Source organism: Lactuca sativa, chromosome 4 (genome assembly GCF_002870075.4).
Source record: "Lactuca sativa cultivar Salinas chromosome 4, Lsat_Salinas_v11, whole genome shotgun sequence".
Classification (NCBI taxonomy): domain Eukaryota; kingdom Viridiplantae; phylum Streptophyta; class Magnoliopsida; order Asterales; family Asteraceae; genus Lactuca; species Lactuca sativa.
The window spans coordinates 173,565,356-173,637,444 of NC_056626.2; the positions used below are offsets into that span (position 1 = coordinate 173,565,356).

Below are 72,089 nucleotides of genomic sequence, written 5' to 3' on the forward strand. Positions count from 1 at the left end.
TATGGTCATTACGAGTTCGTAGTGATGCTATTTGGATTAACGAATGCACCTGCTGTGTTCATGAATTTAATGAACAGAGTGTGTCGTCCATTCCTGGATAAATTCTTCATAGTCTTCATTGACGACATTCTTATTTACTCAAGAAGTGAAGAGGAACATGGCCAACATCTTTGTCAAGCATTGCAAACTCTTAGATTGGAGAAACTCTATGCGAAGTTTTCAAAATGTGAATTTTAGATCAGGAAGGTTGAGTTGCTTGGTCACGTGGTCAGTTCAGAAGGAATACATATTAGATTGGAGAAACTCTATGCGAAGTTTTCAAAATGTGAATTTTAGATCAGGAAGGTTGATTTGCTTGGTCACGTGGTCAGTTCAGAAGGAATACATGTTGACCCTTCCAAAATAAAGGCAATTGAAAACTGGTCAGCACCCAAAACACCTACAAAAATCCATCAATTCTTAGGTCTTACTGGCTACTATCGCAGATTCATCCAGAATTTCTCTCGAATAGCTAAGCTTCTTACCACCCTGACACAAAAGGGTGTAACTTTTAGCTGGGGAGAAAAGCAAGAAGTAGCGTTCCAAACGCTGAAGTGAGCTTTCTGTAGTGCACCAATCCTGTCTCTCCCTAAAGGGACAGAGGATTTTGTAGTGTACTGTGATGCTTCTAATCAAGGGATTGGATGTGTTCTTATGCAAAGAGGAAAGGTTATATCCTATGCCTCAAGACAACTAAAGACACATGAAGTCAACTATGCAACACATGACCTTGAACTAGGAGCAGTGGTATTTGCTCTGAAGATCTGGAGACATTACTTATATGGCACGAAATGCACAGTATTCACAGACCATAAAAGTCTCTAGCATATCTTCAATAAGAAAGAGCTGAACATGAGACAACGACGATGGGTGGAGCTACTGAACGACTAAGATTGTGAGATTCTTTATCACCCTGGTAAAGCTAACGTAGTAGCTGACGCCCTTAGCAGAAAATAATACTCGGGACGCCGAGTAAAGTCGTTGACCATGACAATCCATTCACATCTTTCCACACAGATCAGAGAGGCTCAACTCGAGGCCTTAAAACCTGAAAATGTGGCAGGTGAAACCTTGAGAGGAATGGATAAAAACTTCAGAGTTAGGGATGATGGAGTCTATTGTTTCACAAAACAGATATGGATACCAAAGTTTGGTGGGTACAGAGACGTGGTTATGAATGAAGCACACAAAACCCGATACTCCATTCATCCAGGTTCAGACAAGATGTATCTGGACCTCAAGAAACTATACTGGTGGCCAAACATGAAGGCCGAAATTGCTACCTTTGTGGGCAAGTGCCTTACTTGTGCCAAAGTCAAGGTAGAATACAAGAAACCTTTAGGTTTATTGCAACAACCTGAAATCCCTGAATAGAAGTGGGAACGGATTACAATGGATTTCATAACCAAGTTACCCAAGACCTCAGGTGGTTATGATACTATTTGAGTAATCGTCGATAGATTAACCAAATCCGCACACTTCTTACCAATCAAAGAGACCGACAAGATGGAGAAGATAACAAGAACTTACATCAAAGAAATCGTTAGACTGCATAGTGTGCCAATATCTATTATTTCTGACCGAGATAGTAGATTCAATTCTCGTTTCTGGCAGTCTTTACAAAAATCTTTGGGAACTAGGGTGGACATGAGTATAACCTACCATTCACAAACTGACGGACAAAGTGAGAGGACGATTCAGACTCTAGAAGATATGCTGCGAGCTTGTGTGATAGAATTTGGAAAGGAATGAGATACTTATTTACCCCTTTTCGAATTCTAGTACAATAACAATTATCACACTAGCATAAAGGCTGCTCCTTTCGAAGCTCTCTATGGCCGCAAGTGTAGATCACCTCTATGTTGGGTTGAAGTGGGTGGCACGCAGCTAGCTAGAAGTCAAGTTCCTGACAATACTCTCACTGGTCTGGAAATCATTCGCGAAACTACGGAGAAAATTGAGCAAATCTGGGAGCGACTTAAAGCTTCTAGAGATAGACAGAAAAGCTACGCTGACAATAGAAGAAAACCTTTGGAATTCTAGGTTGGTGCCTGCGTCATGTTGAAGGTCTCACCCTGGAAGGGCATGATATGCTTTGGAAAGCATGACAAGTTGAATCCAAGGTACATAGGACCATTCGAGATTCTTGCTAGAATCGGTCCAATAACTTACAAACTTCGACTACCTCAAGAACTAAGTAACACACGTCCAGTTTTCCATGTCTTGAACTTGAAAAAGTGTCTATCCGACGAGACTCTTGTAATTCCACTCGACGAAATCGAGATCAACGAAAGCATCAAATTCATGGAAGAACCAATAGAAATCATGGACCGAGAGGTTAATCAAACAAAAGCAAAGTCCTATTCCTATAGTGAAGGTTCGCTGGAATGCCAAGCGAGGACCTGAATTCACTTGGGAGCGCAAGGATCAAATGAAACTGAAATATCCTCATCTTTTCGCTTAGTTATTTGTAATTTCTTAAACTCTAATTTCGGGACGAAGTTCTCTCTAACGGGGGGATAATGTAACATCCTGTTATTTTATGTTTGTAAAGTCAACTCTAGTCAACCAAAGTCAAACAAAGGTCAACTAAAGGCCTTTTTATTGTTTGGGTTTTTATTTAGGTTATAAGAATAACCTTTATTTGTTAAAATCCTTAAAATATCTACAAATGAATTTGGAAGGAAAAGGCTTGAAAACCGAGAAATTTCACATCTTATTCCCTTCGATTTGGGCCGCAAACACTTTAGACTGAAAACAGTTTACGGTCGTACACTCCTCGGACCGTACATGTGACATCCCCATTTTCACGGCCAGAAAGACCGATTTTTTTATGCTTTATAAAAATCAGAGTACCTCTTTTTAATAAAAATGTGCGGAGTTTGTTCCAAGTGAAACATGATAAATACGCTATCAGGGAATTTCCGAAGAAAAGTATTTTTATTCATTTTAAAACATTTGGGATGTCATCGTTAATACATAAACATAAGCATAAACAAAACCTACATTCAATATCACTAGTGATTTATATCTCCTTAATCTCTCAGTGTAATGTGACTTCATATCAACACCTGTGATATAAATAAACTGAGTGGGGCAGGTTGGGAAACCTGGTGAATACATAGGGTTTTCAACCCACAATAATATAATTATTATTCTTAATCATCAAACAGTTAGCCCAATTACCCATCCCCATTATCTTCTTTACTCTTAAGGATCTACCCTAAGAATCAGCTATTTATCATTCATTCATTCCTAAGGATTATCCTAAGGAATAGGTACGAAGTCCATCGTTGTCAATGACACAGCTGTCAAGCACAGCTGCTAGTTCTATCACTTAGGCGCAGCTGCCAGAATCGTGACATTTTATGTGAGGCGCAGCTGCCAGTATTGTCCTTTGAGCACAACTGCTAGGGTTATCTCGTTTATTGACATTATCGTTTTCGAGAGTCCACTTTCAATACATGTCAATGGGTTTTAGAGTACACCGGTGAACACATCGTTCACAACACCTACACGTTGCGAGCCTGCTAGTGTTTCACTGGACTGTTTAGAATAATCCATGGTTGTGATCCATACTCTGCTAGATGACGGGGCCAACATTTGGGAACAAGGCTTCTCACATCGTCCACCTCTCACCCTTACCTCATGGTCTATATCACCTTTCAACTCATCATCCAACTCATATTTCATCTACCGATGTTTTACCCAACATAATACGTAGATATAAATACATATACAGTTTAAATCATATAAAACTTGTATAAAATCGTTCATCCATCATAGATAGCAATTATACAGATAATATGCACACATAGCACGTAGTTTATATAAAATACTTCATATCTATGTGTAAGATGAAAGTAACTATGCACTCACTTGAAAATGTGGTGATTCCGAACTCAGACAGCGTTTCGCTTCTTAAAAATAATTTCCTTCGACGAAACCTAGTATTATTACCACTAGAGTTTAGTCTATTATTCGACGAGACTAATTAATAGTCTAGCTATTATTACTATTATATAAGCGTTAAAAAATACTTATATAACCCATAATAATAGCTCAAGTACTTATTATAAGTTCCTAATAACGTTGCTATAATTAAATAAAAGCTATATTAAGAACAGCGTATGCGTAGCTCACTTACAACGAGTTTTATAGAAAACCGGACTTTGCTTGGAGCAGTGTTCCCGAGCCAAAAATCTCTTCTTCTCGGAGGCATCGAGCACTCCAGGGCTTCCGCCTCATGCTAGGGAGGTTCCCTAGGCTTTTCGGGGGGTTTCGGGGTTAGAGAGAGGTTCTAGAGAGAGAGTAAAGATAAGAAAGAATGGGAAAGGTGTGAAAAAAATGAGGGTGGGAGGGGTTCTATTTATATGGTGAAAAATGGTTGAACTTGGTGCCACATGTCACCATCTACTGACAAGACTTGCGGAGAAAGCAATGCCCAAGATTGTGCCACATCACCCATTTTCGCACAACACACTTCTGACTTCTAAAATCCGTAACTTTCACATACGAGCTCCATTTTTGACGTTCTTTATATCCACGCGTAGGTAAAAATAAGATCTAAAACTTTCATTTTGATTCCGTCGGCTAATTATCTACCGATCTTAAATTTAACAGTACGAGGAGATTATACTGTTAAATGTCCGCGTAAAATTCATAACTTCTACATACGGACTCTGTTTTTGTCTGTCATTTAACGTTGAGTTCCTATTAATGAGATCTTCAATTCTCATTTAGGTCGCGTAGGCCAAAAACCACTCGATCTAAAATTCAAGTTTCGGGCTGTGCACTGCTAAGCCAAATCTTATAAAATTCATAACTTCATCATACGAAGTCTGATTTGGGCGTTTTTTTTGTATGTTCTCAGAGTAATGTATACTATAACTTTTGTTTAGATTTCTAAGGCTAAAAATTCCTCCATCGTAAATTCACTATTTACGTCTCTTGGTGTCGTGCCGGTTTTGCTGTAAAACTTCGACGGACCATAACTTCTTCGTTTTAACTCGGATTTCAACGTTCTTTATATGTATGGAACCCTTGAGACGTATTCTACAACTTGGTTAAGATTATTTATTCGAAATAATCTTTTGTTAAAAAGTCATTTTCGACCCCTATTATCTCTAAATTGATTGGCCCGGATCTACGGGCGTTACAATTATCTCCCCCTTAGGATGATTACGTCCCGGAATCATCAACGAAACAAGGCTCACATGATGACTCCATGCGTTTCTCTTCATCCCATGTAATAACCATAACTTTGATGTTTCTTCGAACGAATATCTAACTCTAAGACTTCCTGATTGCAGGCGATGCTCGATCTTGCACTTGCTCCCTATCTCACGTTAGACTCCAAATTATGACCTTCAAGTCACAATCTCGATCCCTACTGGAGACTGCTTCTTCTTCTTAACAAACTTAAGATAAGTTATTTTATTATTACAATGGACCGATGTGTCATATTCTAATGACTTATTATCGTATGTTCCCACGCTTAGACTCAGGTGTCTTAGAGTCTTCCAGAACAAAGTATACATTTCTTCATGTTCTAATCACATCTTAAAAGTTAGCATTTCTAGCTACAAGCAACTGTCGTGATACCTCTACCGATCGCTTTGATTATATTTTATTTCAATCTTCCGGCTTAAGTCAGATGCTACATCAAACTTGGTTATCTGAACAACGTAACATACTTATCGTAGTCAGACTCAATTCGATATGACCACTAGGGTTGGAATAACAATCATCCTCTTAGTCATTACCAAAACAATGGTAACGATATATTTGAATAAAACGGTATCAATTAATAGCTTCTTGGACCGATGTGTCATATTCTAATGACTTATCATCGTATGTTCCCACAATTAGACTCAAGTCTCTTAGAGTCTTCCAGAATAGACTATACATTTCTTCATGTTCTAATCACATCTTAAAAGTTAGCATTTCTAGCTATAAGAAACTATCGCGATACCTCTACCGATCGCTTTGATTATCTTTTATTTCAATCTTCCAGCTTAAGTCAGATGCTACATCAAACTTGGTTCTCTGAACCACGTAACATACTTATCGTAGTCGGACTCAATTCGATATGACCACTAGGGTTGGAATAACAATCATCCTCTTAGTCATTACCGAAACAATGGTAACGATATATTTGAATAAAACGATATCAATTACTAGCTTCTTGGTAACCTTGTGACTTTCCCTGATCCAAGCGTGAGTCCTGTGCTTCCGGTAGTATAGGCCTCTACTACCATTCACACCTACTCATACTCGTCTCAAGTATTGTATCGTAGTTCTCCAAGTTATTATCATAAAAACAATTTTAACACATACGAATGTGTCCAAACAATCATATAATTTTCTCTAGACTCTACTAGGACTTCTTCCATGCGTATCTTCAATCATCAATTCTGCTTCAACTTGGTTTATGGTGGAAATATCAGACGATGGGATAACTTCATGGATTCTACCAAAAATCTTTCTTTCTTCAAATCGAAAGTGAACTTCTTCCGTACTAGACGTATTATTTATTAGACGCATTCTAAAGGCAAGATATCACTCTTAAAATATCTTCCGATATGTATCATTCACTATCGTAAGCCTTTTCGTTTCCTCCATTTGCTCAGTCTGCTATGAGTCCTTATCATGACATTCTATACACCAAAGCAGGCGTTCGGTGTATCGAGATGAGAATATAGATAAAGAAAGATTTAGACGCGTATTCCTTTGTATTACTCCAAAAAGTTACATGCCAGTTCTAATATCGTAATTAAACGTTTAGAAACCTGAGCACATAAAATTTCCAGATCCGGTTGGCAACAGACCATAGATCCGATCAAACGATAACATAAAGCATCACAAATCATTTAGCACATAAAATAATTTTAGGCATCTTTCCTAATTAAGCTAGTACTTGTGTCTATTCAGGTGTACTTCCTTAAATATATTAGACACACTCCTCACGAACATCGCTTAGCATTCTAAGTTTAAGTCTAAATATAAATCATTATTCCTAGTTCGCTTAATCTAATGCTCTGATGCCAACTGTGACATCCCCATTTTCACGGCCAGAAAAGACCGATTTTGTTTATGCTTTATAAATATCAGAGTACCTCTTTTTAATAAAAATGTGCGGAATTTGTTCCTAGTGAAACATGATAAATACGTTATCAGGGCATTTCCGAAGAAAAGTATTTTTATTCATTTTAAAACATTTGGGATGTCGTCGTCAATATAGAAATATAAGCATAAACAGAACTTACATTCATTATCAATAGTGATTTATATCTCCTTAATCTCTCAGTGTAATGTGACTTCATATCAACACCTGTGATATAAATAAAATGAGTGGGTCAGGTTGGGAAACCTGGTGAGTACATAGGGTTTTCAACCCACAATAATATAATTATTAATCTTAATCATCAAACAGTTAGCCCAATTACCCATCCCCATTATCTTCTTTACTCTTAAGGATCTACCCTAAGAATCAGCTATTTATCATTCATTCATTCCTAAGGATTATCCTAAGGAATAGGTACGAAGTCCATCGTTGTCAATGACACAGCTGTCAAGCACAGCTACTAGTTCTATCACTTAGGCGCAACTGCCAGAATCGTGACATTTTATGTGAGGCGCAGCTGCCAGTATTGTCCTTTGAGCACAACTGCTAGGGTTATCTCGTTTATTGACATTATCGTTTTCGAGAGTCCACTTGCAATACATGTCAATGGGTTTTAGAGTACACCGGTGAACACATCGTTCACAACACCTACACGTTGCGAGCCTGCTAGTGTTTCACTGGACTGTTTAGAATAATCCATGGTTGTGATCCATACTCTGCTAGATGACGGGGCCAACATTTGGGAACAAGGCTTCTCACATCGTCCACCTCTCACCCTTACCTCATGGTCTATATCACCTTTCAACTCATCATCCAAATCATATTTCATCTACCGATGTTTTACCCAACATAATACGTAGATATAAATACATATAAAGTTTAAATCATATAAAACTTGTATAAAATCGTTCATCCATCATAGATAGCAATTATACAGATAATATGCACACATAACACGTAGTTTATATAAGATACTTCATATCTATGTGTAAGATGAAAGTAACTATGCACTCACTTGAAAAACATGGTGATTCCGAACTCAGACAACGTTTCGCTTCTTAAAAATAATTTCCTTCGACGAAACCTAGTATTATTACCACTAGAGTTTAGTCTATTATTTGCTGAGGCTAATTAATAGTCTAGCTATTATTACTATTATATAAGCGTTAAAAAATACTTATATAACCCATAATAATAGCCCAAGCACTTATTATAAGTTCCTAATAACGTTTCTATAATTAAATAAAAACTATATTAAAAATAGCGTAGACGTAGATCACTTATAGCGGGTTTTATAGAAAATCGAGCTTTGCTTGGAGTAGCGTTTCTGAGCCGAAAAGCTCTTCTTCTTGGATGCATCGAGCACTCTAGGGCTTCCGCCTCATGCTAGGGAGGTTCCCTAGGCTTTTCGGGGGGGGGGGGGGGGTTTCGGGGCTAGAGAGAGGTTCTAGAGAGAGAGAGTAAAGAGAAGAAAAAATGGGAAATGTGTGAAAAAAATGAGGGTGGGAGAGGTTATATTTATAGGGTGAAAAATGGCTGAACTTGGTGCCACATGTCACCATCTAATGGCAAGACTTGGGGAGAAAGCAATAGCCAAAATTGTGCCACATCACCCATTTTTGCACAACACACTTCCGACTTCTAGAACCCATAACTTTCACATACGAGCTCCGTTTTTGACGTTCTTTATATCCACGCGTAGGTAAAAATAAGATCTAAAACTTTCATTTTGACTCCGCATAAAATTCATAACTTCTACATACGGACTCTGTTTTCGTCTGTCTTTTTACTGTTGAGTTCCTATTAATGAGATATTCAATTGTCATTTAGGTCGCGTGGGCCAAAAATACTCAATCTAAAATTCGAGTTTCGGGCTGTGTCGTGCCGGTTTTGCCGTAAAACGTCGACAGACCATAACTCCTTCGTTTTAACTCGGATTTCAACGTTCTTTATATGTACGGAACCCTTGAGACGTATTCTACAAATTGGTTAAGATTATTTATTCTAAATAATCTTTTGTTAAAAAGTCATTTTCGACCCCTATTATCTCTAAATTGACTAACTCGGATCTACGGGTATTACAATTATCTCCCCCTTAGGATGATTATGTACCAGAATCATCAACGAAACATGGCTCACATGATGACTCCATACATTATCTCTTCATCCTAAGTAATAACCATAACTTTGATGTTTCTTCGAATGAATATCTAACTCTAAGACTTCCTAATTGAAGGCGGTGCTCGATCTTGCACTTGCTCCCTATCTCACGTTAGACTCCAAATTATGACCTTCAAGTCACAACCTCGATCCTTACTGGAGACTGCTTCTTCTTCTTTACAAACTTAAGATAAGTTATTTTATTACTACTAGAGACTGCTTCTTCTTCTTAACCGATGTGTAATTTTAGATATGATCAAATCAAATGGTTTCCAATGATTGTTTCAAAATGACATCAAGTCACCAAAATGTATTTCAAATGATCAAACTTCTTTTAAATTCTTTTAGAAACTTATATTTCTCCCAGAAATCATACTTATATATATATATATATATATATATATATATATATATATATTTATATAAATAAGATTTAAAAGGCTTAGGACTGATAACCTACTTTGGTGCCTTTTCCTTGTTTAGATGTAGGATTATAAGCATCAGTTATTTGTCCGAATGTCATTTAAATTTTACTTATATATATATATATATACAAGTATAAAAGTTAGTTCATTAAGTTTCAATTACCCTTTGTAACATGTTGAGCAAGGGGTTACATTCATGAATACTCGGTATCAAATTAGAAAGTACATATAAATTGTAATAGGTATAATATATGATCCACATAACATTAATTCGTGATTGATGTATACTAAAGTACATTGTTTTACAAGAACAAAGGTTTGATTCAAAACTATTCAAGGGTATACATCCTTTCAAATACATGTAACGTTTATATGCTTTTTATGAGTCATCTGATATAGGTTGTATAATTCATTTAAACAATATAGTAAAGTCCTGACATTATAACCAGAATCTCCTGTTAGGGATCGAAACAATGTGTGTATAGATCTATATTGGGATTGACAACCCCGCACTCAGACTGCTAGCTACAGTCAGGCATACACGCCTACAAGTGACAATTGTTATCAACAGCTTTCAACACACTCATAGCGTTGGGTCAGGCCATCTAGTCAGTATGGTTATAATAACTCATATAAAAGATATTAACAATACGTTAGTGTATGATTAACTAAACTTATGTACATTTTCAAAGAACTAGTTTACAAGATACAATTTACAATATTACATTATCATTTACAATAACAATTGATGAAACCAAATACATTCTCAGATACAAGATCACAGAACATTGGTTTACAAATCGTTCAGTTTTATGTAACTAAAACTACTTTTCACATACAACAGAAAATATAGGATTTTCTGGAACAGTTTACAAACACAAGAAATAGAAAACATTCTTTCAATCATAAATACTTATGCACTCACTCAACTTTATGTTGATACTCTATTTTCAAATTAATTGTATTCTCAGGGAACCAGTAGACATGTACTCACCGTGCTTTTGAGAAGATGGAGCTATTTATGTCTTGCCTTCTTCTTTTTGTATAACTATGTGGTTTCAGTATACAATGATGAAACACATGTAAATACTTATACTTTTTAAATATAGTGGTTGTTTGTACTCTGATTACTATAATGCATGTGTTATGAAACTACAATGAAGTCCTCCACCCCCGAACGTTTCCGCCGTCTGGTTTGGGGGTGTGACAGATTGGTATCAGAGCATTGTTTATAGTGAACTCAGTATATCAATCCTTTAAAGATATACAAATTATAAATACATTTGGGGCTGAGAGCTCTAACTACAAGTATACTTTTAAAAATTTAAGTATTTTACAAGAAGCATACTAAAACTCAAACCTACAAGTACAGTAACACAGTTATAAGAACTTAAAAGTATTTGGATGTTGGACATTACAGTCAAACCTGGGCAGTTATGTAATCATATCTAGGATTAATATCACCTGATCAACTATATTGATTTGAGATATGACCAACATGTGTTTGGGAGTGATAGTGGTGTTGCGACATGTCTAAAACTTACCAACCATACATATTTAGAAGAGCTCTAGAACAGAACATCAAGATTAAAATACTATAGGGGTATTTTAGGCACTGATGACAATCATGTGAAAACAATAGAACAATTGAGGGTAGAACTATAAATATTAAGGGTATATTACAGTTATATATAATTAAAATTATATAGACTTAGAATATGTGATCTAGCTTCATTTCATGTTCCTTGTTTGGTTGTGGATTTAGAGCAGGGTCATTTAATCAAAGGTCGATTATAACCAAGTTATATATAATTAGTATACACTTTATAGTTATAGTAATACCTAGAACAAGTCATACATAATACATTACTTGTTAATTGTAAGTCTTTCTCGTAGAAACTTGTGTCCTTAATCTAGCGTTACTAACTATATTCTATATCTCTTATCCCTATTCTCGCTTAGATAACAATGGCTGGATTTCACTTACCCGGAGACCCGTACTTCCCTGGTCAAGAACAAGATGTAGAGCCAGAAGAAAATCAAGAAATTCCCTTAGATGATGATTTTGCAGAAAATTTTCCTAAAGAAAATTATTCCAGATCAGAAGCCTATAATCCACCGCCAGTTGCCCAAAATCCTAACCCTCGTCTGGCGTTTCAAGGACCGACGCCTCTGTAGGTGGAAAGTTTGGAAAGATGGAGTCAAGAGTAGGGTCAACCCATGCCATACAAAGGAGACAGAAGCTTCTACAACTTGAGCGAAGGAGGCTCAGCAGACAGAGTCTTGCCAATTCTAGTCCGCAGGGTTGCTCGAAATGAAATACAGGGTAAGACAGCCATCAACCGAATCATGGAAGTTGATGCCAATGCGGGAGTTAATACAATCCGCATTCGGCATCTTGAAGATGCTCGCGAAAGGGATACGAGAGACAATGAAGCCTTACTGCAAGAGTTAGCTATAACTCGAGCTAAAGTCATAGAACTCCGAGGACGTCAGACAGTGTATGAAAGACATCTGCTTGCTGTGGAGCGTCAGCTGGCTGAGTTGAGAGTTCATCTAGATGATAACCGTCACTTGTGGGAGATGCTCTAATCGTTTCCTATTTACTCTTTTGGTTATAGTTAAAGTCCACAAAGATGTTCTAGCGTTATTTTTCATGTTTATCTCTATGACCGCGGAAATTTTATTTTCGGTAGGTCAGTATGACGTCGATGTTTTTCCTAGAATTTGGTATATTGTAAGACCTGTTTAGGGTCAAGTTTTCCAGACTTTATGTATTTAATATAACAATTTAATCGACATGCATTTTCATACTCTTTGAAAAATAACCATTCAATTTCATATCATTCTGTACAAGTTGTACTTGTCGTAGACTTTTGTTTCCAAATCATTACAAGATTCATGTTGAATTAAATGTTTTAGTTCAGAGATATCAAAATTCATATTTACTCTTGATATCTTACCATCTTTGTATCTTTTGACTTTTATAGAAAAAGATGCATCCTCGTAGAAATCCAAGACGTAACACTGTTAATGAAGCACCGACGCCACCTCCGACACCACCTCCTCAGTTCAACGCTGCTATGTTCCAAGCAGTGGTCATGTCGGCTATAGTTGCTGTAATGTCTCATATCAATACTCCTGGTGCTAGTGGGTCGGCAGTTGGTGCACATCCTTCTAACCATGGAGAGAGTCATGGGCACTCGCGAGAGTGCACTTATAAAGATTTTTCGAATGCCAAACCTAGGACCTTTAATGGGATTGGAGGAGTTATGGCATTAAGGCAGCGACATAAGCAATTTTTGAAATTTGGTCCTGTCCAGAGAGCAACAAAGTCAAATTCGATGCTTGTACCCTTTCGGATACAACTTTAACGTGGTGGAATGGCCACGTTAAGTCACTTACTCTGATAGTGGCTAACTCGATAAGCTGGGAGAACTTAAAAGACATGCTAATGCGGGAATACTGTCCGCAAGGGGAAATTCAGAAACTCGAGCAAGAGCTATGGGGTCTTACAATGGTTGGTTATGATATATCAACCTATACTAATAGATTCTGTGATCTAGCAATTCTTTGCCCAGATATGGTTGCTCTGGAGAGCAAAAAGATTGAGAGATATATTTGGGGACTATCGCCCCAAATTCAGTCAAGTGTTTTAGCTTCGAGGCCTGTTACCTTTGACAGTGCCAAAGAACTGGCACAATCTCTTATTGACCACAGGGCCCGTCGAAACTCAGTGGTTGCTGCACCAGAACAACTAAAGGGAAACAACAAATCGTTTAGTTTTATGTAACTAAAACTATTTTTCACATACAACAGAAAATATAGGATTTTCTAGAACAGTTTACAAATACAAGAAATAGAAAACATTCTTTCAACCATAAATACTTATGCACTCACTCAACTTTATGTTGATACTCTTTTTTCAAATTACTTGTATTCTCAGGGAACCAGTAAACAGGTACTCCCCATGCTTTTGATAAGATGGAGCTATTTATGTCTTGTCTTCTTCTTTTTGTGTAACTATATGTTTCAGTATACAATGATGAAACACATGTAAATACTTATACTTTTTAAATACAGTGGTTATTTGTACTCTGATTACTATAGTGCATGTGTTATGATACTACAATGAAGTCCTCCACCCCCAAATGTTTCCGCCGTTTGGTTTGGGGGTGTGACAGTTTTAATTTGAGAACAATGGTTTCTTATAAATCAAAAATGGAAATTTTTATCATGGTTTTTGGGATGTTAGAAGTTGGTATCAGAGTCCTGGTTTGAGAGAATTGGATGAGCATTTGTGTGAATCCAGACTAAAATTAAGGATCTGCAAAGTTTTCAAGATGATTGCGAAAATAAATTCCAAAATAGTTTTCAAAATAGTTTTCAATGGTAACCAAAGATGGACGCGATGTGTACTATCAGCCAGAGCAAAGAGTATACCCCAAGTTACCCACACTATTATTGGTTTTTGACGATTACGATAGAACTGCATGCTAGTGATAGGCTAGGGATCTTCAAGAATTGGATGATAGAATTGCCTGATGTATGATGCATGATAGCCTAGGAAGACTTCTTGTGTGAAGTTGACGTCATTACTGTGGTTACTTAGTGTGTACATCATAGTTGTAGATAACTAAGATTATATAGCCTGAGAATGTTTGATTTGGCCTTACTTCCTTTTCCTTGTATGGTTGTAGTCTTAGGGTAGAATCAAGTCTATAATCCAGTGTTATGTACGATTAGCATACGCGAGTGGCTGCAGGGTTGGTGGAAGTTTCATGGATGGGTATGTCTAAACAACTGGATAGATAAGGAATGATTAGCCACTCTCGGTAGAGTGTATATAGGATGTATGCATATTCTAGTTGAGTGCTTGTTTGAGTGATGTGATAATCCTTGAGACGAACATGGGTAGGCATGGAAGGTAGTATGGGCTCATACTACTGAAAGCACAAGACCTATACGCAGAGCAAGGAAGTCGCAAACCACAAGTTTTTCGCTTGTGTCATAGATTTCAGTGGGAGTTGGGACTCCTACCTTCCTCTAGCAGGGTTTTATTACAACAATAATTATCACTCCAGTATCGGTGTACGGTCGTTTGAGCTTCTCTATGGGAGGAAATTTTGTACCCTAGTTTGTTGGGGAAAGGTTGGTCATAGGGTTATGGGAAGGACTGAAGTAGTCCTTCAGACGATAGAGCTTATTCAGCAGACCAGGAAGTAGTTGTAAATAAATCAGAGTCGATAAAAGAGTTATGCCGACAAGCGTCAATCTGAGCTAGAGTTCCAGGTTGGAGACATGGTTTTGCTAAAGGTATCACCCTCGAAGGGTGTAATACGCTTTAGGAAAAAGGGGAAAATTGGGGCCCCAATATATTGGTCCATTTCGAGTGATTGCCAAGGTTGAAAATGTAGCTTACAGGCTGGATTTACCTGAGGATCTCAGCCAGGTCCACAACACCTTCCATGTTTTGCAGCTTCGGAAGTGTGTGGCTGATGATTCAGTGATTGTTCCTCTGGATGATGTTCAGGTTGATGATCACTTAAATTAAATTGAGAGACCAGTGGTGATCTTGGATTGGAAGACGCATGCCTTGCGCAACAAGGTGGTGTGTTCTGCCATGGTTCAATGGCAGCATCAGAAAGGTTCCGAATGGACGTAGGAACCCGATACGGAGATGTGCAAGCATTACCATGAGTTGTTCACAGCAACGTACTTCGAGGATGAATTCGAGTTCAAGTGGGGGACCAGATGGAGGATTTCTTGTCTGTTATTAAGGAAAGTCTATCAAAGGTTGATCTTTCATAATCAACAATTATGCAAGAATGTATTTCTCAAATGGTTTCAAATATCGATAAAAACATCAAAGCTAAACTGGATCCTATCAGGAGATTAGTTCTTCGACTTCCAACTAATGCTCCTCTCGCAGTGCAAGTGTTGCAAGGGGGAGAAGGTGGTAGTTGTTTGTCGAAATATGAAACTGAAGGTTTAGGGGCAGTTGTGGGTAAATTCATAAGTAATCAAATTCCAACATCCATTCCGAAGAAGCCGATAAGTTCTTTCTATACTTCAACAACAACTACAACAACAATGAAAACAGTCCCAAAAGGAATCTCAATAAAAGAAGGAGCAAGAGGATCAAGTTCAATCTCTAAAAAATCAACTTCGAATGTTGATCCTAAAGAAAGAGGGAAATATATTGTTGTTACTCCATCTGATGAACACTACAAGAAAAATAGCCTTTTACGACGCGCAAACAACGACACTCATTGATTTATGTTACACAATGGAGAGTGACGTTAAAAAAGTGTCATCTCTTCAAAAAATTTAAGGATTTAGGTCACGCATTATTGCGTGCCCTTAAATTAGCGTCATACGAGAAAAAATTAAAAACACGGAGGGCGCTGTATCTTAAATGGGTGTCCTCTATGAGTGTCGCTTTATAATTTTAATGAAAAGCGCGTTTAGTAGATAGGGGGAAAATGAAATCCCTAAAATTTTGAACACCCGCCTTCATTTTTATCCTCCTCTTTTGTTTCCTTCTTGCCCTAATTACGATCCTTTCTTCCCCCTCCATAGATTCGACTGCCGCCTTGCCTAGTTATCAACACTCCTTCCTTCGTTCCTCACTTGCCTTCTTCGCCTGACAATATCTCAAGAAGTACAACTCCGAAAGCGTACAAGTCGGACTTATGTGTCGGAACTCCGGTAGACTGAAATTTAGGCAACATGTAGCCTCGTGTGCCCTAAAATTTCACGAATCTTGAATTTGGCTTACTTGAATCTCGTTCCAAGCTGCTATCGGTTTCGCCACAGAGTTCCGCCATTCCAAAAGCGCATATTTTCGCGTTGAGTGACTATGATTGGGTTACAATTATGCTTGAGCCGACGATTGGGTTACAATTATGCTTGAAAGTGTGAAGAACTTACATGCTCCATCTAATCATGTCATACTTCATGTTTGTATCACAAATATTGAAGGTCTATCCATTTCTTCTGACATATGGGTTTCAAAATTTGGGGTTTTTATGGGATTTGAAGTTATGGAGATGCAAGGTGCCCTCAAGGTGCTCGATGAAATGCCAAACTGTGTAAGTATATTTTTTTCATATTTGATTAGAAAAAGCGATAACAAAAATGCTTCCTCATCAACTCATCTTATGGGTTGTGCTTCTTTGTTTAAAACACGATTACAAATTGGGGAATCCTCCTCCTATCGCATCCTTCTATAATTTCTTTCTTCTAATTTCTTTGTTTAATGATTTTTTCTAATTTCATATTGATTTCTTCTCTTGTTTCTCTATTCACAGATCTTCCAATCATCAAGGATGTATTGGAGATTGCTAATGTATTAAACAGCAAATGGAAGGTAAGTAATACCTCAAAAAACATATTTGATACCTGATCTTCATTCCATACTCACCATATATATTCGAATGTTATTATTTTTTTTAATCTCCCGTTACTATTTATTTGAAATTTATTGCTTTTGTTATTCGTTTTGTAACAGAGGCAAGTGGAATTAATGTACATAATCACCTATGAGATTCTTTTCGGACAGGTATCTTCACTTTCTAGGATGCCACATCATATAATATTTTCTTTAAATTAATCATATACATAATTTTAACATTTCTTCATAGGATTCATCTCTAACAGGAGATCCAGAAAAGTACCTTATTTTGAGGAAAAGTCAACTACAGTCAGCTCTTGCAAAGATCTTATTAAAGAAGGGAGCAAAACGTATAGAAGATTTAATGTCCCAATATAAGATTCCCGGTTTGTTCTACCAATAACATTCCACTTTATTATTTATAATTTACACAACCATATTTATTAAACGAGATCTATGATTTATCATTTATGTAGCAGATGTTAAAAAACCTCGCTATGTTCGTGTCAATACTCTGAAATTGGATGTTGAAACTGTTGTGTCTGAATTAAGCAAAGATAATATGGTAACATTAATATACATTATGGTACCCTATTTAATTTATCTTTTTTATTTTTCTGATTTTAGTTATAATAATCTTTATAGGTCGAGAAGGATGACATGATTCCCGATTTATTAGTGCTTCCACCAGCTACAGATTTGCACAATCATCCTTTGGTCACAAACGGAAGTGTATTTATGCAAGTAAGATTTAGTAATTTTTTTCATTTTGGTTTATTTTATTTCAGCCATAATTACTTTAATATATATATATATATATATATATATATATATATATATATATATATATTTTTTTTTTAGGGTAAGGCAAGTTCCATGGTTGCAGTTGCCCTTGGGCCTAAACCAGGGTGGGAAACATTGTAACTAGAGTTCATGCATGGGTATGCAGGAATGATGATGGGCATGAGATGGGTTCGATCACCGAACCATTTACGTGGGTCCCACATGTTAAATCCAAGATCATCCTGTTCAATTGGGCATAGCATGACAGGGTTTGGCAAACACCAGTTGGTATAGACTCTGAAAAAACAGGAAACTAGCATACTAGGTATTGCATTGGGATAAAGCTGGCATACCTGAGCAACTAAAAGAGCCTCCGAAGGGGAAGTTGTTGACGATTTGTTTTCTGCTTATATGAATCTTGAAAATCTTGACACATTAAACTCTTCTGGAACTGACGATAAACAAGGAACTGAGAATCGTGAAGATTTAGATAGTCGAGCTAGTGGAACAAAAACAAATGGAGGTGATAGCAGTGATAATGAAGCTACAAGTAGTGTTAATGATAAAGGGATTAAACGGAGTGCAGGTGGAGACATTGCTCCAACAACAAGGCATTATAAAAGTGTGTCAATGGATAGTTTTATGGGGAGGATGAACTTTGCTGATGAATCACCTAAGCTTCCTCCTTCTCCTGGAGGGCATATTGGTCAATTATCCCCAAATAATTCAATCGACTCAAATTCAAATACAAATACGTTTAGTTTGGAGTTTGGAAATGGTGAGTTTACAGGGGCTGAGCTCAAGAAAATCATGGCTAATGAGAAACTTGCAGAGATTGCTTTATCTGATCCCAAACGAGCCAAAAGGTATGTAGCTTTTTTCAAATTCATTAATATTTACATTATAATTGGAGAAATCTGAATATTTATTTTGATATTTGAATAAACAAATATATTTTTTATGTGATATGTTTTAGGATTTTGGCAAATCGACAATCTGCTGCAAGATCAAAAGAGAGGAAAATGCGTTACATTACAAAATTGGAGCACAAGGTATGTGTTTTACATCTAATTTCACCTGTGATATTTCAATTTTTTTTAGTTATAAATGATCAAATTTAAAGATTTCTCTGTTCGGATCTTCTAATTTCTCATTTCTACTGGTAATCTCTTATCCCTTCTTTCATTTTGTGTTGTTCAGATCTTCTAATTTCTCACATTCTAGCCCTATTTAATATCGTTAGTGTTATCCAATTTCAGCTTCAGTTGGTCTGATCTATTTGTTTTGTGTTTAATTAATGGATGTGGTTTACTTAGTTAATTGAATTTTAGTTAAATCGCAATGGAAGGATTATGTCTCACAGTTGTAGATTGAGATAAGAATTTTTAAGAAAAAAAAATCAAAACAAAGCCTTAAATCGTTAAATTAAGGCTTAAATAAATTTGAGAAAAAGTGGATTTATGTTCGATAAATGTCACATAGAGTTCAAATATGTTCATTAACACAGATCTATTTCATCCGATTGACTATTTGTTTATTGCTACGCAAACCTGATTATCAAATTCATTTACATATATGATTATAAAAAAATTCATATAATTTTTCCTTCAGCTTCATGGAGTAGAAGCTATGTGTGCTGAGCTTATGCAATTACATGCTGGTATTAAGGAGTTGACTTCTACTCGCCAAACAATTACTAGTCAAGTTCAGGGTATGACTCAAGATCTTGCCGGAGCTACTGTTGACCGGGTCTGGAACGAAATCGCAGCGCCGTGACGCCGAATCCGAACCAGCCCTCGCGTGTTTGGCTTCCAAGTGGATTAAGGGTAAAATGGTAACTGTCATTCCTTGAAGAGATGGAATGAAAAAATAAGGGTCTCATATGGTATGGAATGACATTCCTTCGTTAATGGTTTTTTCCTTTCCAGTTTATCAACCAAGCAACATTTTTTACTTCTAACTTTATCAAAATGTTATTTTAAATCATAGCCTTTATTAAAGTGTTGGTTGACTTTTTATTGATATCTCTACTTCTAACTTTATCTTTAGCCTTTAATATAGTAGTGGCATGATTTAATATGTGTTTTATACAGAAGCGGGATAATTTGGGAGAAAGGGTTATGTCTTTAGCTTTTGATGTTATATCTCGACTTCTAGAAATAGCCCCAGTGAGTTTTCATTCTATTCCTTCTTATAAATGAATTATAATCATCTGGAAACAGGGATGGAGACTTGTTTCACCACTTTTCATCTTTGCTGTAGTCTGCAATTTTTCCAGCAATAGTAATGAATGAAAAGGTTTGATAGTTATTGCTTTATTATTTTTGTTTGTTATTATTATAAGTATTATGATGGTTGTTAATTGAAAATGCATTTGCATCAAAATCCTAACTGCAAGTAAGTAATGTTTACATTGAAACAATTTCTTCTTTAGGAGTAGGATATTATGGAGTGGGAGGAAGATTCAGATGAGTACATAAGAAAAAATCTCCCTTATGAACTGGTATGCACTTGTTCAAATTGTTTATTGGTTATACGAATTCAACCAACAGTAACTAATTGTGAGCCTGTGAAGTATTCTGATGGTCAACAACATGTAAATGAAGAAGAGGTTGTTGGTGAGGCATTTGAAGATTCTGTTTTGCAAAAACTTCAAAAGGTTTGACTAATTGACTTTCACTTCAATGTATCTTTAATTCTTGATTTTCCTTTTTGACAGAATAACTTATTCCTTTTTTTGCAGGGTACTGAGAGACAAAAATGAGTTTTTGCAGAATATCTAGAATTAAAATTTCAATATTGCTACTAGAATATGAGTACATTGATTATGTTATGATAGAAAGATTGGTGACAAAATATCTAGAATTTAAATTCCAACATAACACATGAAAGGAGAACAAGAAGGATGTTTCTATAGAAGAATTGTTGTCGATTTCAATAAGTAAGAATATCGTGAATATGGGTAGCTACTTTTTTATTTTTATTTTTTAAATTTTGTTACAGATTAATGAATGGGAAATGGATTGTGGATGACAATTTAGAATATAGTGGCCATACAAGGGTAACCATTTTGAAATGTTATAAGTTTTTTTTTTAATATTTCTATTATTGTTATTATTACTTTTAAATATTTGCTTTAATGTTTGAATTAACTTTTTTCTTTCTTTGTTTTCATTTTTGGTTGAATTGTTTATATTCTGCAGCATATGGGTGATTTTAATTATCCAAGATTAGCTTACTTTGTTGCTGCAACATCTGGTTCAAACAAAGTACAATGCCAAAAAGTGCTTGAAGAGCTAGATGTAAGTCACATTTAATGTTCCATAAAGGTTTTCTGCTTCTTTTTGCCCAAAAAAGTTTCTCAAATACTTGGTTCTCATTTTTTCATTATATTCAATCTAGGTTTACAAACAATTGAGACTTAGTCTTGAGTTATTAAAGAAAGAAATGGAGATACAAAGGATTCTGATTACCCCTTCCTATACAATGTTTTTTTTTGTTTCTATGTATTTTGTGCATCAGGTAAAGTTGATGGAAGAAAGGAATATGAAGCCACTTGAATATAAAGGCAAGATGCAACTTTACTTAGTTGGAATTTGATGTACATAGTAGATTAGATGCAAATTTATATATTGTAAGAAATAGAATTGTATGACATTAAATTTATGCAATGGATTCTATTTTTTGTATATGATATTTTATTTTCTATTATGAAACATTAAATACAAATTTAATTTGAAAATTAGTAAATCTATAAAGAATATTTTTTTTTAAAACATTTATAATTATGATATGCAAAAATGTGTGTCATATTCATTTATGACATGGCCTTTCTTGACAGAGGCTTTCTTGATACGCATTGCGTGTCATTAACACGCGCGTCGTAAGGTTACGACACGCGAATGCGTATCGTCTTCCTTTATGACAGGGCCTTCCTTGATACGCATTGCGTGTTGTAACCGCGCGTCGTAAATGCGCGTCATAAATGCGCGTCATAAATGCGCGTCGTAAATGCGCGTCGTCTATAGACGACGCGCAAAAGCGCGTCGTCTCTCTTTATGACAGGGCCTTCCTTGACACGCATTTGCGCGTCGTCTGAGCGTTTTACGACGCGCAATGAGCGTTGTAAAAGGCCTTTTTTCTAGTAGTGGAAGAGAAGAAAATGCAACAAGCCTTAGAAATCGAAAAGCAAAGGCAAATCAATAGCATAGTAAGGCAAAGAGCAAATGACTCACCTGGCTTGAACAAGGATGATCCCAACAAGCAGTGGTATTACGAAACAATTGAAGACATAATTGCTATTGGATCGAATGATGATTTTCGAAAGATTCCCAAGAAGAGATATGACACAGAGAACACTGATTTTAATCAGCTTGACTTTCTTATCAACCATATGCTATTTACTTCTTCACAATTCCAAATTACAGAAAAATTCAATGATAAAGAAGAGTTTAAAAGGTTGAAGATTCGCTTTCATGGAGTCTTGGGGAAGAATGAAGAGGAAGTGTGGTCTGTAGTGAAGATAGTTAAAGTGATTACTATTATTCGTGACAGCTTGTTCGAAAATCTGATACAAAAGTTTTGTTATTTTTCCGTAAGGGCAAATAACGTTGTTTGTGAGTTCACAATAGCATAATTTCCTTTGATGAACTTGAATGACTTAATATCGGTCACGAAGATTCTGAGTGCGGTTGGTCTATCGAAGCTTATAGAGACCAACAAAGATGATTTTGTCATTAGTTTTGAACACATCAAATCCTTTCTTGACAACTATTTTGACTCCTTGTCAGTCACTAATATCGAACTTGCAATTGCGATAAATAAGACATCAAAAGTTCCTCAATATTTGTTAAAAGGAAAGCTGAATATCAATGAGTTCGAAGATGGAGAAATCATACATCAACCATTTGGTGTTGTATTTCTTGGGAAGAACAAGAAAGGGTAGATGACCAAGTTTTTATTCCAAGTTTGTAATATTAAGAGGTACACAAACTCACACTATACAAATCTCTTGATTCGAATCAATAACTGCAAGAAGAATGACAGCGAAGACAAAGCTGAGATTCGAAAAACCATTTTATGGTATACAGAGATCAGAAGGAGGATTTTACAGACGATGAAGCTGATTGCATAATTTCTGTAACACTCCAAATCAGGTAAATACCCTTTGTACCCTTGAAATAAGAATTTATAGCATAATGGTACCTTAGTACGCTGGGCGTACATCAGGAGTACGCTTAGCGTACTAAGGATGAACGGTTGCGTACACTGGGCGTACACGACAGAAGAGCAAAACACTAAAACCTAGACTTGAGACCTATTTATTCATCTTTAAGCCTCTTGAACCAAACCCTAATCAACCTCCATAGCCTCATTTCGCCCTTTCACCCCAGATTTCCTTGTGAAAGTGTTATTGAGCTTAAAAAAGTGTATTTGTGGCCATTTTAGAGATTATTCAAGAAGAAGAAGTTAGTGATTGAGCTTATCGTGGCATTGAGCTTCAAGATCCTGCGTCTAGTTCATCTTAAGGGGTATAAAGTCTTAATCTTGCCACCATATTCATTAGATTGGGCTAGGGTTTAATATATTGTCCTCTTTTAGGTTCCTAAGTCATCTCTTGGGAGTTTGAGCAACTCCAAAGCTTAAGGAAAGTAGATATAAGGTCCCTTAGTTCATTCATACCATAAAAATGCAATCTTGATGGGTGTTTTAACCTCATGCATGAGTTAACACCCTTGGAAAGGTCTTAATGGGTTGTAAAGGGTTGTAGGGAGCATATGGAGAATGCAAAGGCATAAAGTTGCCAACTTTATGCCTTAAGACATCTTAATGGACTCAGATCTAAAGTTGGACGTTAAAATCCCAAGCATTAAGAGCTTAATGGTCATTTGTGTATGTTTGACTTGTACGCCGCAGATAGTAGCATGTATGCAACACATACTGCTTAAGGAACTAGTACACTGAGCGTACTGGAGTTGTACACAAGGCATACACACTCAGATAGGTTTTGGGCTTTGTTTTGGGCTTTGTTTTGGGCCTATAAGCCATTGGGCCTTATTCAATGTTGGGTTGGACCCCTTTTAGAGTTTTGGGTTGATTTTGGTGTTTTGGGGCCATAGTTGTTTTGGTTGGGCCTTATTGGGTCAAGAAGCCCATTAATAGCTTTGGGCATGGACTTTGAGCCCATTAGCAACAAAAAGACTCTTGGGCCATTATGAAAGGACTTGGGCTTAGGTAAGTGGGTTCTTTAATTAGATTGTATTTAATCCTAATTTTGGTTTAATGGTATTATTGTTCAGCACAGATTGTTTCAGACTGTTAGGCGAGCAACTTTCATGTTCATCAGACTAAGGTGACTCTCCTCACCATACCAATGGGTCGAAGGCACCAAGGCTGACCCATTATGTGTTATGTGGAATGCCAGTTGATTACATGATATGTGATATACTAGTTGTCCTTGTGATACTCGTATAGAAGACCCCCCTCCTGTGGCAGTGGACTAAGACCATGCGGGGGTTCCCATGGCATTCGGTGTAAGAACTTCGAGTGTTTGCATGGAATCCTAGTATGTTTGCATGTTTAGTTTGTATGGCATTTCTATGGTTAGCTAAGACCATGTGGGGGTTCCCATGGCAGTTAGGGAAGACCATGTGGGGGTTCCCATGGCAAGTAGTTAACACTATGTGGGGGTTCCCATGGCAGTGGGTTAAGACCATGTGGGGTTTCCAGTGGCACCCGGAGTAAGACCTTGGAGGGTTTCCATGGCATCCTTATATGTTTATATGCATGGTTTATGTGATTATGTGGATTGTGTGGGAGATGTTATGGGGAACTCACTAAGCGTTAGCTTACAGTTTGTTGGTTGTTTCAGGTACTTTAGGATCTAAGGGCAAGAGCCCGACGTGATGACATGGCATGCACTCTCTGACATTTTATTTGGGGACACTCTGATATTATGAATAAATTGTTTGATGTTATGGAATTTGAAAACAAATGTGATTGGAATTTAATATTTTATGGAAATGATTTCGTTACTTAAAAATGAAAATTTTTATTGGAAATTTGGGACGTTACAAGTTGGTATCAGAGCCTTTTTTTGAGGGACTCGGGCATACTCTCGGATGTGTAAGAAATCAAACTAAGAGAATGGTAAAAATTGTTTTCAAAAATCAAAGCTAAAGACTTCTTAAAACCGATTTCTTGTAAGAAAAAGGGAGAGTGCAATGTGTGTAATTGGTTGAGCTCAAGTAAGCATTTCCCCCCATATGTTAGCCATGCTATATAGATATTTGGAATGTGATAATTGGATGGATCTTGCTATGTGTATGCTTTCAAAATTGTATACGGTTAGGATCTTATAACCTTAGAATAATTGATTTGGCCTTATTTCCTGTTCCTTATTTGGTTTTGGTCCTAGGGTAGAGTCTGTTATTCAACAGTCTATTTGATCCTGTTTTGTGGATAATTTGCATGCATAAGGCAACCTGTTACGATTTATTTGAGTTCTCGTTTGATGGGAATGAAGCAAATCTTAGGGAAGCCTAGGATTTGAGTTATGTGGTAGTTTGTGAGATACATTTTGTTCCAGGACGAACTAGAGTTATCAGGTAGAGCCTTGGGGAAGGTACAGGTAGGTGTGGAAGGTAGTATTAGGCCCATACTACTAAGAGCACATGACCTGTACTCGAACTAATGTTAGATCTGGAATCGCTAAAGAGACCAGTGTGGAAGGATCCCCTTTTTGAATATCTTGATCATTATGTCTTATGGTATTTCAGATTAGAATGGTGGTGACGCGTCATGGAGTAGGGGGATCAGGATCAGGATCCAAATTTGGGTTGGGTTATACTATGAAGCCCATTGACGAGAGGCTGCACATGCTTATCGCAACCGGATTTACGAGGAACATTCTTGATGCTACCTCATTGATTTTTGGGACCTTCAAGAAGGGGATGATGAAGATCATGGGGAGTGGCTCAGGTCTTTCCGAGCCGACATTGTCGCGGGCCAGGTCGGGGCCCGAACTCCTTCGTTTTGGGAGTTCAAGGTGTGTCGGGCGCCTAAGTTCTTTGGGGTTAGGGACCCCATAGTGTCACACCCGCAAACCAAGGATGGCGGAAACGTCTGGGGGTGGAGGACTTCATGTATAGTATCACAAAAATGAGTATAATAGTGCTCAAAGTAAATACAACCATCATAAATATAATTGAAAAAGTTACACGAAAGTATATGTTTACACGTTTCAAATCAATTACATTATGATGACAAAATGAACTATTTGACGATTTAACGTCCCATCCTCAAAATGCGGTTGGTTTTCTTGTTTCACTGATTTCCTGAGAGTACAAGTAGTTTTGAAAAAGTGTCAACAATTAAGTTGGTGAGTTCATAAGAGTTTTGTTTGAGAAAGAAACCGTTTTTCTTGTAAAAGCGACAAAGTTTGTTTCCAAAGAAAACCCAATATTTTCTTAATTAAGTGTGAAATGAATGCTTCTATGTCATGCGATAATGAACCCTAGAAAGACCCATAGATTCATTCTATAATCACTCAGCGTATATAAGTTATATAAAAATCAAGTTAAATAAACCGTTGAATATAATGGGTCTGCCCTAGGTCCACAACCAAACAAGGAACATGAGATAAGGAGGGCCCACCAATTCTAAGTCGATTGTGACTAGATTCTTATATAACTCTAGCATATACACTTAGCAATTATAGCCGAAGTCTAACAATTCTAGATGAATGTTGTTTTAACAGAAATATGTTTCCAAAGAAAATCCAATATTTTCCTTATAAGAGTTAGGTAGTCCTAAATCCCAGGACCGAAAATAAACAAATATTTTTCCATACTTAAAGATATAAAAGTCATTTTAAATCGGCATAAAATCCTTTTTGATATAAAAATGTACAAGTATTTTTCCATACTTAAAGTAATTTATGTGAGTTAAATCGACATAACTCGCTAATTTGAAAGTAGAACCCGTAAATCTTATGATTTGTTAATACCACATGTGAGCTATTATAACCATGCTAAGACTCAGAAGGCCTCGTAATACGACGTTCTTCAGGCGTCGCACGTTAAATGACACTTGTCACCTCAGACCTGCCGGTCTAGCTGTTGCAAGCAGCTCATGTGCGGGTTTATCAGACCCAATATAAATCTATACACAACTATCACGCTCTCCCTACAAGAGACTTTGGTTACAATTTACAGGACTTTTGACTTTGTTACCATGAAGATAACACGAAGGGAATGACTCACAAATTTATTCATTAACAGATTTACATGAACTAAACTGAAAACCTTTGGTAAATAAGTTTGAAAAGTAAATGATACATAAATATACCTATTATAGTTTATCCAAAACGTTTGTACTGTAAAAGAACTCCTTTTATGAAAATACATTAATGCTATGAGTCTATAAACTATTACTATTATGTAATATATGAAAAATCCATTCGTTTTGAGAGTAAAACCTTTCTCATGTAATAAAAATCCATATACTATGCTTATTATAGCTTATTAATGTGTTTTAAATGAATGAAGAATCCCTATCATGAATGACTAAATTTCAGTTTATAATGATAAACTAACACGAAAACACATTCATTATTTAGAACTTATTGTTATACACTTTGCTCAACATAATACAAAGTGTTATGAAAGTTATAAGCTGTTAACTAGTTTTTAACCTTTCTGCACTGTTTTAGAAAAATCATAGAAAAATCATACGAAATCGAAAACTGAATCCATAAATTTTGAGAGTTCATAATATGTGTCTAGTTTATTCATAATTTTTATTATGATTTTTGGAAGTCTTTAACTTGTGTTAAAATATCCATATTCACAGACTGGTCCGGATTTGTTTTTGAAATGATAGGCTGTTTTGTAAAAATCACTATAAATCGTAGAAAACTCGTATGGAGATGTGAAAGTAGTCATTTTAAAGGTATAAACCTGAAATATTTGAATCTAATACATTTTTAAAAACTAAAATGTTTAAGTTGACTAAAACAGTCCGTGAATGGAGTTAAACTTTCTTGATGAAAGCTGTTGGAAAAGTTTAGTTGTGTTCTTGGTATTTTAACTTGTATTCCCCCCCTTAAAACTTAAGAAAACATGGAAATATAGGGGTATGAACTCAACTTATATGATTTCAGTGGGTGAATGTTGAAGAAGAGAAGTGTTCAACTCAAGAACACTTGGAGGATTGCTTGAAGATTCGAGAATCTAACACTAATGTGATGGAATTTGTGTAAGCAATCTATGATTTTGAGTAGGAGGATGTGTAATAATTATAAGAAAGATGATGATACTTACGAAATGAAGGAGAAAAGCCTTGTAGTATGCCTTGAAGTTCTCGAAATTGATAGAGAAAGATGAGAGAGTTTGGAGTGTGATTCTTGGTGGAAAATGAGAAAATGAATGAAGTGTGAGGAGAGAGGGTGGATGTTCCAGCTCTAAGAACGTGGGAAATGGCAGGAAATGATGATAAAGTACATTGACATGACCTAGGTATGGTGGGAGGAGTGTGGCTGGTCATGGAGTGGGTGTGGGTGGTTGCTTGTGTCATAAACTAAAGAAAAGTCAACACTCCACCTCTTGTACTTCACCCACTCTTCTTGGATAAGATTTATTCCTAAAAACATGATTAATTAATAAATATAGGTCCTTATATGTTAAAATAAAGTTTTGGGTGAAAATCCCGCGTTAAAATAATTAAAAACGGGCCTAAAATGCAAAACTAGTCGAAAACCGGGAAGAAAAGGATTTTCTGCGAGACCTCTCGGTTGTGGGCCGAGGTTCGGTCCCTTCTGGTCATGGACCGAATGTGAGATGGAGCGAAATAGCCTGAAGGCGAAGGTGGTCAGGAGCAAACTTGGGCGAGAAGCGAAATAGACCGAAGGCGAGACGAGGTTCGGTCTGAAGGCTAGAGCTCGGTTCGGTCCATGGTGCAAGGTTCAGTTCTTCAGCAGTTCGGTCCCTATAGGGACCTTCCGTTCTAAGAGGGTTCGCCCCTAGAGAGTTGGTTTCGGGTCCTTAAGACTATTTTACCCGTTTTTACCCCGTTTTAAGCGGTTTTTGACCCGGTTAAGGGTCGGGATGGCCCGAAAGACTATAAAAAGTTAAAGGAACTTTTGAGAGAGATTTAGGAGAGATTTCACATACTTGGAGAGATTTCTCATACTTAGAGGGATTTGGGAGAGATTTCACATACTTGGAGAGATTTCTCATACTTAGAGAGATTTGGGAGAGATTTCACATACTTAGAGGGATTTGGGAGAGATTTGAGAGAGATTCTAAATAGAGAGAGATAGAGTGAAAACGATTGAGAGAGGTTTCGTGTGTGACATTTGTGAGTGTTCGGCTTTGCAACGCAAGGTTCGTAAAACCTGTTAAGCCATATTTAAGGGTCCTACACACTCCCGATGGGTATGCAACATTGTTTTATCGGTTTGGTTCATTACTTACCACAATTTTAGGTTATAGAAATTTAGATACACGAACTTTTGAATTGATGATTTCTCATTAGAATAACGAGTTGTAAAGTAATTACATAACATAAACCCTAGTATACAAGGGTTAGTTGAGTTGAACGATTTGACTTGTTGACTTTATTTGACTTTGACTTGACCAGAATTTGACGGTTGTCACACATAGTTAGTCGACGCTGGGTGGCAGACATGGTGAACACCCAACACACAAACTCTTGCCCCGAGGCAGCAAAAGTGGGGTTTGCTTCGTGCATGTTGAGGGATCAAGCTAGGGACTGGTGGGAGGAGGTGACCCACCAGGTGGGATCAGCCGGAGTGGTAAAGATGTCATGGGAGGAGTTTGTCAGGCGCTTTGACATGGAGTTTGCACAATCCATTGAGAGCAACATTTAGTGAGGGAGTTTCAGGAACTACATCAGACCACTGAGACTGTAGCGGAGATCACCACCAAGTTTCGAGAATGAGCACTATTGATTCTACATTATGTTGCAGATGAGGATATGAGAAGGCCGAGGTATCATTCCATGCTGAGGGTTGATAATCGTGAGTTCATGAGCTTTTTAGGATGCAAAACCCTGAATGAGATGGCGGAGAAGGCCTAGGAGCGGGAGATGGAGTTGGAGTTGCGCACCAAGCGGAATCCAGAGCAGGCTCAGACAGTTGTAGGTTAGGCTAAAAAGCCTATGACCACAGATACTTCCGGTAGGGCCAGCAGGGTCGTGGCCGGTGTGCCAAATGTGCGAGGTCGCATAGTGGAGTTTGCCGAGTTACGGGCCCGGTATGTTACACCTGCTTTCAGCCACACCACGTGAGCAGGGACTGCTCCAAGAAGGGCTTGATTTGTTTCCACTGCAACTAGACCTGTCATAAAAATGTTGATTGTCCGAGGTTGCAGGGAAGGGGAGGAGCGGTGGTGGCGCTTGCACCTGCCACAATAAGGATCACTGACGGCTGCCCTAGCGAGGCGGATGCTCCTGCGGTGAAGAGCCACACATTTCAGTTGACCACAGAGGAGGCTCGAGTAGCACCAGACCTCGTGGCTGGTAAATAATCTATTTTTTCTTGTTGATATTTATCTTTTATGCTTATATATATATATATATATATATATATATATATATATATATATATATATATATATATATATATATATAAGCTTGTATAAGGACCTTTCTAGTCAATGGTATGTCGGCTCATGTTCTTTTCAACTCGGGAGCTACCCGATCGTTCGTATCTCTTGCGCTTAGCAAGAAGTTCCAAGATGCTCCGCGGACTTTGAATTCCCCGCTGGAGGTTGAGGTTGCAGATGATTGCACCGTGAGTGTTGCGAGGGTATATCGGGATTGTGTCCTAAATGTGTTTAGGGAGAGGTTCCGTGCTGATTTGGTTCCGATACCGTTGCAAGGTCTGAAGGTATCATTATGGACTGGTTGGGGGCCAATGGGGCCATGATAGACTATGAGCGCCATCTGGTGAGAGTTCAAATCCCAAGTGGGGGAGAACTTGTTATTCATAGGGAGAGGGCCTCACAGGGGCCATCCCTCTGTTCAGCTGCGAGGGCTATGAGACTTCTCCATCAGGGTTGTTCGGGATTTTTGGCATACATATCACATACAAGGGTTGAGTCCATGGCAGATTTGGGCAGTGTACAGGTTGTATGAGATTTTCGAGATGCCTTTCCCGAGGAGTGGCCTATGGTGCCTCCGGAGAGGCGGGTAGAGTTTCGCACTGATTTGGTGTGGGTGCAGCTCCAATAGCCAATACACCATATCGGCTAGCTCTGCCTGAGATGCAGGAGCTGTGTATGCAGCTTCAAGAGCTGCTAGACTGAGGGTTTTTCCGTCCGAGCAGCTCTCCATGGGGAGCACCGATCCTATTCGTAAAGAAGAAGAACGGGTCACAGAGGATGTGCATCGATTATGGGGAGCTGAACAAGCTAACAGTGAAAAACCGTTACCTGCTTCCAAGGATCGATGATTTGTTTGATCAGCTTCTGGGTGCATCTTGGTTTTGCAAAATTATCTTTGATCAGGGTTCCGTCAGATGAGGATTAGGGATGAGGATATACCGAAGACAGCTTTTAGGACTCAGTATGGTTACTACGAGTTTGTGATGATGCCATTCGGGCTCACCAATGCCCAAACATCATTCATGGACCTCATGAACAGGGTGTATAGACCGATGTTTGATTGGTCTATGATCGTTTTTATCGATGATTGTTGGAATAGTGTCTAAGGCTGCAACTATATTAGGCAAGTATTTGATCCGGTTGTGCATGGTCCTTTTGGGTTGCCTTCACCATAGCAACTTGATAGGATGATTTATTAAGAGAGAGTAAATATTATTAATATATTATGTGAATAATATAATGAATAATGTATTGTTATTTGATTAATATAAGTCATAGAATTAATTAGAATTAATTTGGTGACTTAAAGAGATTAATTAAATAAAGGGGTATAAACTGTCAATTGTTTGATAGTTAAGCTTTAGACTGTAAATCCATTAGGATATGGTATGGACGAATTCTAAGAGGTTTAGGATAGCTTAAATCGTCCATATACTTATCTATGGAATGGATTTGGATAGCCTTAAGAGAAGATTATCCAATTAGGGTTTAGGTTGTAACCCTTAAGGAGTCTACAAGTATAAATAGACCCTATGGCATAGGGAATTCGACACATCTCCAAAAGCAAGGAACCTCTGGTCGAATTCCTCCCCTCTCCTCTCTCCTAAATCATTCTTATTGCTATTGGTGTTTGTAAGCCATTAGAGGAGTGACACTTGTGACTCTAGAAGCTCCAAGACCTCAAGATCAACAAGGAACTCAAAGGTATGATTCTAGATCTGTTTCAATGTTGTTATTTAACCTAATTAGTCATTAGAAGACTTGGATTCAATGCATGTTTATTAGAAAGCCTAGATCCAAGCATTAGGGTTTTGCATGCGCACATAGGAAAGTTCTTATGGCTAAAACCCAACAGTGGTATCAGAGCCTAGCTTGGTTTTCTTTAAATTGTTGCTTGATTAACTGAAACAAACCTGCAAAATTCGATTTTTTGGTTTCTGTGTCACTGACTCGGCGAGTCCCAAGGTGGACTCGGCGAGTAGGCCTGACTCGGCGAGTCCCCTTGTGCACTCGGCGAGTCAAAGCGTCAGGAATGGCCAGATTCGGGATTTCTTTGTGTTTATCTTATGGAAACTTACCTTAATCATAATAGATCAACCTAAATCCGATTTTGTGATATGTATGACTATTATCTTGATCTAGAAAAGGATATTTATCAACTAATTAAATATTTAATTTCCTTATATGATAATTAATTAATTATTTAACTATTTTGGTAATTATCTTTCAAAGAAATCTTGAATAAATCAAATATAGATAATTAGGATATTAATTGTTAATTGGAATTATTTGTTATTTGATCCTCCATGTTTTAAATGTTTAAAACCTACCCTCTTGTTTTGAAATTTACTTTTGTGATTAAAAGTTTTAATTTAGACAACTTAAATTTCAAACCCTAGATTTTAAAAGTTTTAAAATACAACACTATACAAATATGATATTACTAGAATAATATATATATGTATAACTAAATGCTAGTCTTACCGTTAGTAGGCCTCATTCACGAAGCCGATATATAAGGTGGGTATAAGGTTGCGTCCTATAAAATGGCGCTTAATGGGTGTACACTCACACCCACCGCTTGCTTGATTGGTGGAGGGTCGTTAGCCGAACGGGTAGGATAGGGCAACCTCATTCTCTCATTAAAAGTATAATAAGAAATATAAAGTAACTACATATTTTTTTAAAATTTCCCAATCCTAGTTACTTTAGGAAAAGTGAATTGATGCAATCCCATGAAATTACACTTTGCACCTTGCTAAGATGTTAGTGGAGCGTGTGTGGTTTACCGGCACACTAATTGGTTCTAAGCGAAGGTGGCAAAGGGTGATTCATTGTTTATCATAGTTCGATGGAGCGTGTGTGGTTTACCGGCACATCGAATAGGTGATTGTTACAATGAAGGCACCATGTGAATTTGCATGGTAATTCACACCCGCTTTGTGATCCTCGGCATCCCAGTCACAAACGAGAGGGGCATATCGAGATTTAAACATGCCATTGAATAGTTTCAATGAATCTCATCCGAACCTAGGAATTCTCAAAAACACTTAGGACTAATAGTGTAAGTTTTATGATGGAGAATTAGTGAATCGTCATTCACTTACCTTCAATTTATTTGCATGTTAGATTACGGCATCCCTTTTCTAGTATGTAGATGTTATTGTTGGATCCTAGCCCTAATTTTCTTATTGGGTGATAATTAGGGATTCTTATTCTAATCTATCTTTGTCCTTTTCAAATTGTAGATGTCAAACGCAAACAACGCTGCTGCTAGTTCTTTCACGTTGATGAGCCTTTGCCAAAAGGTCACCTTCGATGGAACGAACTTTAGCGAATGGATAAGATACATTCGCACCATTGCTCGCTATGAGGATAAGGAGTATGTCCTCGATGAGAAGCTCGAGAAAATCAACCCCGAAATTGCTACTCCCGCCGAAATCACCGCCTTTGAAACTCATGAGCGAGATGCAACGAAGGTACATTGCATCATGATCGCCACCATGAACTCCGAATTCCAAAAGTCCTACGAGGACATGTACCCGTACGAGATGCATCAAGACTTATTGGAGAGGTACCACCAAAACGCGAGACAAGAGAGGTACGAGATTTTCACTAACATGATTTCCGCGAAGATGGGTCATGGAGAATCTCTTACCGTGCACCTGCAAAAGATGCAAAGGTATGTTGACCGCCTCCGCAAGTTAAATGTTGACTTCGGTGAAGACTTGGCGATCGACATGGTGCTTCACTCTTTGCCTCCGATGTACAACCAATTTAGGATGACCTACCACATGAACAAAGAAGAGGTCACCCTAAGCAAGCTCCAAGGTCTCTTGAGGGTTGCTGAGAGCAACTTCAAGGACAAGTCTGTTGCACCCACTCCCAATCCGCCCGCTGCTCCTGTCTTGGCTATTGGACAAGGGAAGGGAAAGAAGAGGAAAGCTTCATCGAAGAACTATCACAAGGTGAAAGCCCGAGATGGTGCCTCTTCTAGTGGGACCAAAGTTGATCCCGCCAAGCCCTGCTCTAACCCGAAGGAGGCAGAGTGCCACCACTGCCACAAGATAGGACATTGGAAGAGAAGCTGCCCGGATTACCTGCAAGCAATCAAAGAAGGAAAGATCAAGCCATCTTTCGCAGGTATACATACAATCAAATCTAATGATTCTAATCATGCTATTTCTTGGGTTCTTGATACCGGTTGCGGTTATCACATTTGTTCTAATATGCAGGGACTAAGAAGACGTAGGGATGTGGAGCAAGGAAGGATCAATCTAATCATGGGGAACAGAAGATCGTCGCCTGTGACCAAGATTGGAGTGTATTCCTTAGTGCTTAGGAATAGTTTAGTTTTAGATTTGAACAATTGTTGCTATTCGCCAGAAATGGCAAGAAACATCATTTCATTTCATGGTTTATATAGACAAGGATTTAGATTTTCTTTTAATAATGAGAATGGTTCTATTTTGGCTTATCTAAATGGTGTCTTTTACTTTGAAGCTATACCATGTAATGGAATATATGAAACCGTTATGATTGTTGATAACTTAGGAAATGATGTTTTGAATATTGATTCTTCCACTAGTATGGATAAAGCATCCTTGTGGCATTGTCGTCTTGGACATGTCAACAAGAAACGCATAGCCCAACTCCAAAAGGATGGAGTGTTGGAGTCATTCGACCTTAGGGAAGATGACACATGCGAGTCTTGTTTGCTTGGAAAGATGACTAAGTCGCCCTTCACGAATACATGTGAAAGGGGCGAGGGTCTATTGGACCTAATACATACCGATGTGTGTGGACCGTTTAGATCAACCACGAAGGATGGGAACCGCTTCTATGTGACTTTTACCGATGACTATAGTAGATATGGGTATATCTACTTAATCAAGCAAAAGTCAGACACCTTTGAAAAGTTCAAAGAGTTCAAGAATGAAGTGGAGAATCAATTGGGCAGGAAAATCAAGATGCTTCGATCCGATCGAGGAGGAGAGTACCTAAGTCTTGAATTCCACGATTATCTCAAGGAGTGTGGAATAGTTTCACAATTGACGCCTCCTAGGACACCGCAGTTGAATGGTGTGGCAGAAAGGCGTAATTGAACCTTATTGGATATGGTTCGCTCTATGATGAGTCGTGCTTCGCTACCAATCTCTTTTTGGGGGTATGCCTTAGAGACTGCCGCCCATATCCTTAACCGAGTTCCTACTAAGAAGGTTGCCAAAACTCCTCACGAGATGTGGACAGGGAAAGCTCCCTCGTTGGCACATATCAAGGTTTGGGGTTGCGAGGCTTTCGTAAGACGAGATACTCACGACAAGCTTGAACCTCGAAGTGAGCGATGTATTTTCATTGGCTACCCGCAGACATCCTTTGGATATCTTTTCTATAGACCGAAGGACAATGTTGTCTTCGTTGCAAGGAGAGGAGTTTTCCGAGAGCGAGAACTCATAAGCCAAGGAGACAGTGGGAGGCAAATCGAGCTTGAAGAGATTCAAGAGTCGATAGATGAAGGAACCTCTACCGCTGGCACTCAACCCGAGGAGGAAACTCCGGTTGAACCGATTGACGAATCCTTACCTCTTAGACGTTCCGATAGAGTTAGAGTTCTACCCCAGTTTTATGGTTTTCATATTACTACCGAAGGGGACACGTATATTAGTGATGGTACACTAGTAAACCTTGATGAACCTAATAGCTATGAGGAAGCCATGGCAGGCTCGGAGTCTGCAAAATGGAAAGAGGCAATGGATAGCGAGATCCAATCCATGTATGATAACCAAGGTTGGAATTTGGTTGATTATGTGCCCGGACGTAAGACCGTTGGGTGCAAATGGATCTTCAAGAAGAAGACCGACGTGGATGGAAACGTACACACATATAAAGCGCGATTGGTTGCGAAGGGCTTTACTCAAACTCCTGGAGTTGACTATGATGAGACCTTCTCACCAGTTGCGAAGATTAAATCTATTAGAGTGATGCTAGCTATTGCCGCATTTCATGATTATGAAATTTGGCAAATGGATGTCAAGACCGCTTTTCTTAATGGGAAGTTGGCTGAGGATGTTTACATGGCTCAGCCCGAGGGGTTTGTGGATCCGAAGCATCCGAATAGAGTGTGTAAGCTTGAGAAGTCCATTTATGGACTTAAGCAAGCGTCTCGCAGATGGAATCTTTGCTTCGATGAGAAAGTGAAAGAGTTTGGATTTGTACGAAGCGAAGACGAGTCTTGTGTATATGTCAAAGCCAGTGGGAGTATAGTAAGCTTTCTCGTTCTATATGTCGATGACATATTGCTCATAGGAAACGACATCCCGACTCTGCAGGAAGTTAAGTCCTGGCTCGGGAAGTGCTTCGCTATGAAGGACCTCGGAGAAGCTTCTTACATTTTGGGAATAAGGATAGTGAGAGAAAGAAGTAAGAGACTAATTGGACTTAGTCAGAACACTTACTTGGAGAAGGTACTGAAACGTTTTAGTATGGAAAACTCTAAGAAGGGAGAATTACCAATACAAAGTAATGCCAAATTGAGTAAGACTCAAAGTCCGAGTACCGAAGCTGAGATAGCAGAAATGAGCCGAGTACCATACGCTTCCGCAGTTGGCTCAATCATGTACGCTATGACTTGTACTCGCCCTGATGTAGCCTTCGCTTTGAGCATGGTTAGCAGATATCAAGGGAATCCTGGCAAAGCACATTGGATTGCGGTGAAGAATATCCTTAAGTACCTTCGGAGGACAAAGGAATGGTTCTTAGTCCTCGGAGGGAGTGATGACTTGAAGGTGCGAGGGTATAGTGACGCCAGTTTTCAGACAGACAGGGACAACTACCGTTCGCAGTCGGGCTGGGTCTTTACCCTAAATGGAGGAGCAGTGACCTGGAAGAGTTCCAAGCAAGAAACCGTAGCTGATTCAACGTGCGAATCAGAGTACATTGCAGCGAGCGAAGCGTCGAAGGAGGCAATATGGCTAAAGAACTTCATCGGTGATCTTGGAGTCGTACCTGCCATAAAGGAGCCCATGGAGATTTTCTGTGATAACGAAGGTGCGGTTGCCTTAACCAAGGAACCGAGGGATCATGGTAGATCAAGACATATCGACAGAAAATATCACTTCATCAGACATCGTGTAGAAGAAGGACAACTCGTAGTGAAGAGGATATCATCAGAAGATAACCCAGCAGATCCGCTTACGAAGGGACTGAGTAGGGTTAAGCACTTACAGCATGCTAGGAGTATTGGGCTGAAGGATGATATTAGCATAGATTAGATAGTATTAGAAACATGTAATAGATAAATGTAAATTGACATTTGATGATTAAATAAAGGAGTTTTATTTATGAGTAATGATACTATCTTATGTTAATTGTTTAGCTATTGTTTCACTTTGCATGTTTTGACTTCCAGAATAATTGAGTTTATTAGGAATAATCGAATTATTCAAATGATTCACAATCGTTCATATGTTGGGAGTAGATATGAAAGAAGATTGTCATGAATTGGTTTGTAGAGTGTCTAAATGGTGTTAGACATAGCAAAGGATTGCTGCAACGTTCATGAGTGCTTATGAACTAGTTTTGAGCGTTGGAATAAACCCACGCTTGCTGGAATCACCTTGTGGAATACGATATAAAAGGTGATCGCAAGACGATAATATCATATAGTCTTAAAACCTAGATATATGGTTTATTATTTGTTAATTGATGGTACATTGATAATACGAAAACGCATCAGTAACTTGGTGTTATAAAACGTATTGTTGTGTATAGTTGGTTAATGAATAAGTAAATGCATATAAGTCGAAGTTTATCTGTAACTTTTATCTAAGAAGGTAAAAGCGATATCTAGGCCGCTCGATGATTTGATTTGACTTATGTGCCGGGCCCGGTCAGAACTGAATTGATGTGTTCGATTAAGTTCTATGTCAAATAAATCAGAGATCGAGAAACCTAAATGCTTGACTAACCATTCCATAGGATTGTCAGCATGATATCTAACAGAGGACTGTACGTTCCCTTATCTAAAGGACAAGATTGATTAGATCAGAGTTGACAGCGTCTTTGAGAGCTATGATTGCAAAACCGAATTGTACTTGTATAGTTACTAGACTTATCCAAGTGGGAGACTGTTGGAATAGTGTCTAAGGCTGCAACTATATTAGGCAAGTATTTGATCCGGTTGTGCATGGTCCTTTTGGGTTGCCTTCACCATAGCAACTTGATAGGATGATTTATTAAGAGAGAGTAAATATTATTAATATATTATGTGAATAATATAATGAATAATGTATTGTTATTTGATTAATATAAGTCATAGAATTAATTAGAATTAATTTGGTGACTTAAAGAGATTAATTAAATAAAGGGGTATAAACTGTCAATTGTTTGATAGTTAAGCTTTAGACTGTAAATCCATTAGGATATGGTATGGACGAATTCTAAGAGGTTTAGGATAGCTTAAATCGTCCATATACTTATCTATGGAATGGATTTGGATAGCCTTAAGAGAAGATTATCCAATTAGGGTTTAGGTTGTAACCCTTAAGGAGTCTACAAGTATAAATAGACCCTATGGCATAGGGAATTCGACACATCTCCAAAAGCAAGGAACCTCTGGTCGAATTCCTCCCCTCTCCTCTCTCCTAAATCATTCTTATTGCTATTGGTGTTTGTAAGCCATTAGAGGAGTGACACTTGTGACTCTAGAAGCTCCAAGACCTCAAGATCAACAAGGAACTCAAAGGTATGATTCTAGATCTGTTTCAATGTTGTTATTTAACCTAATTAGTCATTAGAAGACTTGGATTCAATGCATGTTTATTAGAAAGCCTAGATCCAAGCATTAGGGTTTTGCATGCGCACATAGGAAAGTTCTTATGGCTAAAACCCAACAATTATATCTTGGTCTATTCTAAGACAAAGGAGCATCACAAGTAGCATTTGAGGGAGGTATTAGAGACATTGAGGACTGAAAAGCTTTATGCCAAGTTCTCAAAATGTGATTTCTGGTTGCGTGAGGTGCAGTTTTTGGGGGCACATCATCTACCAAGCGGGTATTTTGGTTGATCCAGCCAAGATTGAGGCAGTGATGCGATGGGAAATAACGAAGAATGCATCTGAGATCCGTAGCTTCTTAGGCCTAGTGGGGTATTACCAAAGATTTATACAGGATTTCTCCAAGGTCGTTGTACCTTTGACTCGCTTGACCAAGAAAAATGTGACTTTTCGGTGGAGCCCGGATCAATAGTTGGCTGTTGAGACCTTTAGACAGAGGTTATGTGAGGCCCCGATGTTAGCACTGTTGGATAAGGTGTCTAAGTCCATAACTTATTTGGTATATAGTTGACCCGACCCGACATGGTCCATTTGGGTTGCATCTCACCCGAACTATTTATGGATAATTTTATGAGAGTTATACACATATGTTTATTAATATATTATAAGTTATAATATATTAATATGAGGTTATTTCATTTAATTAGTTTTAGTCTTAAATTAATTATGAATTAATTTAGAGATTAAAAGGAAGACTAATTAGATTATGGGCTATTTGTTTTATATGGTGTGGGCTAACACTCATTTGTTAATGGGCTAGGCTTGGATGGAAGTCCATGGATGATCCATGGAGCTTTTAACCCATGGATCCTTGGAAAAGGAAAGGTCATGGGTTATTAGGGTTTCACCTTAACCATGTACACTATATAAGCATGCTTTTGGAGCATGAAATGGAAACTAGTGAACTAGTGTGTGTGAGCTTGTGTGTGGCCGAAATATACAAGTGTGTATACCCTCTCAAAGTTTTCCAAGATTTTGTGGTGTTTTGTGATTCCATTTGAGGCATTCACACTATTGGTGCTTGGCCCTCAAACTCCTCAAGAACCAAACTCATCAAAAGGTATGTAATCTCTTCTAACTCTTTTATGTTGAAATGTTCCCCATGCCATGTTAGATAGGTTATAAACCTTGGAAAATTATTATTTTGCATGTATTCAGACAAACATAGATCCAAGGTTTATTAGGGTTGCATGCACACTTAGAAAGTGTTAGATTGCTCAAAACCTAACAGTGGTATCAGAGCCTAGGCTTGCTTGTTTGATACTTGATGCAAAATAGTTGAAAAAGTCGAAAAACTTGCTGTCTGCCTGATGAACTCGCCGAGTCCATGGGGGGACTCGCCGAGTCCATGTGTATCTTCAACCTACTCGCCGAGTAGGTTCATGCACTCGACGAGTAGGAGCCACAGAGTGCAGATTTTCGACTTTTGCTGCTGGAAATGGACTAGAAACATTACCCTAAATTGTTTTGGTGTTTTAAAACTTGTTTTAGTTGGTGTAATGGTGGTTCTAATCCATTTACAATAGCATATATCAAAATTCCATGATTTTATGTGTTCATATAATTCTTGAAATTTTGATGATCATGTTCATGTTCTTATGAATTTAGAAGATGATAGGAATTATTTGCTGAATTGTTTAGAATTAATTCTTGATCATTTATGTGTTTTAATGGAGTCCATAATTTGTCCTCAAGTTTTGGATATCCAAAGGTCACTTTGTTTAACACACACATTTAAACACATAAGTTACATGAAAATGAAGAGTCTTCATTTTTATGGTCCTTTAATTCATAAGTTATGAAATGAAAAGTTTTGGATTATTACAAAACTTGCCCTCAAGTTTTGGAATTTGTAAAGTTTCCCACACTTTAATAAACTTTAATTCCAACCCTTAGAGTTTTAATAGTTAAAATTCAACCCTTATACTATTTATAACATTAATGGTTAATTATTATATATATGTATAAGAATAAGTCGTTCTACCGTTAGTAAGCCTCATTCACGAAGCCGGCTATAAGGTGGGTATATGGTTGTTGCCTATAAAATGGCGACTTAATGGGTGTCCACTCTCACCCACCGCTTGCTTGACTGGTGGAGGGTCGTTAGCCGAACGGGTAGGACAATGACTTTAAATCCTCATTAAAAGTATAATTATTATTATAAAGTAACTAAACCTTTTAATTCCCAATCTTAGTTATTTTAGGAAAAATGTGAACATGGTGCTCGTCCATGGATTTCACACTTTGTACCTTACCAAGTCGTTGGTGGAGCGTGTGTGGTTAACCGACACACTAACTTGGACTAGTAAGGATCACGAAGGGTGACTTAATGTTTTTCATAGATCAATGGAGCGTGTGTGGTTAACCGGCACATTGATTAGGTGATAATATTAAGGGTACCAAGTGAATTAGCATGGTTATTCACACCTTGTTTTGTGATCCTCGACATCCCAGTCACAAAACTTGAAGGGCACAATCGAGATTGAAACATGCCATTGAAAAGTTCAATGAATCTCAAAAGAATCTAGGAATTTCAAATCCAATTAAAACCTAATAATACATTTTGTTTTTCATGGTGGAAATTGGTGAATCGTCATTCACCTACCTTTCAAATATATTATTACTTAGATTACGACATCCCTCTTCTAAGTATAATATATTGTGATTGGGTCCTAGCCTTAATATTACATTTGGGTGTCTTATTAAGGATTCTATATATCTAATCTAAACTTGCTTTCTTCTTTCAGATGTCTTCCAACACTAATGCTTCGGGCTCTAACCCAACTGGTTCTTTCTCTCTCATGAATCTTTGTGGGAGGGTCATCTTTGATGGTTCCAACTTCATGGATTGGATTAGGAACATCAGGATGGTTACTTGTTATGAGGACAAGGAATATGTCCTTGATAAGGAGTTAAAAGAACTTGATGAGTCTACTGCTACTCCTGAGGAGATCGCTGAATTCAGGACACATGAGAGAGATGCTACTAAGGTAGCATGTATCATGATGGCCACGATGACAGCCGAGCTCCAAAAGTCATATGAAGATTTCTATCCTTTTGAGATGCACCAAGATCTGATGGAAAGGTACCATCAGAGTGCTCGTCAGGAGCGGTATGAAATAATCTCCTCCATAATAACTACCCGCATGAAGGACGATGAATCCGTCACGGCCCACATGCAAAAGCTGCAAAGGTATGTGGACCATTTGCTGAAGTTGAATGTGAACATCCCTGAGGAGTTGGCAATTGACATCATTTTGCACTCCTTACCTTCTTGTTATGATCATTTTCGTATGACATATCATATGAACAAGGAGGAAGTTACCCTCAGCAAGCTTCAAGGACTCTTGAAGACCACTGAATCCGGTCTTAAGGGCAAGGCGGTTGTTACCTCTACTACTCCTACTCCAACAACTACCCCTGTTTTAGCTATCGGGAAAGGCAAAGGGAAAAAGAGGAAGCACCCTTCGAAGGGTGCCAAGGTAAAGTCTCTTGAAGGCTCCTCATCAAAGACCAAGAGCGGTTCTGTCACTCCTTCTGCCATTCCCAAGGATGCTGAATGCTTTTATTGCCATGAAAAGGCACACTGGAAGCGAAACTGCCATAAGTACATGCAGGATCTAAAGGATGGGAAAGTGAAACCCACCCATGCAGGTATTTACACTATATTTTATAATTACTCAACATATTCTAACTCTTGGGTGCTTGATACAGGATGTGGTATTCACATATGTTCTGATTTGCAGGGCCTAAGAAGAAGTGAGGATGTGGAGCACGGGAAGATAAACTTGATCATGGGGAATAGGAAGGCTTCACCTGTTCCCAAGATTGGAGTTTATACTTTGTTGCTTAATAATGGGTTAAAATTAGATTTGAATAAATGTGTGTACTCGTCTGAAATGGCGAGGAATATTATTTCTTTTCATGCTTTGTACAAACAAGGTTTTACCTTTTCGTTTGATAATGAATGTGGTGGTATTAATGCTTTCTTTAAAAATGTGTTTTATTTTAAAGCATTACCTTGTGATGGTGTGTATGAAACTGTGTCGATTGTAGACAACTTAGGAAATAATGTGTTGTATATTGATTCTTCTACTAGCCTAGATAAAGCATCGTTGTGGCATTGTCGTCTTGGACATGTAAACAAGAAACGCATAGGCCAACTCCAAAAGAGTGGAGTCTTGGAATCATTCGACCTTAAGTCGGATGATAGTTGTGAATCTTGTCTACTTGGAAAGATGACAAAATCACCCTTCATTGGAACTTGTGAGAGGGGTGAGGGTTTGTTGGACCTAATACATACTGATGTATGTGGGCCATTCAAAACCACCACAAGGGATGCTAATCGGTATTATGTGACTTTTATTGATGATTTTAGTAGATATGGGTATGTCTACTTAATCAAACATAAGTCAGAAACCTTTGAAAGGTTTAAGGAATTCAAACAGGAAGTAGAAAATCAATTGGGCAGGAACATTAAGATGCTTCGATCCGATCGAGGTGATGAGTATCTTAGTACCGAGTTCCTTGACTATCTTAAAGAGTATGGGATTGTCTCACAATTGACTCCTCCCAGGACACCACATCTGAATGGTGTAGCTGAGAGGCGTAATCGAACCTTGTTGGACATGGTTCGCTCTATGATGAGTCGAGTTTCGTTACCAATCTCTTTTTGGGGGTATGCCTTAGAGACTGCCGCCCATATCCTTAATTTAGTCCCTACAAAGAAGGTTACCAAAACATCTCATGAGATGTGGACTGGGAAGGTTCCCAATTTAGACCACATCAAGATTTGGGGTAGCGAGGATTTCGTGAGGCATGAGACTCATGATAAGCTCGAACCCCAAAGTGAAAGGTGTATTTTCATCGGCTACCCATAGAAATCCTTTGGTTACCTCTTCTACAGACCCAGTGAGAATGTGGTCTTTGTAGCAAGAAGAGGGGTTTTTCGTGAGAGAGAATTTATAAGCCAAGGAGACAGTGGGAGGCAAATTGATCTTGAGGAAATTCAAGAAGCAATTGGTGAAGGAACCTCAGACACTAGCAATCAACCTGAGGAGGAAACTCCTGTTGAGCAAGCTGACATGTCTGTACCTCCGAGGCGTTCCACACGGGTTAGGAACACACCTTCGTTTTATTATGGCTTTCATATTACTACGGAAGGTGATACATTTATCAGTGATAGTACACTGGTAAATTTAGATGAACCTAGCAGTATTAAGGAAGCCATGGCAGGCCCGGAGTCTGCTAAATGGAAGGAGGCCATGGACAGCGAGATGCAATCCATGTATGACAATCAAGTTTGGAACTTGGTTGACAATGTACCAGGCTGTAAAACTGTCGGGTGCAAATGGATCTTCAAGAAGAAGACCGACATGGAAGGAAAAGTGCATACTTATAAGGCTCGACTGGTTGTGAAGGGTTTTACTCAAACTCAAGGTATTGATTATGATGAAACCTTCTCACCGGTAGCAAAGATTAAGTCTATTAGGGTTATGCTAGCCATTGCCGAATTTCATGATTATGAAATATGGCAAATGGATGTCAAAACCGCTTTCCTTAATGGAAAGTTGGCTGAGGATGTGTACATGAATTAGCCAGAGGGTTTTGTCAGTGCAGAGTACCCTAATAGAGTATGCAAGCTTGAGAAATCCATTTATGGATTAAAACAAGCATCTCGTAGATGGAATCTTTGTTTTGATGAGAAGGTCAAAGAGTTTGGTTTCTCGAGAAGTGAAGATGAGTCTTGTGTGTATGTCAGAGCTAGTGGGAGTATAGTTAGCTTCTTGGTACTGTATGTGGATGACATACTACTTATAGGAAATGACATCCCAACCTTGCAGGAGGTCAAGTCCTGGCTTGGGAAGTGCTTTGCTATGAAGGACCTAGGGGAGGCTGCCTATATCCTAGGTATAAGGATATTAAAAGAAAGGAGTAAAAGACTAATTGGTCTTAGTCAGAGTACTTACTTGGATAAGGTGTTGAAAAGGTTCAACATGGAGAATTCCAAGAAAGGAGATTTACAGATCCAAAGCAATGCCAAACTGAGTAAGACTCAGAGTCCGAGTACAGAGGAAGAGATAGCTGAGATGAGCCAACTACCGTATGCTTCCGCTGTTGGCTCGATCATGTATGCTATGACTTGTACCCGCCCTGATGTGGCCTTTGCTTTGAGTATGGTCAGCAGGTATTAGGGGAACCCTGGCAAGGCTCATTGGACTGCAGTAAAGAACATTCTCAAGTACCTGCGGAGGACTAAGGATTGGATCCTTACCCTTGGTGGGAGTGATGACTTGAGAGTATTAGGGTATAGTGATGCTAGTTTTCAGACTGATAGGGATAACTTCCGCTCTCAGTCGGGCTGGATCTTTACCTTAAATGGAGGGGCAATTTCTTGGAAGAGTTCCAAACAGGAGACGGTGGCTGATTCGACTTGTGAATCAGAGTATATAGCAGCGAGTGAAGCAGCGAAGGAGGCGATATGGCTAAAGAACTTCATCGGAGACCTTGGAGTTGTACCAGCTATTAAGGAACCTATGGAGATTTTCTGTGACAACAATAGTGCGGTTGCCTTAGCCAAGGAACCAAGAGATCATGGCAGATCCCGACACATTGACAAAAAATATCACTTCATAAGACACAAGATTGAAGAAGGACTCCTCGTGACAAGGAGGATATCGTCGAATGAGAATCCTACATATCCCCTTACGAAGAGACTGACGAGGGTTAAGAATTTTCAGCATGCGAGGAGCATCGGGCTGAGAGACGATATTAGTTTTACAGATTAGATAGTTTTCCTGAAACTTGTAAAATGTAATTGACGTTTGATGATGAATAAAATTTGTGATTTATTTATGAGTAAAGTGTTACTATCATTGTCAATTATTTACTATTGTTTCAGTTTTGCATGTTTTGACTTTCAGAATAATTAATTTATTCAAACCTCCACAATCGATCATACGTCGGAAGTAGGTATGAATCAAGATTGTCATGAATTGGGTTTGTAGATGGCTAAAAATGTTTAGACATGGCAATGGTTGCTGCAACATTCATGAGTACTCATAAGTTATGAGTATTGGTATAAACCCACGCTCACTTGTATCACTTCATGGAATTTATCTCGAGTGATCGTGAGACGATAATATCATATAAATCTTCAAACCTAGAGATATGAGTTGTTACCTATGAGTTGGTTGTACATTGATTGCACGTAAACGCATCAGTAACTTGATGTTATAAAACGTGCCTTTGTGTACATTCAACAAGTAGTAGAAAAAGCATATGAGTCGAAGTTTATCTGTTCCTTCTAGAAATAGAAGCAATATCTGGGCCCCTCGATGATTTTGTGTTGACCCATGTACTGGGCCCGGTTAGAACTAAACCAATGTGTTCAGTGAAGTTCTTTGTCAAACAAATCAGAAATGGAGAAACAACTGCCAGACAATAAGCAAGACATAGTTCCATGTGTTTGTCCGATTGATATCATGAGAACAGAGGATTATATGATCACTTGTCTTAAAATGGCGCTTCATAGTTCAACGGAGTTTTCGAGAGCTACGATTGCTGGTTGGTTCCTGAAGTTATATAGGCAAATACAATTATTAGACTTATCCAAGTAGGAGTCTGTTGGATAAGGTGTCTAAGTCCATAACTTATTTGGTATATACTTGACCCGACCCGACATGGTCCATTTGGGTTGCATCTTACCCGAACTATTTATGGATAATTTTATGAGAGTTATACACATATGTTTATTAATATATTATAAGTTATAATATATTAATATGAGGTTATTTCATTTAATTAGTTTTAGTCTTAAATTAATTATTAATTAATTTAGAGATTAAAAGGAAGACTAATTAGATTATGGGCTATTTGTTTTATATGGTGTGGGCTAACACTCATTTGTTAATGGGCTAGGCTTGGATGGAAGTCCATGGATGATCCATGGAGCTTTTAACCCATGGATCCTTGGAAAAGGAAAGGTCATGGGTTATTAGGGTTTCACCCTAACCATGTACACTATATAAGCATGCTTTTGGTGCATGAAATGGAAACTAGTGAACTAGTGTGTGTGAGCTTGTGTGTGGCCGAAATATACAAGTGTGTATACCCTCTCAAAGTTTTCCAAGAGTTTGTGGTGTTTTGTGATTCCATTTGAGGCATTCACACTATTGGTGCTTGGCCCTCAAACTCCTCAAGAACCAAACTCATCAAAAGGTATGTAATATCTTCTAACTCTTTTATGTTGAAATGTTCCCCATGCCATGTTAGATAGGTTATAAACCTTGGAAAATTATTATTTTGCATGTATTTAGACAAAAATAGATCCAAGGTTTATTAGGGTTGCATGCACACTTAGGAAGTGTTAGATTGCTTAAAACCCAACAAGATCTACCTGAGGCCTTGGATGACTTGGTGGTGTTTTTTGATGCGTCTATCATAGGGTTAGGGGTTGTTTTGATGTAGATGGGGTATGTGATCGTGTATGCCTCAAGGCAACTGAAGCCTCATGAGGAGAACTACGCCACTCACGACCTGGAATTGGGGGCGGTGGTGTTTACCCTGAAAATCTGGAGGCACTACTTTTACGGAGTTCAGTGCACCATCTTTACTGACCACAAAAGTTTGAAGTATTTGATGGATTAGCAGAACCTCAACATGCGGCAGAGGAGGTGGTTAGATGTATAGAAAGATTACGATTGCGAGATTTTATACCACCCAGGGAAGGCCAATGTTGTAGCCGATGCCTTGAGCCGCAAGGTGGCGAGTACTCTAACTGGATATGTCTGTTTGAGGTTGACGGTGATTTCCTCCTTGTTGGATATGATTAAGGAGGCTCAGGTGTAAGGTTTGAAGAAAGAGACCTGGAAGATAGAGCGGATCCGAGGTCAGATTCCCTTGTTTGTCTGGGATGGTCGGGGTCTTTTAACATAGTGTAGTCGGGTGCGGGTACCAGTATTTGGGGGAGTGAGACAGAAGATAATGGAAGAGGCACACAAGTCCAAGTTCTCTATACACCCGGGGGTACAAAAATGGATAGAGACCTGAGGTTAAGTTATTGGTAGCCCTGCATGAAGCGGGTGGTCTCTTAGTTCGTGGAGCGGTGCTTGACTTGTAGGAAGGTCAAGGCCGAACATCAGAGGCCTCATTCAAGGTCCAACAACTATCCATTCCCATGTGGAAATGGGAAGAGATCACCATGGACTTCATCACGAAGTTAGCGAGGACGGCGAGGGGCGTGGCTTCCATTTGGGCCATTGTGGACAGGTTGACTAAGAGTGCCCACTTTATTCCGATCTCCGAGAGTATCTTTGTGGAGAAATTAGCAGATATCTATGTGCGAGAGGTGGTGGTCAGGCACGGAGTGCTGGTATCCTTGGTCTCGGACCGTGAAGTCCGATTCACCTCCAGGTTTTGGAGAAAGTTCCATGAAGAATTAGGCACCCAGTTACATTTCGGCACCTTTTACCACCCTTAGACCGATGGTCAGAGCGAGCAGACGATTTAGATGCTTGAGGATATGATTCGAGCTTGCGTATTGGATTTTGGAGGGAGTTGGGATACACACCTCCCACTAGCAGAGTTTTCATATAACAATAGTTATCATGATAGTATTAACCGAACACCGTTTGATATGTTGTATGGACGGAGGTGCAGGACTCCTGTATGCTGGGGTGAGGTAAGGCATCGAGTCATGGGAAGCATCGAGGTGGTGCTCAAGACTGCTGAGTTGATTCAACAAGTTCGCGACAGGCTGCGAGTCATGCAGAGCCGTTAGAAAAGTTATGCTAACCAGTTTCGATCGAATTTCAAGTTTCAGGTGAGAGATTTCATTTTTCTAAAAGTGTCACCACGGAAGGGTATCATTAGGTTTCGGAAGAGGGGCAAGTGGGCGATTTATTGGTCCGTTCTGGATTTCTTACCGAGTCTTCACGGTTGCTTATTGGCTGGACCTCCCGAATGAGCTAAGTCTGATTCATAACACCTTCCATGTGTCCCAGCTTCAGAAGTGTGTCACTAACGAGGTTGCAGTTATCTCCTTGGACCACATTCAGGTAGATGAGAGCCTGAACTACATTGAGAAACCTGTTGCAGTTTTGGATAGGAAGACTAAGGTTCTTCGCAACAAGAAGGTGAAGCTAGTGAAGGTGCAATGGCAACATCGAAAAGGCTCCAAATGGACATGGGAGCCGGAGGATGAGATGTGGGAGCATTACCCGAATCTGTTTGCATCTGCGGACTACGAGGATGAAGTCTAGTCCAAGTGGGGGAGAGTTGTAACACTCCAAATCAGGTAAATACACTTTGTACCCTTGAAATAAGAATTTATAGCATAATGGGGCCTTAGTTTGGGTGTACTTTAGGTGTATGCTTAGCGTACTAATGATGGATGATCCCGGAGGGAGGTCGTGTATGCTGGGCGTACCAAGGTGTACGTGGGGCGTACGCGACTAAAGAGCAAAAACCTAAAACTCGGACTTGAGACCTATTTATTCATGCTTAATCCTCTTGGACCAAACCCTAATCAGCCTCCATAGCCTCATTTCTCCCTTTCACCCCAGATTTCCTTGTGAGAGTGTTCGTGAGCTTAAAAAAGTGTATTTGTGGCCATTTTAGAGATTATTCAAGAAGAAGAAGTCAATGAGCAAGCTTGGTGTGGCATTGAACTTCAAGATCCTGCATCTAGTTCATCTTGAGGAGCTTTTGGAGGTATAAAGTCTCAATCTTGCCATCTTATTCATTAGATTGAGTTAGGGTTACTATATTGTCCTCTTTTGGGTTCCTAAGTCACATCTTGGGAGTTTGAGTAACTCCAGAGCTTAGGAAGAGTATGATGGGTTTTGAGCATAACAACATTCCTTTGGTGTACATGCAACCCTTATTGCTTTGGATCTAGGTTCTTCTCTATTGAACATACAACTCTGAATACCAAAGCAATAACCCTATCAACTAGCATACACAATTCAAATATCACATATGATTAGGGTTAGGAACTTTACCTTACTTGTTATGTAGCAATAACAAGAACAATCCTTCTTGATTTTGACTTTTGAAAGCCTAGTGCACCAAGTGTTGCACCTCTAATGAAGTCATAAACACCCAATGCAAGAAGAATGATTTAGGAGAGGAAAGTATTTCGCCACCTTAGGGTTTTTTAAAGACTTGGAAGAAAATCCTTTTATATTGGGGTGTATTTATGGTTGACGTTGCTAGAGTTTTAGGTGGAAACCCTAATTCTCTGCTTAGGCCTTAAGCAACCCATGGAACCCTTCTAGAAGGCCCCGTGGACGAAATCTATATGGGCTTCCCATATATTTCGTCCATCGCTTCTATTAGGAGTCCATAGCCCAACTAGCAACTAACAATTAATTGCAATATCAGTCCCCTTAATTTAATCAGTCTCTTTTGACCACCAAATTAATTCCAAATTAATTTCCGATCAATACGAATTAAATAATATGATTTGCAAATAAGATATTAATCTTGTAATATATTAATAAAACCATTTCAAGTACTAATTTATTATTCAAACAATAAATCCTACTCTCCCTCCTCTTGTCATCCTATCAAGTTGCATGAGTGAAGGCAACCCAAAAGGACCATGCTCATAATGAAATCAAGTACATACCAAAAGAATAGTTATGGGCTTAGACACCTAATCCAACAGTCTCCCACTTAGATAAGTCTAATAACTATTATTGCAAGTACGCCTTCATAATCTGATTAGCAATCGTAGCTTTCAAAAGCCACTGTTGAACTCTGATCTTATCAGTAACACATCCTTTAGATAAGGGATCATATATTCCTCCATTCTAGATATTGTATGAGCTCAGACATGGATTATAATCATTCCCTCTATTCAAGTGTTGTTTCCTAATTTATGATTTATGACAACTGACTAATTGAACAGATCAAATCAGTCCAGCCCTGGCCAAGCGCTTAGGGGTGTCATCACTAAATCATCGAGGGGCCCATATATATCGCTTTTATCCCACTTTGGGTAAAATGAACGGATAAACTTTGAATCATATGCTTGCGCTATTTATTCATCAAATCACACACAACAATACATTTTATAACATCAAGTTACTGATGCGTTTACCTATTATCAATGTGCAACCGACTTGTAAACAACAATTCATATCTCTCCGTTTCAAGAATATAAAATATTATCGTCTCACAATCACTCGTGATAAAATCCATGAAGTGATTCACGTGAGCGTGGGTTTAATACAATATTCAAATCTTATTTCATGAGCACTCATGAATGTTGCAACAAACTTTTGCTATGTCTAAACGCGTTAGACAATCTACAAGCCAATTCATGACAATCTTGCCTCAATACCTACTTCCAACGTATGATCGACTGTGGATGTTTGAATAATATTATTATTCAGGAAGTCAAAACATGTGAAAATGAAACACAAGAATAATCAAATCTAATATGATCTTAACACTTTTGAGTATAAATAAAACACTTATTATTTAATCACCATATTGATTACACATTATTCATTGTATAATGTTTCGGATAATCAACTTAATACTTGAATAAAAAACAATAGTTATCCCATGCTCCAAGCATGTACACTATGTTTACCTATGGTCCTTTCTTTGTGAAATCTATTATTTGAACACACTTCCAATGACACTCATTTCACAATTCCCAATCCTTGTCACAAGTGTAAGAATATCAAATTCTTTCCACAATTAGAATATGTTAGATTTTAACATTTTACACAATGATCCTTTTGTAATGTCATAGCACCAAAGTCACAAAGACTTTGCCAATGATATTACAAAGTGCTCTATTGGAGATTGTTACAAGACAACTCCATAGATATGAAGTCTCGCATTCAAAGTACATTCCTTTGAACATCCTTTCGCATAAAAGTTTCTAACCTACTCATAGCTTCTTAATATCCAAGTCCCTTTATTGAAACAATTCCATATTTGCCGTATGACAACTCATTCTTAATAGAATCCTATCTATTCATAACAATGTCAATATGGTCCATTCATTACCATACTTCCAACTGCTAATAAGCGACCAATCTTTAGCGAACCTTAGATTGTCCTTAACAGTTGTTTAACTACCTTAATCATACCTTGTTTTAGTTTCTTTTCCCTCTTAATGCCCCAAGCATTTGGAAAAGACATAACGGTCGAATATTCTAGCATATGCAATCGATCCTATACCCGAAGCGTATGGGATACGATTCATAATGTCTTACATAAAGACATGATACTTTACTAGTCTCTTGCTATAATATTTCCTTATATAGAATTCTCATTGTTAAAACATTTCATCATGATATTCATATATGTTAATGATTAAGTTCAATTAATACTTCAATCTAAACATTTCTCACAATTCTAACTATGAAGAGGGATGCCGTAATCATAATCATATTTGAGAAGGCAATTTACACAACATGTATCTCCTTAAAATCCACTTAATGAAAGCGTTTCCTCACAATCATTTTCATGAAGTGGAGAGAAACCTTACTACTTAGATTTTATGGCGTATGTGTTCCTATCCATGTGAATTTGTCATAACCATGATCACAAGACAATGTTTGTGACAAATCCAAACTCATATGGACTGAACTTGTTCAATCTTAATTTCTTGCCATCTAGTAGTACAAAGGCCTACCATGTCTTCCAAGTTGTTCAACAACTCACCCATACATATCAATGTTCTTTCATTGATCAAGGTGCTTTGCCTTTATGCAATCAATTGAGAACTCGTAGAACTCACATGCATAGTCAACTCTACTGGAATGGCACAAAAACAAGAATATGTCAACACGATAGGTTACAAACCTCAAGTCATGTGCTAGTGACATACAATAGGTTTATTCTTGATTAGTTCCTGAAGCTATTCAAGACCATTAAGACTCCCACTGACCTCTTGAGATATAAGATTCTCTTATCAAGAAACATGCCTTGACAAACAAATATTTAAGAGTTAGTGCGGATTCCTATAAAGAGAAACACTTCCCACAATTGGTCCTAGTTGGTCTTTATCTTATATAAGACATCATGACTTACCAATTTCAAATGTGTAAGAGTAAGAAACATTTTTACTCTTCATTTGATGAGGGTTATAAACCTCCTTAAAATTTTGTCACTCAAGTCACAATCTTGGAGTATGACTCTATGACTAGATTTTGGAACGAAGTATGAATCACATTTTGATTTAACCATTTCAATAATTCCCGATTCCTCTTCTTAGCCATACTAATGCACTAAGGTTTCTTTAGAGGATCGATTGTGATATGGTTTCATAATCACTAAGATGATCATAAAACACGATACTTATGTACTCTCCTTTCTTTTCAGATTAGAGAAACTTTTATCTTTTTTCCTAATTGATTCTTCTCATCCGTTCTGCTATAAATTGAAACTTTAACAATGAATCAGAATTACACTTAATCATGTAAGCATAACCATGTTTACTAAACTTTTAGTAAATCATGACGAATGGTCTTATTGTTCTTTGTGGTGGAATTGACCATTGCACAACAATGTGTACTAGATCCCCTAGTCCTTCACTTGACTCACATTTATATGTGAACAAGGAATTAGTCTTAATTTCCCAAAGATGAAGGTTGTCATTTGTCACACCCCCAAACCAGACGGCGGAAACGTCCGGGGGTGGAGGACTTCATTTGTAGTATCACAACACATGCATCATAGTAATCAAAGTACAAACAACCATTGTATTTAAAAGTGTAATATTTACATGTGTTCAATCATTGTATATTGAAACCAAAACAGTTATACAAAGGAAGAAGATAAGACTCCTAATGGCTTCATCTTCTCAAAAAGCTCGGGGAGTACCTGTTATTATTTCCATGATAATACAAGTAATTTGAAAAGAGAGTATCAACAATAAGTTGAGTGAGTACATAAGTCTTTATGTTTTGAATGGGTGTATTTGTATTTTGAATATGAAAACACTTCTAGAAAATCCCATATTTTCTGTGGTATGTGAAAAGTAGTTTTATTCCTATAAAACCGTCTTATTTGTAAACCATTGTATTTGTAAAACTTGTATTTGAGAGTGTGCCTGGCTTCACCAGCTGTTATTGAAAACTATAGTATAGCATTGTACTTTGCATTTTGTAAATTGGTACTTTGAAGATATACTTACGTTTAGTTGTTTATACACTAACGTGTTGTTAATATCTTTTTAATGAGTTATTATAACCATACTAAGACATGAACGCCTGAAACAAACGCCTGATGAGCGCTTAAACTGTTGATAACAATTGCCACTCATTGGCATGTATGCCTGACTGTAGCTAGCAGCCTGAGTGCGGGGTTGTCAATCCCGATATAGATCTACACACAACTTGTTTCGATCCCCGGACTGGAGATTCTGGTTATAATGTCAGGGCTTTACCTTGGTTGTCTAGACTGAATCTAAACAACCTGAATTGAATGTCTCATAAAAAGCATGTAAACGTTACATGTATATTAGTTATGAAAACCCAATCATTCTGAGATAAATGATTGACATTATGTTCTTGACTTAGTATCCCGAACATGTATTTGATAAGTGTAAACCCTTGATTTGTTTTGAGTTAAAACCCTTGTTGCATGTAAAACAATGTATTCATATGAATTATTGCTCTATGTATCATAAACTATACCTATTATAATTTATATGTACTTTATGAATTGGTAAATAACTATTTTTGCATGTAATCCTTTGCTCAACATGTTACAAAGGGTGATTAAACTGATGAAATAACTTTTAATTTTATATACATATACAATTTTATAAATAAGTAAAATTTGAACGACCTTCGGACAAATAACTGGTACTATAAGTCCACATCCAAACAAGGAAAATGACCTAGAATGAATTATTAGTCCTAAGCCTTTTAAATCTTATTTATATTAAATTATATATACAAATATGTATATTTGGGAAAAATATAAGTTTATAAAAGAGTTCAAAATTTGAAGTATTTTCGATGCTTTAAAATCATTTTATCGTGATTTGAAATCATTTATTTATAACACAAAGTTGTTGTGTTATACTTGTATTTTCCCCCCTTAAAACAGTAGAAATTATGAAAATACGGGGGTATGAACTCACTTGGTAGGTGGTAATTCGAACAGGGTTTCGTTTCACGAAAAGGAGTTTATTTGTCGAGAAACCGGCTCAAATCGGGCAGAGTTTTGACAGGACAGAGGATGAATTCTTGAGAATTTTGGGGCTTCACGGCTTACTTCGGGCTCGAGTCTTGATACCGGGGCTTTAAGGGTTGTATATAAGCTTAAGGGTGTGGAAAAAGTGAAAGAGAGTAAAATTTGGGGTGAAAAGTGTAAAAAATTCGGAAACCCTCGCATGCCTTATATAGGCCGAAGCCTCGGATCCGAAGCTTGTGCGAGGCTATGCGAGGCTGACATTCTGCGAAGGGAAGCAGCTTCGGTTCGGAGGTGGTAGGCTCGGATTGGTCTAGCCCTCGGTCCAATGCAAAGAAGCCACGTGCGAAGGGGTGTCCGAGGGTGGTGCGAGGCGTGTGCGAGGAGCATCCCCGGTGTGTCTCCTTGCGAGGCTGTCCGAGTGGGATTGGACCGCAGAAGTGGCCGAATCAGGAGGTGACACGCGAGACTTCGGTCCACTCAGCAGCCGACACGTGGAGGCTCGCATGCGAGGGGTGAGGTGGCGCTACTGTTCATGCGAATTTTCCCGGGTATTTCTATTTTTCTTTATTTTTTTGCCAAAATTTGTAAAATTCATAACTTTTGCATACGAACTCCGTTTTTGACGTTCTTTATATGCACGCGTAGGTAAAATTATACTCTACGACTTTCGTTTTGACTTCGTCGGCTAATTTTGAATTTATTTTTAATATTATTATTTTAAACAGACCGGGACGTGAATCCGTTATAAATTCATAACTTCTTCATACGACGTCCGTTTTTGTCTGTCTTTTTACCGTTGTACTACTAATGACGAGACCTTCAATTCTCGTTTAGGTCATGTCGGCTAAAAACCACTCGATCTTTATTTCGAGTTTTTAGCTGTACACTGCTATACTGAAACTTCGAAAAATCATAACTTCCTCATACGAAGTCAGATTTTGGCGTTCTTTTTATGAAAGTTCTCGGTTTAACATAAACTATAACTTTCATTTAGATTGTTAAGGCTAGAAAGCCTTTTTATCAAAAATTCAGTTTTTACACTGAACAATGTTTTGCCGGTTTTGTCGCGGATTTTCGATTGGTCATAACTTCTTCGTTATAACTTGGATTTTAGTGTTCCTTATATTTTTGGAAACCTTGTTACAATCTCTATCACTTGGTTCAACCCAATTGAGATTATTTAATAATTTATTTTTGAGGGTCAATTATGTAAATATACATAGTATGCCAAAATTTCTCTTTATTTAATTAAAAAGAAGAACAATTTGACCTACACTATTACATAAGTTTGAAATAACGGTTTGTTACATTATCCCCCCGTTAGAGAGAATTTCGTCCCGAAATTTACTTTATAGATAGACTAGGGAAAAAGATGTGGGTATTTTTGTTGCATTTGATCCTCCCGCTCCCAAGTGAATTCAGGTCCCCGTCTTGCATTCCAGTGAACCTTCACTATCGGGATGCGGCTTTGTTTGGTTTTCTTAACTTCCCTGTCTAGTATCTCTACGGGTTCTTCCACAAAATTGAGGCTCTCGTTTAACTCGATTTCCTCGAGTGGTATCACAAGAGTCTCGTCGGAAAGACACTTTTTCAAGTTCGAAACGTGGAAGGCAGAATGAATGTTACTTAGTTCTTTGGGTAATCAAAGTTTGTAAGCTACAGGGCCGATTCGGGCAAGAATATCGAATGGTCCTATATACCTTGGGTTCAGTTTGTCACGCTTTCCAAAGCGTATCATGCCTTTCCAGGGTGAGACCTTTAGCAAAACTCGGTCGCCAACCTGGAATTCCAAGGGTTTTCTCCTTTTGTCTGCGTAGCTTTTCTGTCTATCTCTGGAAGCTTTAAGTCGTTCCCGAATTTGTACGATCTTTTCGGTAGTTTCTCGAATAATTTCTGGACCAGTGAGAGCACTGTCAGGAGTTTGACCTCTAGCTAGCTGCGTGTCACCCACTTCAGCCCAGCACAGAGGGGATCTGCACTTGCGACCATAGAGGGCTTCGAATGGAGCAGCTTTTATGCTAGTGTGATAACTGTTGTTATAAGAGAACTCAGCAAGGGGTAAATGAATATCCCATGCTTTTCCAAAGTCTATCACGCAAGCTCGTAACATATCTTCTAACGTTTGAATCGTCCTTTCACTTTGTCCATCAGTTTGCGAATGGTAGGCTGTGCTCATGTCTAGCCTAGTTCCCAGAGCGTTTTGTAAAGATTGCCAAAAACGAGAGGTGAATCTACTATCTCGGTCTAAAATAACAGATATTGGTACACCATGTAATCTAACAATCTCCTTGAGGTACGTTCTGGTTAGCTTTTCCATCTTGTCGGTCTCCTTGATTGGTAAGAAGTGTGCGGATTTGGTTAATCTATCGACGATTACCCAAATAGTATCATAACCACTTGATGTCTTGGGTAACTTGGTTATGAAATCCATTGTAATCCGCTCCCACTTCCATTCAGGGATTTCAGGTTGTTGTAATAAGCCTGAAGGTTTCTGGTACTCTACCTTAATTTTGGCGCAAGTAAGGCACTTGCCCACAAAGGTAGCGATTTCGGCCTTCATGTTAGGCCACCAATATAACTTCTTAAGGTCCAGATACATCTTGTCTGAACCTGGGTGGATGGAGTATCGGGTTTTTAGTGCTTCATTCATAACCACATCTCTGTAACCACCAAACTTTGGTGTCCAGATCCGGTTCATGAAATAATAGACTCCATCATCCCTGACTTCGAAGTTCTTATCCATTCCTCTTAGAGTTTCACCTGCTACGTTTTTGGGTTTCAAGGCTTCAAGTTGAGCTTCCTTGATCTGTGTGGACAGATGCGAATGGATTGTCATGGTCAACGACTTTACTCGGCGTCCCGAGTATTCTTTACTACTAAGGGCGTCAGCTACTACGTTTGCTTTACCACGGTGATAACGAATTTCACACTCGTAATCGTTTAGTAGCTCCACCCATCGTCGTTGTCTCATATTCAGTTCTTTCTAGTCGAAGATGTGTTGGAGACTTTTATGGTCCGTGAATATTGTGCATTTCGTGCCATATAAGTAATGTCTCCAAATCTTCAGAGCAAATACCACTGCTCCTAGTTCAAGGTCATGTTTTGTATAGTCGACTTCGTGGATTATGCCCTTCAAGTTTGTGACTGGGATGCCGAGGATCACAAACAAGGTGTGAATAACGATGCAAATTAACTTGGTACTCTCGAAGACGTTTATCACCTAATCAATGTGTCGGTTAACCGTAAACAATCCATTAATCTATGATAATCTACGAGCTACCCATTGCCATCCTTCATTAGTCCCATATTAGTGTGCTGGTTAACCATACACGCTCCACTAACGATCAATAAGGTGCAATGTGCAATTTCATGGATTAGCACCAAATTCACATTTTTCCTAAAGTAACTAAGATTTGGGAATTTATAAAAGCGTTTAGTTACTTCGTATTTCATTATACATATTAATGAGAGTTTGTGTCCTATCCTACACGTTCGGCTAACGACCCTCCACTAGTCAAGGGTGCAGTGGGTAAGAGTGGATACCTAATGACGGTCATTTTACAGGTCGCTTCCTTAAACACCCCTTATAGATCAGGTTCGTGAATGAGGCTTACTAATAGTAAGACTGACTTTTTACTTATACATATATAATATATTAGACTTTTAATTTTATATAACATAAGGGTGTATTTTATATATTTAAAATACTAAATGGTTTAATATATTAATAAACTAGACTTTTAATTTAATTAAACTTAAACCATATTATTATGGATTTATTAATTATCTCTTTTTAATTAAACACTTAATTAATTTAATAAAACCATAAGGATATAATTTGAACTTTTCAAACTACTAGGGTCTTAGAATTTAATATTTCAAAATTAAAACTTTTTAATCAAATTTTAAATTCCAAAACTTGAGGACAAAATTTGAAACTTTCAAAATATTTTGGTTTAACTATTTAAATTTTCAAAACTAAAACTTTTAATTTCAAATTTAAAACAATAAAACCAAAATGGTGTAATTTAAAATTTTTCAAAATTAATAGGTTAAATATTTGAATCAAAATACTCCTATATTATCCATATTTAACCAAATCCACCAATTTTAATAAGGATATCTCATACCAATCATAAAAATTATTTTAGGCATTAAAAACGAGTTATGGTAGTTATCCAAATCAAAAACTGGCCAAAAAATCAAAAATCCCAGCAATAGATCACTGGACTCGCCGAGTGCACTATGGAACTCGTCGAGTTCAGGCAACTCATCGAGTCCATACATGGACTCGTCGAGTAGACCTGTCAGACAACAAAATTCTCGACTTTTTGATCCTTTGGCAGTTCACTTTTGCATCTATTCAATTGAAAAACAACCTAGGCTCTGATACCACTATTGGGTTTTGAGCATAACAACATTCCTATGGTGTACATGCAAACCTAATTGCTTTGGATCTAGGTTCTTCTCTATTGAACATACAACTATGAGTACCAAAGCAATAACCCTATGAAGTAGCGTACACAATTCGAAAATCACATATGATTACGGTTAGGAACTTTACCTTACTTGTTATGTAGCAATAACAAGATCAATCCTTCTTGGTCTTGACTTTTGAAAGCCTAGTGCTCCAAGTGTTGCACCTCTAATGGAGTCAGAAACACCCAAGGGAAGAAGAATGACTTAGGAGAGGGAAGGATTTCACCACCTTAGGGTTTTTTTAAAGACTTGGATGAAAATCCTTTTATACTAGGGTGTATTTATAGTTGAGGCTGCTAGGGTTTTAGCTGGAAACCCTAATTCTCTACTTAGGCCATAAGCAAACCATGAAACCCTTCTAGAAGGCCCCTTGGATGAAATCTATATGGGCTTCCCATAGATTTCGTCCATCCCTTCTATTAGGAGTCCATAACCCAACTAACAACTAACAATTAATAGCAATATCAATCCCCTTAATTTAATCGGTCTCTTTTGACCAACAAATTAATTTCCGATCAATACTACTTATATAATATGATTTCCGAATGATATATTAATCTTGTAATATATTAATAAAACCATTTTGAGTACTAATTTATTATTCAAACAATAAATCCTACTCTCTCTCCTATTGTCATCCTATCAAGTTGCATGGGTGAAGGCAACCCAAAAGGACCATGCTTAGAATCAAATCAAGTATATACCAAAAAAATAGTTATGGGCTTAGACACCAAATCCAACAGAGTAGATCTTGTAGTGGTGTTGATTATGATGGCATTAGCGGAATTAGAAAAGATCTAGTGAATCATCATGTAAAGTCAAGAACACATGGAGTAAATAAATCTGTGTAAGCTCATATTAGATCTAGAAAGTATATACAAATGGCTTTGTATAAATTTCTTTGTCTAGTCTAACACTCCAAAATGATCATTCTAAATATGAGTGTCACTCACTTCCTTTTTATAGGAAAGACAACTCATTTACACATCAATAAGGGTAAAGCACAAATACATCCAAGCCTGACTTTGCACCCTAACATTCCCCCCCCCCCCCCCTCAAAGTTAGGATTGGATGTCCCGTCTTTAGTCTCCAACGAGCTAGCGCGATCAAGACCAAACTCCCCCTCGAAGTAACACCGGTCTTCAAATACGCAAAAAATACTCGAAAAAGTCGCTTCGAATACCCATCATTCTCCCCTTTTTTATAATAAAAAAATGATTATAAAACCCATTAAGGGTGAGAAGCGCCCGAGGAATAAACTTCACAATACTCCCCCTTGATGTGTACCAAAATTGAATCACCAAAAATCCTGGACGGAAAAACAATCACGAAAAAGCCTCAAAAAATTTCCAAATTCGTGAATTTTTTTGACTTTTTGGGTGAAAGTTGCAGATTTTCCAAAATCTGGGTAAAAACTGTCAATAACAGAATTCTGCTAGGACTCGTTGTGCCAAAAACAGCCAAATATGCAAAATTCTCCCCCATTTGCGAAACTGGCTAGAAAATGTTAATTCGCACACACTGCAGGGACTAGAAATGAACATTCTTCAATTTCTCAGAAAAATAGCCCAATTTCAAAGTTGGGTAATTTCTGCCAACATTTCGAAACTGTAGGGGCTAAAAGAGAAACTTCAGCCTTCTTCAAAAATTGTTTACATCATTTCGAATTTGGACCATTTCTGCCATTTCGTGAAAAGATTAGGAACCCAATTCGAAAATATTTGTTTTCTTCTTCCCAGTTCGTGAGTGTTTCACAATAGACGTCAACGAATGCTTTCATCTTGTCTTTAACGGAACTGATTTGAATCATTTGACCCAAAACTCAGCCTTCTCTATGGGTATCACGATAGCGAGCCATTCATTATCAACATGAACAAAACCAGAGTCGAAATTTACTAAATCCACAAATAAAAATTCGATTTTGACTTTTTTTGTTTGAATTTTCGTTCATCAGTCGAACTTGCTGTCTTCATCTAATAATCACAGTCGAAATCAATAATCCTTTGTTAATTTGTATATCATATTAACTCAAAACTAAAAATGAGAACTACAATCGACTCAATACTTCCAATTTCAAATCCAAATCATTATTCGAACATCGATTTAGTTATTTTCTTCACTTCCAATATGACGTCGACTCACAGTGAGAACATTCCAGTCGACATACAACCCAAAATCAACGTCACAACTCCATAAGCAATCATAAATTCGATGTTAACTAGAGCATGTATCAACCAATTTCGAATCAAAATTCATTGAATCATTGTGAAAAATCTGATTTTGACTTTTAGAAACTCGTTTGACTTTCCACTTGAGTCAATTATCGACATCTTGATCATAATCGATTTTATGTTTGTACAATCCGAATAGAATCGATTCACAAGATGAATTCAACTAGCAACGATTGATAAGAATATCTTGACGAAACTGAATTCGTATGAACACAGTCAAGAATATTATAATGTACGAGTACTTGAAGCGTATGAGAATGAACGAACGAAATGCTTCATATCCGATTACGATTTCGATTCAGTGACATTTGGGCTTAAAAAGATCATAAAAGAATTGATTGGGCTCACGAAAGTCAATCAATGAACAGTGATATTCGAAATTTTGATGTGTGCTCAAGAATGATATGAACAGTACACGATTTTCTTTTGGACTCAATTAAAAATGTGGATGAACATTGAATTTTGAATTTGAGAATGATTTTTGGAATTTTGATCTAAACAAAAATAATTGGATCAATCAACCAGGTTGAAACGGATTTGATCCAATGAGGTAAATCGATCAAAAACGAAAAACAAAAATACGAATGGAAATCATGGATGTTTTGGAATCCATTTGAGAATTTGAGAGGCCTTTTTGACGAATCGAGTTCCATTTTCAACGGACGAATCAAATTTAGTAGATCTTGGTTCTTTTGTTGAAGCAAAAAAATCTTCAATTTGAACATTGTACCACCCATTATGCGTGATGTACAACTTGTTCTTCGTGTTCTTCAACGATCCAAGAACATCTTCAAAATAACTACCAACACTTTTGTGTTTGGACTTCAAATTCCATGCAACATCTGGAGATTGTTGCTTTGGAACCCAAATTTGCTTCATGGATTTCGACTTCACAACATTTGAGGATTTTTGTGAGTAAACCCGCTTGTTTTTGTGATTGATCTTCTTCTTCTTTTTCTTTCTCATCTTTTTGCATCTTGAAGACTTGACTTCATGAAGAAACCCACTTTCCAAAACATCAACTTTATGAATTTGAATCAAATCTTTTGGAGTTTGATACTTGTGAATTTCTTGGATCACCGGCTTCCGATAAGAAATCATTCCTTCAAACGAATCACAAGAACACAAAATATCATCGGTTTGAACTCCAATCGAGCAAAAAACTTTTTCATCATGAGAATCAACTTGAACTCCTTTTTCTTGAACATCAAGAACATCATATTGAACTCCATAGTCTTGAATTTAAGAGCACTAAGATCATTTGGGTTTTCAATTAGAGAAATGTAGTTCTTATTAAACAAATCTCTTTCTTCTCTTTCCTTTTGATTTCTACTACGAACTAATATGGACAAGACAATTTTATTTAACCACACAACCTTACAAAGTGGTTGAAAAATCAAGCTTCCATGATCATCCTTCAAACCTTCATAAGAAACTATATTACCCCATGAAATCAACTTGCTTAACACCAACTTATAAAATTGATCTTCATTGACTTTGTATTTGATATCTTCAATGATCACAATCCAAGAATCATATGGCAAATCCACCATGATCACAAGAACTTGTAAATTTTTAGAGAGAGAAAATGATTTTTGAATGGGGTTTCTAGAGAGAGAAAGTAAAAATCACTTGAATTCTAGTGAAGAAAATCAAATTTTGAATAGAATCAAAGATGAATTCGATTTCTAGAATCCAAAAACTCTCTAAATCACGAAGATCAAAGATCAAAAAATGAATCAGCAAATCAAGATTGCCACCATGGATCAATTCTTGATCAAATCAAGAACACCCGCTCTAATACCAACTGTAGTGGTGTTGATTAGGATGACATGTGCGGAATTAGAAAAGTTCTAGTGAATCATCATGTAAACTCAAGAACACATGGAGTAAATAAATCTGTGTAAGCTCATATTAGATCTTGAAAATATATACAAATGGGTTTGTACAAATTTCTCTTTCTAGTCTAACACTCCAAAATGATCATTCTAAATATGAGTGTCACTCACTTCCTATTTATAGGAAATACAATAGATTTACACATCAATAAGGGTAAAGCACAAATACATCCAAGCCTGATTTTGCACCCTAACAGATTTGAGGTCCCTTAGTTCATTCATACCATAAAAATGCAGTCTTGATGGGTGTTTTGACCTCATGCATGAGTTAAGACCCTTGGAAAGGTCTTAGTGGGTTGTAAAGGGTTGTGGGGAGCATATGGAGCATGCAAAGGCACAAAGTTGCCAACTTTATGCCTTAAGACATCTTAATGGACTCAAATCTAAAGTTGGATGTTAAAATCCCGACATTAAGAGCTTAATGGATGTTTATGCATGTCTGACTTGTATGTCGTATGTAGTAGCATGTACGTAGCGCGTACTACTTAAGGGACTAGTACACTGAGCGTTCTAGAGTGGTACGTAAGGCATACACACTCAAATGGGTTTTGGGTTTTGTTTTGGGCCCATAAGCCACTGGGCGTTATTCAACGTCGGGTTGGACCCCTTTTAGAGTTTTCGGCTGATTTTGGTGTTTTGGGGCCATAATTGTTTTGGTTGGGCCTTATTGGGTCATGAGGCCCATTAATAGATTTGGACATGGACTTTGAGCCCATTAGCAAAGGAAAGACTTTTGGCCTATTATGAAAGGACTTGGGCTTAGGTAAGTGGGTTCTTTTATTAGATTGTATTTAATCCTAATTTTGGGTTAATGGTATTATTGTTCTGCACGGGTGGTTTTGGACTGTTAAGCGAGCAGCTTTCGTGTTCATCAAACTAAAGTGTGTCTCCTCACCATACCAATAGGTCAAAGGCACCAAATCCGACCCATTATGTCTTAAGTGGAATGCTAGTAGATTACGTGATATATGATATACTAGTTGTCCTTGTGATACTCGGATAGAAGATCCCAGGGGGGGGGGGGGGGGTTCCCGTGGTAGTGGACTAAGACCATGTGGGGGTTCCCATGACATTCGGTGTAAGACCTTGGTGGGTTTCCATGGCATCCTAGTATGTTTGCATGTTTAGTTTGTATGGTATTTCTGTGGTTAGCTAAGACCATGTGGGGGTTCCCATGGCAGTTAGGGAAGACCATGTTGGGGTTCCCATGGGAGGTACTTAAGACCATGTAGGGGTTCCCATGACAGTGGGTTAAGAGGTGTCAAAATAGACCCATATTTGTCAAAAGGTGTCATAAGTGGCCCAAACTTGGTGAATTGTTGAAAATGGCTCATTTCTTCTAAAATGCTCATTTTAGACCTATATTTGAGAAAATGTTCAAAAAGCCCTTGTTTATCCAAAAATTTCATTTTTGGTCCTTTAAAAATTGGGATGTTCAATAATTCTTAAATTTTATACCATTTTCCAAAATGGTCCTTATATATTTATGTGGCCGAGAATGGTCCCCAAAATATCATTATTTCCATATTTTACCCACTTCTAAAATATTATGTTCAAAAACTTGTTTAAGCACATTTTTTAAGCAAATCCTTATGGTTCTTGACATAATAATTTATAATTTATATTCCATAAACATACTAGTTTTTGTTTCTAACATATAATTGGTGATATATAGTTCAAAACCTTGGGGCTTGCTAAAAATCTCGAGTTCTTGAACCATTATATGGAGTTCATAACCTTAAGCATATAAATCATAACATACATGCATAAACAACCAATTATACTAAGATTTTACAAGACCCTTGACTTTTATTCTCCACCCAAAACAATGAAAACTCAAAAGATATGGGTATGAAGCTCACCTTGATTTGGTTTGGTGGGTGATTTGGTTAGTTGATGAGAAGTTCAAGCCGTAACACTTGAAGAGTTTTGACAACCTCTTTGAACCTTGGAACATCCTAAGATATAAAACATATCTTTATGTATAAATATGATGAACTAAACAAGATAATATATAAAATCACTAACCAAAACTTGAAATACTTACTAGGATATAAAAAATGCTTTTAGGAATTAAAGCTTGAAGCTTGAATCCATTTGAGAGCAAATTTAGAGCTTTATAGAAAGTGATATGATAAATGGGGAGTAGTTCTCGTTCATAAGGAAGAATAGGGATGATAAAGTGTGCTTGATGGTCTGGTGGGTATTGCTTTGGTATATTGTGGATACTTCGTGGTTTACTGAGGTTTTATTGGAAATAGGAGAGTATTCTAATCCTAGAGTCAACTTCTTTTGTCTTATGCATGACATTTGACCGTAAACCCAATGGAAATGAAGTTTTTTACGGCCTAAAAGCATCCTAGGTTTGCGTTCATGGTCAAAGTGCCTCCCAAGATGTAGTTTACGCCCACTAGGTGGTCCACCAAAGGAGTTTACGCCCTTGATTCTTCCTAGGATGATGTTCATGGCCAAAGGTAGTCCACTAAGGGTGCTCACGGCCTAGCTTTGGCTTCTTAAGGGTGTTCACGGTCTAGCTAATGACTTTAGGGTGGTTTACGGCCAAAGTGGTCCACTAGACGTGGTTTACGGCCAACCATTGTTCAAGGGGAAGAGTTTATGGCCATGGGAGCTTCTTAGTGAAGTGTTCATGGTCTTGGATGATATTCTTCAGCGTATTCACGTTTTGGATGATTCTTATATATGTGGATATGTTTCTTGTGCTTGGTAAGCTCAAAATCATAGTATTACAATTCAAGCATTCAAGGTTGCAAAATAACACAAGTTCTTATATCCATATCTAGTGATTCTTAATCACTTCCATTCGTCTAGTTTTGCCTTGATAAACTTGTTTACTTTCAAGAGGTCAAGTTGTATGTGACATCCAAAGTGCATCCTTCCATATACATGCACTTATACTCTAATGGTCTTCAAGGTTCTCATTGTAACAGGGTTACAACTTAGACCTTGCCTGGTCCAAATAGTTTGGGTTGTCACATCATCCCCTCGTTAGAGGGAAGTTGTCTCGAAATTCTTTAGGAGTCATTCTTACAGACTAACGAAAAGGTGAGAGTATCTTTGCGTCATTTGTTCCTCATGTTCCCATGTGAATTCAGGTCCACGCTTAGCATTCCATCTAACCTTCACGATGGGGATGCGACTTCGTTTCGTGTGCTTAACTTCTCTATCCATAATTTCGGTAGGCGGCCCAACGGATAGGAGGTTCTTGTTCACTTTAATCTCATTTAGCGGAATTGTGAGGGTTTCGTCGGATAAACACCTCTTTAGATTTGAAATATGGGATACAGGGTGTACATTACTGAGTTCTACGCGTAGTTGGAGTTTTTAGGCTACCAGACCGATTCGGGCAAGGATCTCGAATGGTCCAAGGGGGGACTTTTAATAATACCCTGACCTCCTACTTGGAAGTCCAAAGGCTTTAGCCTGCTATCTGCATAGGTCTTTTGTCGATCCCGCGATGCTTCAAGTCGTGCTCTGATTTTGACTATCTTTTTCGTTGTTTCTCAAATAATCCCGAATCGAGTGAATGTGCTATTGGGCGTTTGTCCTCTTGCCAGCTGGGTGTCTCCCACCTCAGCCCAACAGAGGATGATGTGTACCCCTGGCCACACAGGGCCTTAAAGGGTGCAACTCCTATGCTCGAGTGGTAGTTGTTGGTATATGAGTACTTGATTAGAAACAGTTGGTTATCCCAAGCTTGCCAATGTCTATTACGCTTGCCCCTCTTCAGGGTGTGGGTTCTTGTTTACCTTGATCTCATCAAGGGGGATTTCTTAGAGATTCTGTAGTCGGACACTTATGAGTGTTGAATACGTGGAAGGTGAAATGTACGTAACTAAGTTCTTATGGTAACCAAAGGCGGTAGGTTATCAAACCTATCATGGCGAGGACTTTCGAATGGTCTACTAGGGATCGTGCTCCTGGTGTCCTAGAAGTAGAGTTTCCGGGCCTTAAGAGTCGGCACTATTTTCTCCAAGGGTGAGGTTGCGTGTGGTCTTAGGTTACCTTGGGAGTTTTCTTCCTATGGTGTTCCGAGCTAAAGGTGAGTCGGCCTCTGACAGCTCTTTGTTGTTGGTTGAATAAGTCTCTGATTCGGGTAAGGGAGTATCGATCCTCGAGGATGGGTTTGTTTGACTTATTAGTAGTCAGTGGTGCTATGGGTAATTTGCCTTTCCTCCTTATGAGTCAGATAGGTGCTTTCTATGGTTAGAGGCTTGATCCGATGTTTCCCTTATTTATTATATTGTTCTTGTGATCAGACATTATCTGTTTTTTTGTGGCCGTGCTAAGTGGTATCGGGGTTTGGTTATTAGGATGGTTCCAAGAGTCGAGGTGATTCTAACTCCGCTTAGCACATGGTTGAGGTTTCCAAAGGGATTTTGGGAATTTCTGGGGAAAGGTTGGAAGCCTTTCCAATTCCCTTGATGTCTTATGTTTCTTGCCTTTAATCTTTGTTGGGGCTAGGAAAGAGCGTGGTATCTCTTACATAGGAGCTCATGGGCCTGCATGCTAGGGATTTGTCATTACAGGTTGGAAGAGTTTTGTTATTCGGTTGTGTAAGACGGAAGTCTCTTTGCAGTGCTCAAAGTTGGTAAAGTGAGAATCAAGCCAGTCCATGCCAATTGATGACATTGGACTCCCTATTATAACATATGTTACGTCGATTAGGAAGTAATGGTTGTTAGGAATGATAAGGTGTTCTATATTCATGTTCTTATCACTACTAGTTTCGTTTTTGTTGTTACTATTGCATCTATTTTGTTCCTGCTTGCTGGGTGTTTTAGTAACACGATGTCGCTGATATAAAGCAATGGAATTCGTAATCTGAATTCTGCAAGGTTTTTCTATTATAGGTGGGTGTGACCTAACCGTACATACTTAGGATTTAAAAAGGTAATCGACTGCGTGGTTCTGACCTAATCAAAATCAGACCAAGGGCGGAAATAAGGCAGGATCACACACTCTTAGTTTGTAGAATCCTAACTATATATGATACTAACATTTATATGGAACCATCATGGTCCATTCACAGGGATCTCTAGTTTCCCCGTGATTTACACAATTTGCTCGAATGAGGGAATAGTTTTTGATTATGTTTTTAATTGACAAAACCTTTTTGTGAAAATTCAATGCATAAGTTTATTGCTAGGAACGTACCAAAAATCTCGGCAGGGTTCCTTGTTGCTTCTTCCTGTCTAGTTGTCAACTCCTCCATCGTTCATCTCTGTTGGACAATCTCTCTTGAAATGTCCTGCTGCACCGTATTTGTGACATAATGGACTTACTTTTGCGTTGAGGGTCGGAGTGACGCATGGGGCCAGGGACCTACAATAACGGGAGATGTGCCCATTCTTGTTGCACCTTCTGTAATGAAAATCCCAACAAATTCCCTGATGATGTTATTTGCACTTGTTATAGTGTGGAAAGTTCCCAAGATATGATTTTCTCAATGTGGGAGGGTTAGGGTTAGTAGGGGTGTTGAATCATGGAAGTGACCCTCTTAAACTTCGTCTACTATAACCCTCAAGGATCCACAGTCAAACCCTCCTCAGCAACCTCATCCAAAGTCATCTTCCAACCGCAGTCTTACTTACTCTTTACTTAGTTTAACTTTATCTACTTTTTTTGTAGTACTCTCTATTGTCCAGTATGCCTTGCATAGATACTTATAGAGATTTGATCCAATGTAATTCTTGAGTCTCTATATATAGAGCTCATTCTTTCTCAGTTAATATAATCTTCAAGACTATCAATTACATCTCTCTATTACGCATCTCAAATCTCTCCTTACTCACAAAATCCTCTAGAACATAACTGATTATTACTTCTCTTCGGAGCAAGTCATTCGTGACTTTGTCACTAAGCTTGATCTCACTCCCTAACTTGGTCTGAATGCATTCCATGTTATGAATCTACTTATGTGTATACTTGATATATCACCTGCTGTCATTTATCTTTCCTTACATTTCCGCAACTAAATCTCTAATTATCTAACTCGTTAACTTATTATTGTTGAGCTTTTAGATCCTTTGAGATTAACTATTCCGCAACTATACTTGTTCTAACGTTTGTTCAAGTGTGTCTCAAGTTTTTCTCTCAGCAATTGGTATCAGAGCCATAGTGGTTGAGTTTTGAAAAACAAAACTCTGATTTTCAAAGGGCCTTCTATAACACTGAAGCTCATTTTTAAAAAAAAAAAAACAAAAACAAAAAATGGCACAAGCACTATCTCTGAATGTTTCCAATAGTGTTGGTGGTTCAAATCGAGCTCCAATATTGGTGGCAAATGAATACCATCACTGGTCTCGGAGAATGGAAAGGTACTTAAGGAGACTTGGTAGAGATGTATGGTGGTCGGTAGAAGAAGGACCACATGTCCCTGTTCTCACACCTGTTCAAACTGATGGCACCACAGCCAGACTAGGAGGACGGCAACTAGTCATGAGTCGTCCCTCCAAAGAGGATCTCGATAAAATGAAAAATGATGTTGTTACTTTTTTATGAAATCTCTTGTGGAGTTGCTCCTAACAACTTCGACATTATCATAAACTGCAAATCAGTAAAAGAGATCTGGGATGTTCTCAAGAATTTGTACAAAGGCTCAGAACAAGCTCAAGATAAGAAGCTCACAACTGCACTCAATGAATTCAACAACTTCAAAGCTCATACTTGCAAAAGTTTAGAAGACTCCTTTAAAAGGTTCAATTTGATAGTCACTAAGTTATCGAATGCTAGCACCATCTGCAGTAACCATAAAACAAACCTTCAATTTCTCAATGGTTTGGGAAGACATTGGACTACTACTAAGATGATAGTTCAAGGGGATAGAAAGATTCATTCATTGTCTCTCTATAAGCTCTACGGGGAATTGCAAGCACAAGAATCCACCGTACTGAAAGATTGTGCTGACTTCGGAGGACCACTCGCTCTTATAGTACAAGCTCCACATAATCAATCCTACTCTCCCTCGAATGACACTACACCACAGTCTTACGAAGCCGACTCAGAATATGATGATGAAGAAGAATTTCAGAAGGCTATTGCTCTTGTTAGTCAACAGTTTAACCGGCTACCACCTCCTTCTTTTCGTAAAAATCAACAATTCAACAAACCTCCTTTCAACCTTAACTTCAACCCACAGAATAATCACTCTCATTATCCTAAATGTTCTCACCCACCACCGCAATCTCAAAATACTCAACCAAAGGACGCACCACAGTCCATTCAAACCACTGACTCCGGTACTCCCTCAGAAGACAAAAGTGATGTTGTAATATGTCACAAGTGCAACAAAGAGAATCATTTTGCAAAATATTGCAAAGCAAATGTGCTGAAAGACAGAGTATTCTACCTATGGCTCAAGAAATGGAGGAAAAGGAAAAGGCTAGGGCATACGTGGCCCATGTCAAAAGAGACCATCAAGTTTGGTCATCCGGAGATAAAGAAGAAACCATCAGCAATATCAAAGGAAAAGGAAAAATCTGCATGCTAGCAACTGCTGATGATGATGGGTCTACAAACCTGGAAAAGAACTACTACTACATGGCAAAAGATGGAACTTTGAGCATCGTCGAATAGGTAAAACTTATGATTCAAACTCTAAACTACAACATGCATGACTGTCAACCCTTCATAGACAATCTTAATGACACATGTGCTGCCTTCCTTACAGACTACAACAAAGCGTTAGATGAAAACAACATAGCGTCCCAAGAGATGTTTCATGTAAGAGGACGAGTGGACAACAAAAGACTCAAAATGCCTATGTTAGAAAAGGACTTAGAGTTAGAAAAAGATGCAAGAATGTTTAATGAAACACAACTAGAGATAGCTTTGAACCAAAGAGATTTAGCTTAGAGTGACATTGTACGCTTAAATCTATTAATAGAAAAATTGTTCAATG

At 38.0% G+C, this 72,089-nt stretch overlaps 1 protein-coding gene across 1 annotated transcript; it reads left to right on the forward strand.

Annotated features, from left to right (window-relative positions):
- The first annotated feature begins 15,591 nt into the window (after positions 1-15,591).
- On the forward strand, positions 15,592-20,223 carry LOC111904669 (uncharacterized). Its single transcript, XM_052771033.1, has 13 exons — positions 15,592-15,895; positions 17,064-17,122; positions 17,264-17,314; positions 17,397-17,532; positions 17,623-17,711; positions 17,792-17,890; positions 18,008-18,066; positions 18,298-18,795; positions 18,906-18,981; positions 19,053-19,091; positions 19,541-19,678; positions 20,023-20,097; positions 20,152-20,223. Exons 1-13 carry the CDS (start codon positions 15,592-15,594, stop codon positions 20,221-20,223), a joined length of 1,695 nt encoding a protein of 564 aa, XP_052626993.1.
- The last annotated feature ends 51,866 nt before the right edge of the window (positions 20,224-72,089 follow it).

What these genes read in the sequence shown, in the direction of transcription:
- LOC111904669 (XM_052771033.1), top strand. Translation starts at nt 15,592, where the DNA reads ATGGTTTCAAATATCGATAAAAACATCAAAGCTAAACTGGATCCTATC. An exon ending in AGAAGGAGCAAGAGGATCAA is followed by an intron (nt 15,896 to 17,063) that starts GTTCAATCTCTA and finishes CTCTATTCACAG; the next exon opens with ATCTTCCAATCATCAAGGAT. An exon ending in AAACCAGGGTGGGAAACATT is followed by an intron (nt 18,067 to 18,297) that starts GTAACTAGAGTT and finishes AGCAACTAAAAG; the next exon opens with AGCCTCCGAAGGGGAAGTTG.